Source organism: Lipophrys pholis, assembly GCF_963383615.2.
Source record: "Lipophrys pholis genome assembly, chromosome: 15".
In the NCBI taxonomy this organism is placed as follows: domain Eukaryota; kingdom Metazoa; phylum Chordata; class Actinopteri; order Blenniiformes; family Blenniidae; genus Lipophrys; species Lipophrys pholis.
The window spans coordinates 25,067,082-25,139,170 of record NC_137642.1 but is presented as its reverse complement, the minus strand read 5'-3'; the positions used below and the strand labels follow the sequence as shown (position 1 = coordinate 25,139,170).

At 42.0% G+C, this 72,089-nt stretch overlaps 4 protein-coding genes across 4 annotated transcripts; 3 read left to right on the top strand and 1 right to left on the bottom strand.

The window, feature by feature from the left end:
• Positions 1 to 21,447: 21,447 nt before the first annotated feature.
• Positions 21,448 to 34,285, top strand: LOC308121105 (high-affinity choline transporter 1-like). Its single transcript, XM_080482183.1, has 8 exons — positions 21,448 to 21,694; positions 22,267 to 22,380; positions 26,163 to 26,318; positions 27,772 to 27,920; positions 28,990 to 29,133; positions 30,749 to 30,902; positions 31,134 to 31,351; positions 33,234 to 34,285. Exons 1-8 carry the CDS (start codon positions 21,511 to 21,513, stop codon positions 33,783 to 33,785), a joined length of 1,671 nt encoding a protein of 556 aa, XP_080338309.1. The 5' UTR covers positions 21,448 to 21,510; the 3' UTR covers positions 33,786 to 34,285.
• A 6,795-nt stretch (positions 34,286 to 41,080) lies between these two features.
• Positions 41,081 to 44,533, bottom strand: cox20 (cytochrome c oxidase assembly factor COX20). Its single transcript, XM_080482272.1, has 4 exons — positions 44,390 to 44,533; positions 43,410 to 43,524; positions 42,111 to 42,174; positions 41,081 to 42,029 (listed from the first exon to the last, which is right to left on the bottom strand). Exons 1-4 carry the CDS (start codon positions 44,420 to 44,422, stop codon positions 41,885 to 41,887), a joined length of 357 nt encoding a protein of 118 aa, XP_080338398.1. The 5' UTR covers positions 44,423 to 44,533; the 3' UTR covers positions 41,081 to 41,884.
• A 1,843-nt stretch (positions 44,534 to 46,376) lies between these two features.
• Positions 46,377 to 58,219, top strand: LOC308120495 (gonadotropin subunit beta-2-like; the record flags this gene model as incomplete). Its single annotated transcript, XM_080481127.1, has 3 exons — positions 46,377 to 46,455; positions 46,715 to 46,833; positions 57,986 to 58,219. 3 exons carry the CDS (start codon positions 46,377 to 46,379, stop codon positions 58,217 to 58,219), a joined length of 432 nt encoding a protein of 143 aa, XP_080337253.1.
• Positions 58,220 to 60,970: 2,751 nt separating this feature from the next.
• LOC308120490 (gonadotropin subunit beta-2-like) lies at positions 60,971 to 68,891 on the top strand (the record flags this gene model as incomplete). The annotated part of the gene is made up of 3 exons (XM_080481117.1): positions 60,971 to 61,049; positions 61,309 to 61,427; positions 68,658 to 68,891. The coding sequence occupies 3 exons, from the start codon at positions 60,971 to 60,973 to the stop codon at positions 68,889 to 68,891; spliced, it is 432 nt and encodes a 143-aa protein (XP_080337243.1).
• Between the last annotated feature and the right edge of the window lie 3,198 nt (positions 68,892 to 72,089).

Here is a 72,089-nt window from a genome sequence, read left to right as displayed (position 1 = left end):
TAGTCAGTATTCCGAGTTAAAGGGAAGGACTGGACAAGTTTAATCTTCCTCTTACTGATTTTTGAGGATGTAGAAAAACACCTATTATCAATATTATTGTATTTTCTATTCATTTCTAATAATAGGTAAGGTCACAGGGTTAACCATGGAGCGATCGTATATTTCGCCCAGGGATTTTCTTGACGTTTGGGACGAATACAGCGGAACTACTGGCTCCTCATCAATGTTTTCTCCTCGGCGTTGAACTGTTTGCAGGTCATTTCTTGCACGTGGATGGAAATTGATCGGACTTCTGCATTTTCCAGTTTGATCCTCGAGGAATTCAGCAGTGGCGGACTGCAGAGTGGGTGGTGTCCCTCAGGTGCCTCCTCCCCCCCGGACCCCTACATGTCTCGCCTGTCGGCGTGTGACAGGTGGGAGTGTTTGAAGCAGAAGAGCGTGCACGAGCCAGCGAGCGTGCACGGCTGTGTTTGCGTTGGTCCGCCGCCAGTACGGGGCTCCGGTTCAGGCCCATTTAGATGTTTCAAACAGTTTAATTAACAGAACACGGTGTGACTGTTTGTCCTGCGCTGCCGGTTCCTCCCTCTTCCTCACGGCTGTGGAGATTTGAAAAAGGGCGTTGTGGGTCTGCTGTGTTCTGTCCTCCTGCAGCCTGAGATTTGCAGTGAAGATTAGCGCGGCAGGTTAGGTAGGAGCTGAAAACAAGCCCGGCCTTGTGGAAGTTCATGTTGAGGAAACTGCTTTTTACTCCATATTCTCATTGAAGAGACCAAACCGCTGACATATGAACCCTGAGAGGGTTTTGTCTTTTGCACTCGGGGTGTAAAAACAGCGAGAATGCAGATGCAGATTGATTATTCATTTCCATCTCTGTTAAACAGTTGTTGATGAGTCTGGGCTGCTTCGGAGCTTTTGTCGTCGCGCTCGATGTTTTCGCGTGTTGTCGCATTGTGACGCACGTCCTGGATTCGAGTCTTTCGACGCAAATACGTCCAGAACAACAACAACAACCCGAGTCCTGTAAGATTCTGCAGGGTTGCAGGATGCAACGTGATCCGAGGAAAGCAAACACCACAGAGCTTCACGATCGCTTGGTTTGGTCAGGATCTCGTGTGATTACTGTAAAAAAAAGCATCTTTTATTTGTTGTGATTTTTATGTGATCTCAATGTTTTTAAAGTGCATCTTCCAAAGATTAGCTGAGAAGAAGTTTAATTAATACAGAATGAGATGAACAGGATGAATCAACTCTTTCGGGATATTTTTGATGGTTTACATAATTTCACTTAGTTCTTCATAATCAATCAATCCTTGATTGATTGATTGATTGATTGTGCTGCCGGTTGATATACCATCAGCATTGGGTTAACGCTGACGGGGGTTTTGACGGTTTGCTGACAGAGGATGCTGCGAGACGATGTGCCAACACATCCTGACGAGTCCCCAAGTCAACAAACGGCTCCCCTTTTGTACTTCTTCCTTCCTCCGCACAAAGGCAGGAATCCAGACCTCACGGGCACAGAATAACATGTGAGCCGGTGAACAACACACACACACACACACACACACACACACACACACACACACACACACACACACACACACACACACACACACACACACCCTGAGTCAGAGCCTTTTGTCTCCTTCAGGTAGGGAGTCAGGAAAACTCTGTGGAGGTAAAAAAAAGGGAGGAACCGGCGACTCAGCTCAGCTGACTTCCTTTTGTTTTAGCTTTCCGAGGAGAGTCTTTTATTTAATGTCTGTTGGAAAAAATAAATAAAAAAACTTTCCAAAAAACTCCCAGTCTTAACCTTGGACTTGCATGACATGGGTTTATTACCGAGCTGTCACACACGATGAACAAAGAGTTTAGAGTTTCCGATGTGTGCGTGAGCTAAAAGGCTCAACAGCTAAAACAAACGTTATCAGTCGGCACCAGAAATATGAGCTGATTTGTGTTTCACCAATGTACGAGGTGTTTTAACACGTTGGAGCTCCACGTTTTGAGCTTTTAAAGAGTCTGGGTGTCATCTGAATAATCCAGATGGAGGTCGAAGAGTCCGACTGGACCGTTGTCATGGAAACGGACCCCGAAAACACAAGGAAATCTCTCTGTGTTTCACTTGAGAACGTTGTCGTGTGAACGGAGCCTCAGTGTGACTTAAAGAGCTCAATGACAAGGAATCTGTTGATGTTTTAACCCAAAATTCTGAGTCTAAAGTTTGGTTTTGAGAGTGTGGGTCTAAGATCCTGGTGTAGTTTAAAGTCAATTAAAAAGAGTCTGGTTCTGATTGAAAGAAGGGAGGTCTGGTTTAGCTTAAAGAGCAAAAATTCACCTTCGACCAGCGAAGAGATCTTTATAAAAAATACAAAAGTGTCAGACACACTTTCTGAATTAATGAAAAGCCTGGAGGCTCTTTGGTTCTCCAGTGGAGATCTGTCCTCTCTCTGCTGAGTCATGCTGATTCTGTGGCCGACTCGGTTCTCAAAACTGCTCCCCGGTGTCTTTCTGCCCTCGGGGGACATCAGCACATCCAATAAGACGGTCCAAGGACAATTTGTTTTTGTTGTGGTCCCAAAGTCAAGAAATTAAAAAGCTCCGGCCCCCCGGGTGCAGCGCCGACCTCCCTGTAAACACAAAGATTCCCACGTCTCAATCAGAGCGCTCATGTCGGTGTTCTGACATGAGAAGCGCGTTGGAGATGTTTTCTGCGGCGTTGGCACACGGCATCGAGTTTGATCGAGGGTCATTAGATCGCCAGGGTAATCAGGATGGTTTTCCCTTGAGTCCCCGGAAGATGTTCGTAAGTGAAGCCATTCCTACTCCCAAGAGTGGAAACATCCAAGCCTCTAACGCTCCTGCCTGGCAGACATGTTCCCCCCTCGTCTCTTAAATTGTTTTGTTGTTTCATCGACTGGTCATCGGTCGACTGTATGAAGCAGCACTTAGCAGGAGGGTCAACGATGAGTTGAAGCATCATGAGAAACGTTGTGTTTCACCCCGTTTCCACGGAGACGGAGTCAATACATAACACCCTGCTGTTAGGTAGACGTTGTGGACCGGTTACGGTGTTGCGCCACTGGTGGGCGCTGTTGGCTAATGAGTGTAGTGAAGGGAGAAGAAGAGGAAGAGCGAATTAAAGATGGAAGCCATGGGTATCAAGCCATCTGCTTCCTATTTATTTCAGTTAGAAACTGAAACTGAAAATTTTCAGTTCCCCTGTTTGATCTGGACCAGAGGTTTTTTTAGGGAGAAACCGTTTCATTTGGGAAATCTCCCACGATCTCTGGTCTCGCTCGGGGGGGGGGACGTGACGTAGTGCGAAATGCATTCTGGGTAGGAAGCAAACAAAGCAAACCGTGCGAATCAGAAGAAGCAGACGCAGAAAGAAAAAGCTGGAAAATACTTTGCAGGCAGACGTGGAGTAGTGAGGAAGAGGTAGTGATGAAGACTCTCATTGATATCTGGTCTGAAGACTATATATCACGGTTGTTTGTGGCTACCCGTTAGCCACAAGCTAACTGGCCTCGCCACCACGGGCTAAAGCGGCGGGACTTCGTGTTTCGGTAATGTTTCTTCTTCACTTCCTCTCTGATCCCCAAATGACCAGCTGCTGTAACTGTGTGACGTTTTTCAGGCGGTTTGGTCCGGTCGCCAAAGTGAATGTGAACGCCACCGAACCAAATGACGGTGTGGAACCCCCCCCCCCCCCCCCCCCTCCCCCACCCCAAAGTGAACCGAGTCCCTGAATATCCGAATGTGAAAGGCCCCTTTAGAGTCTTAAGAACCGATTCACCCTGAAGAAACGTGTTTCTCATCACCATCACAGAACAAACACTCAAAACTCCAGTTTGTCGTCAATAACTGAGCTCAAACGCTGGTTTTGTTGGAGGACAACACCTCATCTTCACACAGAAAATAAAATCCCAAACCGTGACTGAAATCCGAGGTGAGAGAGCGAACCACTGCTCCACCATAAGGCCCTCCATCCCTACCGTCCATCCTGTCAGTCTATTCATTTCTCGCTGTGAGGAAATCACCACTGAGGAAATCAATAACACACATTGAACACAATGAGCATCTGACATCACGTTAGGGTTGACTGCTGAGTGTCCCGCATCTTTTCTTCACTGTGGGAATATATTCATGGATACAACACTCCAGGCTCGAACAGAGTTTTTCAGCGATTGTTCTGATCGGGGAAGCATGAAGACAAAGAGATTACGCAACGATTACTTCAGAGTTTTCCGAGCCAGAAACAATCCCCGCGATGGGACGGGGCGCCGGAACGGTCAGCGATTCTTCACTGCCGATAAACAATCACATGTCTATCGGTTTGTCCGTCGCTCACAAAATCGCAAATATACAAGTTCCTCTGTAATAATAAAATTACCAGCCAGCATATACAGAGACAAAAAGTTTATTTTCTCTAGTTCCTGCTCTCCCGTTATGTAAATGCTGCAAAATCGAGCAGCAGTAATGGGCTCAGTTGGGATTTGCGGAGGCATGGCCGCCTCTAATTCCAATGATTTCTTACAAGCCATACTGTAAAGTTGTGCTAAGATCAGTTAAATAGATCGGTACACTTTTAAATTGCTGGCAAAACTTAGTAACGCACACATCTCTGGGCAAAGAATAACACGCCAGATTGAGCCTTTAAGTTCCTCCTGAGAAGGATTTGAGTGGAAACTTGGCTCCGGTCTTCACGTTGTGTGTTTACATGTGTGAGGTTTAATTTCCGCACGCTTTGATTTTCTGGAGGAAAAAATAAAAGCTCACACGAGGCTGCGGTTTCTGATCTGTGAGTGACCTTTTGACCTCGTGTCGGTCTGAGTCCTTTAACCTCTCAACAACCTCGAGGGCACTTCCTGAGTGGAAGGAAAGCACACGTGCATATAGAAGAGACGGTGTGTGTGTGTGTGTGTGTGTGTGTGTGTGTGTGTGTGTGTGAGACTTGTATTTGTCTATTTGTGGGGCCTGAAAACTGCGCAAGTGAACCGATTTTGGTACCTAAAATTTAAAATTACGCACCAGTTGGTACGTTTTTAACGGTGAAAATGTGGTTTTTACAGTGCGTGTGTGAGTGTGTGCGTGTGTGCGTGTGTGCGTGTGTGCGTGTGTGCGTGTGTGCGGGCAAAAGCCACAGACAGTTCAGGCTGTAAAGCTTCCGGAAGGTAAACAGCAGTTTTCTCACGTTGGTGTCTTGACTCTTCTGATCCTCTGTGTGTGTGTGTGTGTGTGTGTGTGTGTGTGTGTGTGTGTGTGTGTGTGTGTGTGTGTGTGTGTGTGTGTGTGTGTGTGTGTGTGTGCGCACGTCCATACAATCCAAAAGAAAACCCTGCCTAAATCAGCTTTGCATTGATGAGACCGTAAGAAACTCTACTATATAACGGTTACCATGACAACCAGCCTCATTTTAACACGGCGTGCACACAGGTGTGTGCTTTATTGTCTGATGTTGTTTTTGTTTTGCGCTTCATTTAAATCTGCGCCAAACAAAATAATACAAAAGGAAAATACATGAATTCAAAGCCTTGAATGTGAAATGCTTCAAAAAATAAAACACAAACTAAATAAATTGCCATAAATTTGAAGGATTGTTGTTTTAAAATTTAATGTCTTGATCAAAAAGTCCAAATATTAACGTGAAAATTTATAGTTCAAATGTAATTGCACTTCTCACACACTGCATATATTAACATTTTAAAAAGTTGTGATCAGTTTGTGGACGCAGTCGTTTCAAAGAGCTTTCTAATATGAAGCTACAGCGCCATCTGCAGGGGAATACGTTGGAGTGCAGCAGCCGAAGAACACGCTTCACTTTATGCTCTTCACTTTCACATCAAATAAGGTGGGAAAAAAAAAAGAAATAGGAATTTAAGTTAAAATTCGTTTACATTAATTGGCCTGAACTTTATAATAATAATAATAATAATAATAATAATAATAATAATAATCCATCAAACCTGTACAGTGATTCTTTTGTGAATTGAAAGCCGCTTCAAATAGGATAAACACAAATACAGAAAAATAAAGAAATCCATTGCGATTCACTCTGGGTTGATATGTGTCAGGATTGACTCTGAAACATGGAGGAAAACCAGCGTAAAGCATGTGAATATTTAATAACCAACTGGGCGACCACAGCAAAAATCCAATGTTTTTAACCCTTTAGCAGGAACATGACTGCATTTGATGACTTATTATAACTTACATAGAACTATATAATTAACTACAGTATATAGTTATAATTATATAAGTTATGATAGATCTCTTAATGCAAAGGATCTGCTGCACATTTATCTTGACATTATGAGTCAAAAAAGATAAACAGATAACTACTACAAGAGGGCGTATCTACTTTGAAACATGTGAAGTCATATTTAAACATTTTTGGGGGATAGTAGGGGTCATATATGTGTATATTTTATACACTTTATCCAGTTCAGGGACAGGAGTTTATCCAAACACAGAAACAGACGTCAACACACACATGTTCAGACCAATCAGCAGTTTGACATCAGGAATTAAAGTCGAACACATCGTTTTAGACCTTCTTCATTTTCCAATTTACATGATTTGTTCTGAATTCTAATTTAGATTTGACACTTTTTTAGCTGTGGCACTTTTTATGTCATAATTATATAATCAAACATGAAACGAGTGGAGTTCAGTCAGCAGTAAAGTATGATGTCAGCAGAGGGAAACATTTAATGCATAATGAGTACACTCTCGGTTTTATTGTATTTTAATTACATATTAATGGAAAAGTTGTGCTCCTGACGTTCACTGTGCTTTTCTCACAAAGATATTGGAATACTCACTTTGTAATTCAAAGTCTGTTAATGACCGTAAAGAGGAGAGACTTTGACCTTTGACCCAATCGCTCTGACAATTTTATGGAATAAAGACAAATCATCACTGAAACTTTAATACAATTTGGGTCAATAGTTTTTGCAAAACGTTGGTAACATACATACACACTTACTCACCAGAGTTTAAAAAGGAAGTAAGTTAGATTACAAGTAACTTTTTAAGCTACTTTCAACAGCTGCCCCCCCGCCCCACCCCCACCATCTCAACATAAGAATGACAACCGGTTGTTGCCAGAACTCCTGAACCCTTCCTGCTTCCTGCCAATAATATCTGTTTAGTAAAGAAAATTACAACAATAGTGTAACGTCTCTGCAGTCGTGTTTCTGTTTGAATGATTCAATGATGATGTTGGTTATTTCCTATTATTTTATGGTCCTTGAACGCACCATTAGCACCATTAGCACCATTAGCACGAGGTCGCCTGTGATTGACCGAGAGTGGAGAGGGGGGTCGGGGGGGGGGGGGGGTCAGGTGCACAAGCGTGAGGACGGGGACTCTGTGTGTGTGTGTGTGTGTGTGTGTGTGTGTGTGTGTGTGTGTGTGTGTGTGTGTGTGTGTGTGTGTGTGTGTGTGCAGCAGGAGGTTAATCTCTTTCCGTTCTGTTCAGCAATAAAGCGGCTTTACAGACAAGACGCTACAATGGTAACGCAAAGTGGTGTGAATAAGTAACTTTAATCTGATTACTGGTTTGTAAATGGTAACGCGTTAGATTACACGTTACAGGAAAAATATAGAGGAGAGTCATATTAGAGTAAAGCGTTACTGGCATCGCTGATACATACAAACCAAAAGATGAATAAATTTATAGATAGTATTTATTTATTTAGATTTATAAATAAATACATAAATTAACAAATAACCTTCACCCAAACTTTTGTTGGCCAAAGTAATAATGTATAAATAATGAAAATTCAGTTATGTTTGTCTTTATCTTATTGCAAAGAAAGACTATATAAAAGCGTTAACACAGAAACAGCACAGTTACTTAAACATCTAGGTTGAACATTAATGTGGCCTAATGGACAAGGTATCAACCTCTGGCGTTGGGGGTTGTGGGTTCAAGTCCCACCTGGGTTGTTTGTAGAACTGTGAATTCGATAAGGATCTCTTTCACTGATGGTTATTATGAACTATGGAGAAAAGTAAACGTTTGAATGAACATATAACAACAAATAGTCTCTATAGTGTATGTTCGGTACATTACAAAAATATTCTACACGTAAATTTCTATCATGGTTCGTCATGAATTTATTTAAGCAACACAAAGTACGAGCCAATTGGGAGCCAACAAAAGTGAATTTTCTTTTTTTTAATGAATCGACCCAAAAGAACCAACTTGGTAAAGAGTCGATTTAAACTCCAGGCGATCCAACTCTTTTTCATGCGTTGAGCCAAATGAAGCGAGTCTTTTTAGTGGATCTCAGTGACCCGCAGAGACAAACTGGGAACAACAATTAGTGAATATTTTAGTGAGCAACCTTTTTATTTATTTATTTATTTATTTATTTTCATCATGTGTGCCAGTTTGACCTCCTCTCTTGTCCAGTTCTGGCCCACAGGCCACATGTTTAACAGCCCAGCTCTGAAGCACGAATATGAAATGTAGACAGATTAGTTTTAATCCTCTTATTTAAGATTAGTCAGAGAGTAAAGTCTCTGCCACAGCGCCTCTTTTTATCCAGGAGCCTTCATGCCTTCCTGCAGGTGACCTCAGATATTTCCCTTTTTACCAGGACTTACATTCCTGTGACGGCGCCGTTCAACAGACTCATGACAATGAACGATTTCTCCCATTAGGAATCAAATGAGGGAAACCAAACTGTGTTTTCATGATGTTGTAATCTTCAGGTAACTGCCTCAGTAGCTTTGTTTCGCCTTTCAAACTGCTCGTTCGTACAGTTTTGAGAATTATACAACAAGCTGGGTGAACTATTTAATCCTCATAAAGAACAGATAAGTTGCACTTGTGGAAATAAAAAGCTTCAGAAATGATTAAAAGTCAAATAATCCTACGTTATTGCAAATAATAGATTAAATCCACAAAGAAATCTGTCTAATTCTGGACAGTTGATTTCGCTTGAAATCAATTGACGAGAATAGAAAATAATATACGAGCCATCAAAAGATTTAAGGTCATTCTCCTGTTATCCATAGGGGGGCAGAGTTGAGTCACTTTCGCATCAGCTAATTACTAATTCGTATTTCTATAGAAATCTTTTCAAGTGTTTTTATCCAAACTGATAACGCTGATTAAGGCATTTTGATTAAAAACATGAATAAACATATAGATGGTGTACATAGAATTAGAGCAAGTGACAGTCTGTATATTTTCAAGAATCCAACAAGTCATATTTAGGGTACTTTGTCTTGTAAATGATAAATTACTATCTAGGATTCATTATTTTTATAGCTGTAAGTGGTGGATTATGTGTCAGTTTATTGCTTTTCAACAGATTATAAGGAATGCCATTGCTACATGAAGGAATTTATTCATACTATATTCTGAAGTTGTCAGATTATTTAACACATCTTTCACATTCTTGCCATACAGAACAGATTACTAATATGTGCTTGTGATCTCTCAAAAAAAATAATAAAAAAATAACCCACTTCCTTGAATATATAAAACAAATAAAAAATATTATAAAATAATCAGGTATAAGAAAAGTGCAGAATATTTTTGGATGTGTGTGTTATTCTACTTTAGGGAGAATGATTGGCAGCAAAATGAGTCCAGTGAGGAAGTAAACAGGGATTTTATGTTACGTTATAGAAACTGGATGTTCTGTTTCTGAGGCTCTGGATCGTTTTAGTCCAGCAGTAACAGTCCAGAGTGACAGTGGGAGGTGTCACTGGTGTTATTAACCCCTGCAGGCAGGGTTTCTCCGCAGTTTCATAGATGTAGTGAAGATCTTTGGATTCTGCTGACCTCCAGTCCGCGATACAAACACGCTGGATTTATACTGTTTAATTCTTTATCTGCGATCAGTTATTGCTTCAGTTCTAAAATTGTTCATCTATCATTGAACATGTTTGGTAACTTGTGCGTTCGTCCAACTTAAGCAGCAGAATACATGATTGAAAAGTTGAGTTTGAGATGCTGCTGCTCTGTGGGATTGCTAGTTGTGAGATTATTATTTGAGAAAATCTCTGACATATTGATACGATATCACATCATATCAATATCAATGTTATCTCTACGTGATGCCGATATGATATTGATGGAATATTGAAATTCTTTCAATGCAAAATTGATACGAGACCTATCCGATGTCAATATGATATTGATCCAATATTGAGAAAATATTGATGTGATATTGATATATCAATGCGATATCTATATGATATTGATTCAATATCAATATGATAACAACACAATATTTATGTAATATCGAAATGATATCAATGCGAGATCTATACTATATCGATACGATAGTGATACTTTGAACAGAAGCCTGAAGGGTCGCTCTCAATATATGTGGTTACAGTATCGTTCTTCAAATTACAGCACAAGAAAGAGTATTTCTTCTTATTTTATTTTTTTTCATCTCAGCGACTCTCAACGCACCCGTTTTAACATTTAGCCATCATGTCAACAAATTTCAGCCTGGGACAGTTTTGAGGTCTAACATCTATATACACATATGACCATCTAGTAGTTATGCCAATGTAACAGGAAGTAACTCAAAACAAACACAATTAACTAGAACTACATTCGGTAGAGCGCAGACCTTCACCGACACATTTGTTTGGGGAACCAGGTTAGTATGGCTAGCATGATAGCGGGTAGCTCACATCGATGCTAACTAGGTAGCGTCATCACTGTGTGAAATGTCACTTGTTCCTATGGAAACGGTTCAGCTGCCAGGTGAGGCTGCAAGGCTTTCTGGGAGATTTATTAGTGCTATCTATTATTACTAGAACATTTCAAAGCAAATTTAGCGTGAAGAGATGAAAGAAGATGAACGGGACATTTTTTGCAGTTTTTAAGGGATTTATTCGGAAGCAGTGAGCCGTTAACGTCCCTAAATCTAATCCATTGATTCTTGGGTGATGACAAATCACCCCTGAAACTGTCATGCAATTTGGGTGTGAGTTGTTTTTGCAAAAAGTTGGAAAAATTCATACATACATACATAAAACATACAACCTTGGCCAAAGGTGAGAATCTATCACCAACCAGCGGAAATGTGATGTTTGCTGGGCGGACGGACGGACGGACGGACGGACGGATGGATGGATGGACGGATGGATGGATGGATGGATGGATGAATGGACGGACGGACGGACGGACGGACGGACGGACGGATGGATGGACGGACGGATGGATGGATGGATGGATGGACGGACGGACGGACGGACGGACGGACGGACGGACGGATGGACGGATGGATGGACGGATGGACGGATGGATGGATGGATGGATGGATGGATGGATGGATGCAGTCTAAGCTGCTACATTAAAGTCCTAAACCTTTTTCTAATAGCTCAGGATCAGTGAACCTGTCGCCTCTGATTCGAGTGCTGTGTGTCTTTGTTTTTCATCCCTCTAAAGAACAAAGTGCCCCCCCCCCCCCCCCCCCCCCCCCCCCCATCACAGTCTGGTCTCAACAGTCTCCGCCACCGTCTGTACTCTGGACCGCGTGTCCGCCTTTGTTCTGAGGTGTGGACAGCAGGGCAGAGCCTGCAGCACCTCCGTCAGCCCCCTGGTCATGAACGTGTAGAGGAAGGGGTCCACCAGGGGGCCGAGGTACAGCAGCAGGTGGGACACCAGTCCCAGGTGGGACACGCTCTGAACGGCCAGCGCCTCCAGGAGGACGGCGAGGATGAAGGGCGTGTAGAGGAAGGTGTAGTTGGCCCAGATCGCACTGATCCCCCACACAGTCCTCCTCCTCTCTGGACTCGGCGGGCCGGACGCAGAGCAGGCCAGGGCCCTCCAGGAGTCCACGGCGAAGAAGAGCAGGAAGGGGGAAGGGGCCAGCAGGGAGGCGGCGAACCAGAGGCGGTACTGGAGCACGGCCAGGGCGAGGACGGCGAAGGGGGCGGCCCAGACCAGCAGGACCACCACAGGGGACCTCCTGAAGCCGCTGCAGCCGGGCACACACCGAGGGCAGGCCACCAGTAGGTGGCGCTCCTGAGCTATGAACACCATAAGGCTGATGTTGGAGATCAGCCCAAAGTAGAAGATGAACTCTGTGGAGCTGGAGGAGAAGGAGATGGAGCCGCTCTGCAGGTCCTCACTCACACCTGGACGACCGAAGAATCCCAAGATGTCCGAGACCAGCAGGAGGACCACGTGCACGGGAACCTTACTGTCTCCTGCGCGGGGCAAAACGCAGGGACACCAGTCAGATACATCCTGTAGATTATCATCTTCACATGCAGATTCTATATCTATACGTGTTAATGTCGCCGCTGCAGCTGCCGAGTCTTTCTCCATCTCAGATGACTCATCATCTCCACGCTGATTTGAGGGATTTGAGCGGCTGAAACTGTTACTACAGTACAGAACTCACACAAGAACAGCGTGCAGAGATGATTCACACATCAGAGGGACAAAATAAATAAAAAAAATATCAAATGTAACCATCACCAGTAATGAACTAACACCACACCATTGGACGCTCACATCAAATAAAACTATTTACTTTAAATTTATACCATTTAAATTTTTTTACTTGAAAACCCCCAAATAATTCTGTTTGTCAGGAAAATATAATTTTTTAATTAGTTACAGTGACACATAATAAAATTTAATTGTTTATGATCTATTACTATCCAAAAATTCAAAAACATGAATTACAAATTTTAAATATAAATCTTCCCCTCCCAGTGACACATAATAAAGTAATTTTTCCTTTTTCTTTCAAGAAATTCTTTTTCAGTGACACATGATCAAATGTTTTAAAATAGAAATTTTTAGTGATTTTCAAAATGTAAATTTTTTTTCAATCTTTGTGAATTTTATTATTTTTATTAAATTTTTAAATCAAACCCCAAAAGAAATTTTTTTTTTTACAATTTAAAATAGTTTTTCTCATTAAATTCTTAGAATTTTAGTTGAATTTTTATATATATATATTTTTTAAATATTTTTAAGAATTTATTATTGTAATTTTTTTTTTTTTCATGAATTCTAAAGCATTATATGTTGATAGCGGGAAAATGTGTTTCCATTCCATTGACAGCGGTCGATGTGGAGGCCACTCACCTCTGGCCACGTTCCTGAGGATGTAAATAGCCAGAGCGATGGCGGGCAGGCCGAGGCTGAAGGACAGCCAGCTGATCACCTTGGCTACCTGCACCGCGGCAGGTGAGCTGCTGTTTCCACTGACCGGCTGGGGAACAGTTGTTATTCCCGGGTCATTGTCAGCCATAAGAGGCCGGAGCGGAGGCTATTTCTGGAATCAGCTGTTTAGGCCCCAGAGGACTTCTCCTCAGAGGAGGCTGGACCGGCCAGCGGAGGCTTCTGAAAACATTAAGGTTCACAACAAACAGCCGAATTTTCAGTTTGACTCTCGAAAAACTAAATTCAAGTTAAGTTCAATGTTATTCAAATAAACTCTACATTAACCTTAGCTCGTGGAATATTTGAATCACCTCTCAGCTGTTATATTTGTTAAAATTTTTTAAAGAAATATGCATTTTCCAGCTAGTTTATTCTGTATCTGCACCACTCAACGTGAACATCTTGTCAGAAATTCAAATTCATGTTAACTGTTTTTTTTCCTATAAATAAAGCATAATACTGCAGCGCTGCAGTACTTATAAGACAATCTTTGAAGGAGAGCTACACCCTGTTTCATGTATTTTTTCAACCAGAAATGATGAAATCAGTATGATGTTTTATAAAAAAGTACAATTGTGACATTAATAATTGGCACATATTTAAACTAACTTTAATTTATTCGCTTATAGATGATTTTAGGGTTAAAAATCAAAATTTGACCATTGTTAAAGAAACAGATCAAATGTTCCCTGACACCAATTTTCGAAGTTTGAGCCCAGTGATTTCACACACCTTGGACACAGGGCAATTAAAATGAGTGAATAAATTAACTTTATTCATTTAAAATATAAAATCCAACATCATGAAACATAAAACATGCTGGGAAAGTACCAACTTATTAAATCCCACACCTTCTCCATCACTTAATGAAAAATAATTTGCGTTACTCCAAGGTTATTCACGAGAAAAATCAAATATAATTTATTTCAATACATCCTGCAGCGAAATGTGCTCTCGACATGAGACATTTTCACATATTTAACACCACAAACTGAAACACAAGGGCATTTCATTGTTTAAATTTAGTTCCGTTTGATAGTTAAATTAAGTTAATTTGCTTCCCTTTGTTAATTAAATTGAAATGAATCAGTTATCTCACCTGTGTGAGGCTCCATCCATGTAAAACCACCTGAGTGCGATGAAAAGTTGTTTTGAAGCCACTTGAATGGTTCAAAGTGTTGAATCTTTGTGAGATCAGGCGTCTGTCAGGGTAATTAATGTCTAATAACATCATCCAGAGCTCTTTTTTTTTATGACTTCCTGGGAAGCATCCATGCCCCGTTATCTCTGCAGAGTTCAGCTGGCTGCTTTGAATGAGGCCCGGCTGAGCTGATATATGTATTAATACACATTATTCTGTGTCACCGCTCAGGCACAAAGTCACCATTTGCATGAAACACTGATACCAATACACTGCGGCAAGCCTTAATCCCAAACTTAGTCGGCCGCTGAAAAGGTGCCTAACGAACATCAGGGCAAAGAAAAGTCCTGAAAAACACAAAGAAACGACGGAACAGAGCCTCAAACTGAATCATCGACGGTGCGTAGATAGACGTTAACACGCTGCGCTATGCGCTAACTACGCTGTGAGGCTGTTGGAGGTGTACGTAGGGTGAAGGTGGTTCGCAGCAACGCAGTATCGGTACGCGGTATCGGTACGCGGTATCGCCAAGTAGCTAAAGGTTAGTGCTCGTACTTTAACAAAAGTAGTATCGGTGCATCCCGAGAAATATTGGTGATAACCGCCACGGTTGTGCTTAGTATCGCGGAGATTCTTGTTATCACTGACGTATAAAATCTTAAACTCTCTGGCGCCCCCCCACCCCCCACCCCCCACCCCCCCGGTGGACATGGACCATACTTCAGAAATGACTACTGTAGATCCAGTGTGAGTGGGGCCTCTCAGTGTGGAGTGTACATACTCTCTCTGTGCGGTTCCCTCCCATGATCCAAACAAATGCATCCTACATACATACTAAATGAACATAATCCTTACGGTGCAGAAAGTAAGAAAAGCAGGAAAGTTCCCAGTTGGACATCTGAGCAATGTCCAACTGGGGTGTGTGTGTGTGTGTGTGTGTGTGTGTGTGTGTGTGTGTGTGTGTGTGTGTATATACGGTTTCAGGGCGGGCTGGGATTGGAGGGCAGCTGTCACTGAAGGCGACTCGAGGGGCCCGGGCCAGCGCGGGCTGATAGCGACCAAAACTTCACATGAATGAGTTCTGATTAGACGACAATGCATTCTACCCGCCATTGTCCGTGTCAGTCATAACTTGAATCACCGACGTGGTTAAAAATATCAAATAGAAGTAGCACGTTGTTTAGTGTGAGGAGCTTGATTATCCCAAGATGTTTGACTTGGATGAGTTTTCAGGATCATATCAGTAGTTTCTAGGAGAAGCAGGTCCAATTTTGTCCTAATCTGCTTGTTAAGGTTCACTACTAGTACCAAACTAATCCAGTGACCATGTTGGGAAAACCCTGAAAATTCCTCACCGTTTCATGGTCTCACCCTTCGACAACCCCGGACCGATCCCACTGTGCTCCATGACACTGGCTGAAACAAAACAAACACGCCACCGCAGGTTAAAATAAACACGCCACGGTTACAAACACAACATCTCCGACCCTCCCGCTGGGCCCCTGCGATGGTTTTGTTGTGCAATCTCAAGCACTTTGTAATCTGGAGAATGTGATAACAGGCTGAGTGTGGCATCCTGCCGGCGGAGAGCTGAAGGTGTTTGACACTGAACACTGTCTCCCTGCAGCGGGGCGGATACTCAACCCACAGGCCGACTCGCCCAGGAGGTGTCCTTGAGCGAGACCCTGAACCGCCCCTGACCCACGCATAGCTGCCCCGGCGGGGTGGCAGCTGTGGCCGAGCCGCGAAGTGGAAAACCGGCGGAACGGAGCTCACGAACGAGCGGCGCGAGCCGGAGACCGTAAATTGCCGGTCGTCCGCGTCTCGTTGACGGAGTCACTTCAAGAACATGAAGGTTTCACGACTGATAACATGCACTGGAACATAGAGTACATAGCGGAGTAAATATACTCGCCGCAGTGAATCAATACGCGTGTGTTCTAACATCAAACCAACGGGATAACGTAGCGTGACAGTCTTGGGATTCATGCAAAAGATCCCGAGTAGCGGAGAATATCCCTGCAGTCACGGCCGATTGAACGAACTCCGCCGGCTCACCGTTCGAAATCTAACCGTAGGTGACGATCAGTGTTGATGCGATTACACTTACTGCAAATAAAAAGTTACTTGTTGCTTAGGCCCCGGTTACACGACAACATTTAACACCTAATCCGTTAAAAAAAAAAAGAAGAAAAAAAAAGCGTTTCCACTGCAGCAGCGGACACACTGACAACGATGTAGTTCGTCTGCCGGGCCACAGGAGGGCGCTGTCGCTTGTTTTTGTAATGAAACCACACAGACCTGTACGCAGAGAACAATACGCTGTAAACGTGAACAAATTGTTCCCATGTAAACACAGAAATCCTCTGAAAATGAAACACCAAAGCAAGGTGTTTTCACCTGAAACGTTGTCGTGTGAATATGTGTATATATATGATACTTAAACCATAATCTTGCACATCATTGTGCGTATCAGGAGCCATGTCAAGCCTCCAGTGCTGAAATCCTGACCCGATGAGCCTCCGGTGGAGTGACTGTAAGTCAATTTTTATTTTCTGTATTGAACCACAGATAAACTGTGCTGGTTGAGCGAGAGGAAATCTCTTCATTTCCCATCGGCACTGGTTTAAAATCAATTTTACCCATTAGCCGACTGATCCTGACTTAAAACCAATGAAATCCCTTATAGTGGGCTAAAAGGATCAATAGACGTGACCCGGACGTAAACAACATCATGAGGATTCTGCTTTATACCAAACACACTGGGGATAAATAAATAAATAAATGCTGATATAATGAGATGGGACTTTTTATTTGGAGTCGTTTTGATGTAACATGTTTAATTGAAGCTTTTCAGCTTTAAAACCTGAGATTAAATGATAATAACAGTTACATAACACCTCACTTTTCTTCTCAAAGACATATTTTGTAGGACATTAGGACCACGTGGTGATTAGGATGTGACAACATGACTGATCAAGCATTTTGAAGACAATTTTTACCAATTTAGACATTTTTTGAAACTTTAGATTGTGAAATAAGACATCATGTTGGTCAGTTTTACACAGTGCAACATATTTGTATTGCATATAAATAATAGTTGGGTACATTTCTTTCAAAAATTAGACTCAAGTGTTGAAATTCGTCAATTTAAATATATACCTAAATGAGTTCCCTATAAAGGGTTGAAGCGCAATATCACCAAAGCTGTAAATTGTCTTTGACAGACCTCCCACTGAGCCAAACAATAACCAGAACTCCAGCCGTTGGTTTTCTTGGAAAACATGAAAAGAAGTTTCGTCCCGCGCCTTCGGAGAAGGTTTTGAGGTCCCCTGAGTTAGGGTCTCATCTCAGCCGACCTGTGAACTCGGCTTTTGTTCCTGTCAAACAAAGAAAAGAGAGACTCTTGTAGGAAAACTGCTAAAACAATGGCTCAGCTTGCATCCTTCTTCATCCAGCTCAGGTTTGCAGGCTGCTGGAGCTGATCCCAGCTCTCTATGTGCAGGGTCAGGATAAACCTTCAACAGGTCTCCTGTACGAACCATTTATGGTCACAAATTAGCCTTAATCTGGTGAAATATTACTGCCGGTCCACAAAGCTCCCAGTGCTTCAGGCCCAAAATACATCAGAGATCTTCTGTTATGTTACGAGCCGTCCAGATCCCTCAGATCATCTGGATTAAACCTGCGCTCTGTTCACAGAGTCAAACATGCACAAGCTGCTTGGAGCTTTTATGAAACAAATATTTGGATCAAACTGCAGGACGGCTCCAACTCTGAGTTGTTTCAGTGAAGACTGACTGTCTTTTGCTTCCTGTATTTTCTGTTTTACATTACATTTTGTGTCTTTATTACTGAGAAGGTTATGTTTTGGTTATCTATTTATGTATTTATGTATGTATATTAAACAACGTTTCGCAAAGAATTAATAACCCGAATTGCATGACATTTTCAGCAAAGATTTGTCATCATCCAAGGACCAACCGATTAGATTTTGGGACGTTAACGGTTAACCGTTCCCGAATAAATCTCAAAAAACTGCAAAAAAATGTCCCATACAAAGCGGATGAGAGGCACCTCATGGAGGCAAACAAAGGAGATCAGTGTCTGTTGCCATGGCGACGCTCCCTGCTCAGTGTTTCACACAGTGATGTAACTACCTGACACGCCAGTTCGCATCGATATGAGCTAGTGGCTAACATGCTAGCGAGGCTAACTCGGTTCCGCAAACAAATGTGGCGTTGGCGAAGGTCTGCGCTCTACCGAGTGTAGCTCTAGTTTATCTATTTATTGGTTAATAATGTATCTTAACAACTTTTCGCAAAAACTATTAACCCGAATTGCATGAAACCTTTAGGGATGATTTGTCATCGTCCATTAGAATTTGGGATCGAACCGCTCCTGGGGAGGTAAGATATTTACCCTGTGTACCGTCTCCCAGGATATTCTGCTTTCTGCCTTCATGCAAAAACATGGATTATAGAGGATTCACGAATTAGTGACCGGGAGGTGACTGTGATTGTCCGCCTTCACTCATAGCTGGGATTCAGCCTCTTTCCAGAAAACTCACCGCCTCCGTGTCAGCAGGGACGTTACCTGGCCCGGCTGCCGGCCGCCCTGCCGCCGCTCGTATCAACACAGAGAGCAGAGCTGACGAAGTGCAAGTTGAACTCGCTTCGTCGCCCCTTCCGTCGTTCCCACCAGACCTGATCCGGCTCCAGTCGCCGCTCCAGAGGTCGCAGCTTTCATCTCGGGACATTGGAGCTTCGGCCACCTGCCAGGCCTCCCATCCTCAGACAGCACCTCCTCCCCGACACACAACGCTACAGCAAAGTCCAATTCATTTAATTTATAAAAAATATAAGGTTCCAGGGAATTAAACCTGTATTTATGTATTTACTGCCCTCCTGTACTTCACCCCCCGTCACCACCACCCATCGATTCATCCATCCAGCTTCTATTCTACTTTATTGGCTGCTGGAGCCAATCCCAGTTTACTCTGGACGATGGCGGGATACAGCCTGGACAGGTCGCCAGTCCATCACAGGGCCCCTGCCTACCAGCAACAATAATAAACAACAATAATAAATGAACATAAAAAAAACCATGAATTTATAATATCACAATCATTAGGGGCTTGTATTTGAGTTTTTCTGCATCTCATCCGTACATCCATCCATTTTCCGTACTGTTTCAATCAGTTAATTATATTTAACTGGGCAGGAGGTTTCAGCATGGAGACTAGGTACACAGTCACATTTGCATTTGAGAGTCAACAATTAAGAGAAAAGCACATGGATGGGGACAAGATGAATAAAAAGGTGCTTTAGGTTCTAATTAAATGTATATTTCTGTATTTATTGCCCTCCTGTACTACAAATCCTTCTGTTTTGATCCGAAAACTGTATCCTGGATACCACTTATCATTAAAAAATATCAGGTAGTAACAGAAATAAAAACTGAATCTGTAGCTGATTTGGGACGCCAAATAGTAAAGTCGACCCAATGGAAAGGATGAGGGTATGCGAGGGGTATTTCATACTCCTAAACACTTGAGATTAAGATTCTTAGTTGCATGCATTCATGTTTTTCTTTTATTTCTTTGCAAAGCTTTAAGCAAGGCAAGGCAGATGTATGTCTAGAGCATCATTCAAACACAGTGCTTTACAAAGAATTTAATAAAAAATAAATAAATAAATACACAAAAGTGTCATGTCCCGCTCCTCTGCAGCCTCAGAGGAGGTTCATGGTGCTGCAGGTGTGTTTCCCTCTCTTCGGCAGGTTTCAGGTGTGCCTGCCAGGCGGTTGAGTTCAGCGAGGGAAGAGCCGGCTGGGTAATTATCTGGTTTGGGCGCAGCTGCGGTTGCCAGGTGGAGGTGGTTCCAGGATGAGCAGCTCCACTATTTAACTGGGCTCCTCATTCCGCTCGACGAGGGACTGTGCTTGTGACCTTGACCCATGCTGGGACTCCAGGCAAAGTCTCTGCTCCCCTTCCTTCGTAGGGGTACAAAGAAAATAAAACCCTGTAAATAATACTTGGAATTTAGTTTCTTTCGTCAAGTACAAAGAGCAGAACCCACGTAATAGTCCACCTTCCCTGGGATGCTTACGATTAAATCATAATTGTTACAAAAGTGACTCTCCAGATCCTTGTGTTTCCCACAACCACTGACCACACGGCCCACTGTGGGACCACGAAGAACAAAACTCAGAGGGTTGCCCTTGGCAACGGCTCACCATTTAGGTCTTTACCATCAGCATAAATCTAGCCGGAGGACTATCAGGAGGTGAAACCTCCTGTGCTATGACCTTTACCCGTTCTGAGACTCCAGTCAAAGTGGAAGACGGACGTCTCTGCTCCCATTCCTTCGTAAGGGTGCCAGGAAAATAAGACCCCGTGAATAATACTTGGAATTTTGTTACTTTCGTTGGGTACAAAGAGCAAAGCCCGTGCAAGAGAGTCAGTGGTTATGTGGTAAATGTCATGTTTAATGTAATTATTTTATTTCTTTGTGAAGCACTGTGAATTGCACAATAGAGCTCAATGAATAAATGTACCTGCCCTCAAATTTAAGTAAATTTGACGTGTAATCATGACTTTGCATAGAGAGCAAATTCAAGGGATACAGACGGTCACATTTGCATTGGAGAGTCAAGAAATAAGAGAAAAACACATGCACTGGGACAACATGCAAACTCCAGAGGGAAATAACATCAAACCACGTCATCCAATTTGTTCATTTGTTCTCTAAATAGACGTTTCTAAGTAGATTTGTGTTTCGATTAAATGTATATACAGTATACAGTATATGTGTTTACAGCCGCCCAGTACTGCGTCCCCTTCTGTTTTGTTCAGAAACTGCACCCTGCCTACCAGAGAGGAAGGAACAAAAAAAAAAAACCCGAACACTTGAATTTGAGTGAATTTGATATGAAATTATCAGTTTGCATGCGGGGAAATGTATGAAATCTCGTGTGTGAGAGTGTGTTTGAGGCGCCGCAGTGTTTGGATCGTGTGTTTCACCTTGACGGCAGCCTCCCTATCCCCCCCCCCCCCCCCCCCCCCGCAGTACCGCGCGTCTCCGCTCGCGCCTCAGGGCGCGTCGTTCTTCCATTACGCGTCCGCGGCGCAGCAGCAGCATCCAGGCAGGCAGGCAGGCAGGCAGGCAGCAGGCCGACACACGCTCCCGTCGGCTCCACCATGGCTCTCAACATCCCCGGAGTGTCCGTGATGATGCTCTTCTACCTGCTGGTGCTCGGGATCGGCATCTGGGCCTCCGTCAAGTCCAAGAAGGAGGCGAAGAAGGGCCAGGGGGACAAGACGGAGATGGCTTTGCTGGGAAACCGGGGCATCAACCTGGTGGTCGGCATCTTCACCATGACAGGCGAGTAACTGCTTCAAATCCTCACAATGCAACGCTGTCCGTCTCGCTTCTCCTCGAAATGATCATATACCAGCGCGATTTCGAATAGATATCAGGATAAAATAATTAATTCTAAGGAGGATTAAAATGTGTCCAATGCAGATTTCTAACTATATAACTCTGCAACGTGCCGGATTATAATATGATTTAATCCCAGACGTTTGCTGCATTTTGATCGGCTCATATTAACTGTAATACCAACAACTTTTCTTTATTTTTTTCTGCTGCATCATCATCATCATCCTCCGTGTGCACGTTTTATTATAGGAGCTCATTATACATGACCGCCCTCACCTCCTATTGTGTGTATTTTATTTGTATTTGTATTTTTTGTAAATCGTCAGACAATCCCTATTTAAGTTTAATTTGCTATTAAAGTTACAGTAGAGCGGGCGGTTGGTGTGATCAGGTTGCAGCAGGTGCACGATGTCCTCAGCCTGTGTGTGAATCATATGTCTCTCTATGTGTGTGTGCGCGTGTGTATGCGTGTGCGCGTGTGTGTGTGTGTGTGCGCGTGTGTGTGTCTCATGCAGCTACGTGGGTCGGAGGCGGATTCATCGTGGGCACTGCTGAGGCGGTGTACAACCCGTCCATGGGGCTGATCTGGGCTGTGATGCCAATAGCTGCAACCATGTGCTTCATCATCGGTGAGCATGGCGGCAACACAGCGACACTGCAGCCTCCTGCGGGGATTTATTTCCACTCACATGTGCCGCTTACATACAGTGAATAGAGAGAAAGAAAAAAAGGACAAAAAAAAAGGACAAGAAAAAAGAAAACCCCCAGCACTTTTGTTATTCTTAGATCTCCTGCAGCAGTGATAAGCAGGGTTGAAAGGAAAGTCGTCATCGGGGAAACATCTGCTGTTGGAATGATTAGAGCAGCATCCAGACTGTGACCTTTAGTAACCTCTGCTGTGAATAATGATCACACGTTCAGACTGTAGTAGTGGGGACGGCCGGAGCCAAAATCTGACCGGTCGGATCAGGACACCTTCCCAGCGGGGGTCTGGTGTAGATCCAGTCAGTGGTGCATTCACGCTTCCACCTCGCTGCCGGATGGGAGAGTGATGCAACACGCAGTTGGCACGGCGCGATGACAAAAGAGGAAATCTTATATCACTGGTGTGGGAGAACAACAAAAAAAGATGTATTTCTCAGAGGAAAATATGAGGGTCAAGCTGGATTTTTTATTTATTTTTTGGTTGGTTTTTCCTTCCACGCTGGAAAAAATGGGTCATGTTTTCCAAATGTTTGCTTTGGCACATGTTTTTTTTTTTTGTACAATAGATGCCCAGTAAACATCCAGTTATACACTCGCCTCTGATGAATGTACATCTCTAAGCACATGGAGTGAAACCATATGTGCAACGTCAGGGGGGGATTTCCGCAGGAAAATCTGAGGCCAACGTGAAACTATCACGAGATGACTGTCTTATGACACCAAAGCAAAAAACCTGAGCAGCCTCTTAACGTAAATAAAAAAAAAAAAAGTACAATGAATGCGTTATTCTGCTTCTTTGTCGGTTGATGATTCTCAGAAGCTGGTTATTAATATCTGCGATTGCTCTATTCTACAGGGGGCGTATTCAGGGCGTAAAGCTTAATTCATCCACTTTATGATACGTTTCAAACCCCCTGAACACCATAAACAGTGTTTATGCCAAGTATGCGTACCACATCTTGTCTGTAGTATTAAAAAAAAAAAAAAAAGGAAGCAACAGATTGTGCAATTTTATCAGCCCAGTAAGATTGGCAGTGCACCGCGCTGCTTTGTGCCGAATCAGAGAACCGTAACTAGTTATGTCAATGTGCAAGAATAATAATGTCTGCCTGCGCAGGCAGGAGCAGAATGGAGACGGCGAACACAGCGGGGGTAAACATTACGCCTCCGTGCGTGGCTGGAGTTGGTGGCAGCGGCCAGAAAACAGCAGCTATCTGTATGTAACAGCAGTCTGTTAACCCCTCCCACTGGAAGACGGAAGACCTGTAACAGCGACGTGATGTTAAGGCTTCAAGACGTGTGCGCTCCGTGCCTTGAGGGGAGAATTAGGGAAGAAAATGATGTCAAATTTGTTTTAGAGTCTTTATTATAAGTCACTTCAGCATGTCTCTAATGAACATGTTATTAGTAAATATAAAAATAACCTCCTTGGACCCGGTGTCCACATATGTGGACTTTATGTTGGGTTGTGAAGCAGTCGGCCGGATTATTGTTTTCACAACTTTAAAGAGAACTCGTCACAGAAGACCGTTGTTTTTAAGCAATTTCTGTTCGTTTTAACCTTCCAGGACCTGGCGTCCACATATGTGTGGATGTTATTTTGGGTTGTCTAGACCACAATGCTAATCTAGTTTGGGTCGTAGGAGGTTAAATTAGAAAAATATTACTGTTACAGCTCACAGGAAGAAGATCCTGGTTTGAGTCAAGGTTTTAGACGGGTTTTATTTTGGAAACTTTAAAAGAAGTGTACAACAGAAAGAGGAAAAAAAGAACTATATATAAATTTACATCAGAAAACCTTATTGTCATTGCTATTAAAACAATGAAACTGTCAGTTACAATCGGTCTTGTAAGCAGCAGATGAATAGTAAAAAAGATATATATCGAATATAAAAACATGAATCTAAAATACATATAAAAGGTATACTATAATCTGAGCGCACCGAGCCGCTGCATCTACATGCGCTACAATGGATGTTATCAATAAAGTAGACAGGAAGACAATAGAATAGAATCCTATACCGTTTTAACCGACCTCCTTTTAAACCTTAACCATTCCATTCTATTACTATTAATATGTAGAAATGCTAAGATTAGTATAATGGTTAAAACTAGTCGTTATAGTCGACTACCACTAGCTCGTACCCGACGAGTCGACTAATTTTCAACTGGCCGACTGGTCGGGTAATTTAATTAGCATGATTTTTCTACCATTCAAGGTGAAGTAATTAACAAAAATACCCGTTATGTATGTTTATGGTTCCCACGTTTGTTTTACAGAGAGAGTTTAATGTCCCTTAAGTTTAGATTTAGTCGCCTTAAAGCTGTTTCTAAGGCTGAAACTCCTGTATGAGCGAAAAGAGTGAAAGTAGATCATCTAAAATATCTATAATGGCTAGAAAAGCTAAAAAAAAAACACTGAAAACAGCGAGACAATAGCTAAAATGCTCTAATGGTTTAAAGTCAAGCATAAGGCGAGAGGCTCTAATCAGTATCAGTAATCTGTATTCTACATCTTTAAAACTGACTTTATGTTGAGGTTAAAGTTGTTTTCGGTAGTAATTGTTTGGATTTGCAAAAATATAGACATTTTCACCACATATACTCTGCACCACAACAGATATAAAAAAACATTCAAAATCTAAATTTAAAGGTTATTATGGCTCTATTTTGCCAATTCAACCCACTCAAGATAAAATTGGGATGAATGTGACTCCTGAACTAAAATGGGTTTGACGTTCTTGGTTTCTAAAGCTGAAACTGTTTGTATTGTTTAATACAGCTGAAATAGCCAAGAGCTAAAACCACTGAAATGGCTAAAATAACTTAAACAGCTATTATAAACATCAAGTAAAATGACTAAAACTGTTAATATAATAATGAAATGTCAACATTCATTAATAAAGCTTTTAACATACATGCATCACGAACCAGTTTTGATTTAAAAGGTGTTTTATTTTCATGCTTTTTGGCTCCAGAAATGTACTTTTTTTGAATGGATAATTAGAGTAAATGTCCCCCCGGCACTCCAAACTGTAAATACGGATTAAGGATGACCCCCCGGGTCAGTTTGTGGTGATGAAAGACATACGTGTATTTTTAGCGGCATTTTGTAGCGTAAACGAAGTGTAGCTGGTATCAAATCTCTCGCGCAGCTTTTTCTACCTCGGCCCCACTTGGCCGCGCGCCGCTTGGACTCAAAGTGCAGCCGAGGCCGGCGGGACGGGACTTCGGCCATCGCAACGAGAAAACCTGCAGAACTGTGAGCTGGTGACGCCTCTCGGAGTCGAGGGGAAGATCGCACAAAAGCACGGGTAACCGCGTTAAAATCACAAAACGAGGGATTTCAAGAGCTTCCGTGTACTTTTGGGCTTTTCTTTTTCTTTTTTTTTGTTTGTTTGTGTGATGTCTTTGAACGAAACAGGAACTCGACAGGTTATGGAACTTTCCGTATTTGTAGAGATTAGCAGGCGGTGAAAAACAACATTCTTGCCCACATGAAAATCACATGGGAAACAAAATATTTATCCTCTTAATCCCGGCTGAATTCAGATGGACGGAAAGAAAAGAGTGGCCTGTGAGGGAGACAAAACATTTTACTGTTTCTGTAGATTGGAAAATATCCAGTGAGCTGAGAGTCTAAACGACGCCGTGAATCATGTCAGACTGTGAGGTAATAAACGGTGTCCTTCTCCCCTCGCTAAAGGTGGGCTCTTCTTCGCCGAGCCCATGAGGGACAATAAGTACGTGACCATGATGGACCCCTTCCAGATCAAATACGGAAAAGTACCGACAGCCGCGCTCTCGCTGGCTTCGCTCGCCTCGGAGATTATGTGGGTGACAGGAACACTCATAGGATTAGGTAAGAATGTTTCTATATGCAACCCGCTCCTGTGTGTGTGTGTGTGTGTGTGTGTGTGTGTGTGTGTGTGTGTGCGTGTGTGCGTGCGTGCGTGCGTGCGTGCGTGCGTGCGTGCGTGCGTGCGTGCGTGCGTGCGTGCGTGCGTGCGTGCGTGCGTGCGTGCGTGAGTCTCAGCCTGGCAGCTGTTGATTGCAGCTCTTTGCTGAGGTGCCGAGTGAAATACAAGCCTTTGTCTGAAATAACTCCCCATCAGGGGGAGCGGGAGCTTCAATCACGGCAGTAATCAGGGCCGTCGGTGACCATCCGGAGACTTCCGCACGTCACATCCTCACGCAGGAACTCACACACACAGACACACACACACACACAAAACTATTTCCACTCATGAGCTCCATTGATATCTCATAGCGCACAGACTCGGTTTGACTAATTTCATTCATAAAACTGCCTCTCTAGTTTCAGGCGTGGAGTAAAACTGTTAATAATTCCCACTAAATATATATAATGACATGAATATTGATTCTAAAATAAAGCTTGTCACACAAAGAACTTCATTAAGTGTTTCTTCCATTACAAAATTACTACTAAGACATGTAAGTGACTTAATCAAACTCACTAAAAGGATTTGATTGATTGTAATAAATTACCATTAAACTTAAGTACGACATGACTACCTAGAGCTACACTCGGTAGAGCGCAGAAATTCGCCGACGCCAACCCTAACCCATGATAGCCGTTAGCTCATATCGATGCTAACCAGGTAGGTCAGGTAGCAACATCACCGCGTGGAACACTGAGCAGGGAGCGTCTCCATGGCAACAGGCGCTGATCTCCTTTGATCTCCTCCATGAGGCGCCGCTCTCATCTGCTTTGTATGGGAAATTCTTTCGCAGTTTTCGGGGATTTATTCCAAAACAGTTAGTCGTTAACGTCCCAAAATATAAGTGCTTGGTCCTTCGGTGAGGATAAATCATCCCTGAAAGTTACATGCAATTCGGGCGAGTAGTTTTTGCGAAAGAAAATTGTAAAATACGTACATACAAACCAATAAATAAAAACACGCCGACAAAAACAATCATCTCGGGCAACTTCGTTGATCACCCAACTTTCGTTGGCGAAGGAAATGATATTTGGAAATTGTGAAACATTCAAAAATATCCTTGTCACTCCCGAATGATGACCTTCAGAAGGATTTAGGACAAAACATGGCGGCTGAGTTCATGAAATTCTGTATTTACATTTCTCTAATTTCAATGAATCGTACATTAGATTGTTTCTATCTTGAAAAAAACTCAATATTAAAAGAGTGGAGGAGCTGAATAAAGGAACAAACTGATGTATGAATCCACATTTAATCGTACTTGGTGTTTGGAAGCAAAGTGATAACTGGATGACGTGTGAAGGCAGCAGGGGTGTGATCCGATGTTTACGCTGAGGTTGGTGTGTTTTCCAGGCGTCACCATGAGTGTGATCCTGGACTTGTCCTACACCGTGAGCATCTGGATCTCCGCCGCCGTGGCCATCACCTACACCCTGCTGGGGGGGCTCTACTCTGTGGCCTACACCGACATCATACAGCTCATCCTCATCTTCATCAGCCTGGTGGGTCCCCCGCCAGCATTAAATCCTTTATATGTGTTTCTGTGTCGCCTGCCAGCATTTAAATCTGTTCCCTCTGAGGTCTTATAGCAGTAAAGGACAATAAAATGTCACAATATAAACATCACAAGCTCACAGTTGCAATATTCTTGGTTTGAATGCTTGTGGCAACCAGTAATGGGATGAATTTCACTGTGATAAAACAGTGCAATGTTAGACCTCATGATTTGTATGTGACTGCTTATGTAATAAACTACCAATGATTGATTGGAAAAATGCCTCAAAAGCTGAAGAAATGCCTCAATAATGCAATCACTTAATAATCAATTGGCATTATATCGTTGTTTTTACATTTGAGATGGTGAAAATAATTACATGATGGGTTACTATGGCGAATTCCTGGTGGGGAAAAAATGTTTCAAAATAAAAGCTATGCATACGGAAAAATTTGGTTCCATTCATGAAGTGCCATAGGTACAATTTAGGTATATGTTATTCCATTTTTAGCTTTCCCACTTTTTTTGTTGGATTTTCCTGTTTTAGCCATTTAGCTGTTTACAGCCGACGTGCTTCCAAATGTTTCAGTTAAAATTTTTCGACTTTCTTTTCCTTCTTCTTTCTTTTTTAATCATTTTTTTTCTGTTTTCCTTTTCCCCATTTTTCACTTTTCTTTTCTTTATTTAAATTTTTCCCCTCTTTTCCTGTTTCTTTCTTATATTATATTGTAATTTTTTCCTCCCGGCAGTTTTATTCATTTTAGCTTGACGTTCATCCTGTATAATTGTTTTTGCGAGAAGGTTTACATACTCTTTTTCCCCATTTTTAGTAAATCCATCGATTCTGGCTGTTTTAGCTGTTTTTTCTGATTTAGCTGTTTTTATCCAGGAGCTGGGACCAGCAGTCTGGAAAATGTTTATTGACGTATAATATTGCGAAAGCTTCATGGAGCTGCAACGTTGCAGGATGGCAGAGGAAGCAGGAAACATGATTTAAGTCACAGTTTCTATATGTGCTGCTGCTGCTGTTTTTAAAAGTCTCCCCCCCGTTTGTGCTTCCTGCGTCCCTCCCACAGTGGCTGTGCGTCCCCTTCGCCCTGACGAGCCCGGCCGTCTCGGACATCACGGAAACGGCCTACAACAACACCTTCCAGTCCCCGTGGGTGGGCACCCTGGAGGCGGACCGAGTCTGGAGGTGGATCGATAACTTTCTACTTCTGGTGAGGCTGACGTGTTCTCTGTGAACCAGACACCCTGTTCCCGTTCAGACCCACAGAAGCCTTGTGTCAGACTCGTCTATGTTGCGGATGGCTTTTTAAAAAAAAATATTTTTTTTTTAAGTGGTTTCTCAGTCAGAAACAGACGTCAAATGTTGGATTAGAACCGAGGCGTTCACATCCCTGCATATTTTCTTTTAAGAGATGTGCCGATATCGCTCACCGTTCCCTTTATAGAACAGCGTGTAGGATGTTCACTGTGTCTGACTGTGAGGTGAGCATCACTAGTCCCATTGTAAGACACTCAAAGAGTCCAGAACACACTCACTGTTTATCCATTTGTCACTTAATCTAATCCATTGTATCCCATCATGCATTGCAACTGATTCTTGCGCAAGTGTACATTTTAATGAAAGTTTTTGTAATATATTGAAGTTTATAACAATTTACAATTCTATTTATTCATCAACTGGGAACACTTACAACAGCAGTTGCTATTTTAAGATGATCTATAACCTAGATGTTAGTGGGAGGAAGATGCTCTGTAACCGAGATGTTAGTGGGAGGAAGATGCTCTATAACCGAGATGTTAGTGGGAGGAAGATGCTCTATAACTGAGATGTTAGTGGGAGGAAGATGCTTTACAAGCCGGATGTTAGTGGAGGAAGATGCTCTATAATCTGAATGTTTGAGGGGGGAAGATGCTCTATAAATCTGGATGTTAGTGGGAGGAAGATGCACTATAATCTGGAAGTTAGTGGAGGACGATGCTCTATAATCTGGACGTTAGTGGAGGAAGATGCTCTATATAATCTGGATGTTAGTGGCGGAAGATGCTCGATAATCTGGATGTTAGTGGGAGGAAGATGCTCTATAACCTGGATGTTAGTGGAGGAAGATGCTCTATAAAACCTGGATGTTAGTGGCGGAAGATGCTCGATAATCTGGATGTTAGTGGGAGGAAGATGCTCTATAACCTGGATGTTAGTGGGAGGAAGATGCTCTATAACCTGGATGTTAGTGGGGGGAAGCTGCTCTATAATCTGGACGTTAGTGGAAGAAGATGCTCTATAATCTGGATTTTAGTCTCTTTAATGAACTACCAAACAGCAGCTCACATTTTATTTAAGGTCACTGATGCCTCACAGCGATGGTGAACGCGGGCTAATGCTAATGCTAGTGCTAATGCTGGTGTTGCTTATACGTGGATTTGTTCCGTGTGGCTGTCAGGAGGACGAGTTCATTCATGAGGTGAAAGTTTATTGTGTTTGGAAGCGTTAAGCCAACAAAGAGCAGAACAATCGGACACTTGAGGCTTCAGGTCAGAACTAAATTTAAATTCCACGACTTGACGTGGCCGCCAACACGCCGCGGGACTTGAAAGTACAACTCAGCGGGGTGTGATTCTGCTCGCTAGGGGAACTCTAAGGAGTGTGTTTCCCACCAGGGCTCGTGAGAACTCCTCGGGAGGTAAAACATTTCAGGATATTCGAGCCGCTTCAGTCCCAGCTGGCGTCAAACGTCTCATCTCGCCAAAAAGCTGCGTCCCGCTGCGGCGCCGAGCGTCCTCATCTCCCGTCTTATTTTCCTTACCTCTCCCTCTCCCGGGTCCTCGCAGGGTTTGGGGAACTTGGGTCTCCAGAACTTCCACCAGCGGACTCTGTCGGCCGCCTCCTCGTCCACGGCGAAGATCACCTGCTTCGCCGCGGCGTTCATCGTCCCCACGCTGGGAATCCCGCCGATCCTCCTCGGAGCGGCGGCCGCATCCACAAGTACGGCTCAGGAAATTAAACAAGACGTACGCGTCGAGATTTAGCAGATATGTCACATTGTGGAGGGAAATTAAACCTTGAAGAGTGAGAATTAAACAGTAACGGTTCCTGTTGGACTTTTATAGCGTCACTACATCGTAAGATCTTCGATTAATGAGGTCATAAACCGTCGATAACAATTAGAATTCAGGAGTAAAAGTGTCTTTTTGTTTGTTTTTTTTTACCCGTCAGACTGGAACTTGACCACGTACGGTTCTCCGTCGCCTTTCGAACGTCGGGAGACGGGACTCGTCCTGCCGCTCGTCCTGCAGCACCTCACGCCGACCTACATCTCCATCATCGGCATCGGCGCCGTGGCGGCCGCCGTGATGTCGTCGACCGACTCGGCGCTGCTGTCCGCCGCCTCCATCTTCACCTCCAACATCTACAGGAACATCCTGCGCACGCAGGTGAGGAAGGAGCAGGAGGGGGAGGGGGGGGGGGGGGGTGGGGGGGGGTTCTTCTATTTCTATTTAATTCTATTTTTAATTCTATTTAACTCTGTGGTGTGAAATGCATTTTCATTTTAATCTCCAGATTAATTCACAACAGCCTTTAAATAGTGTTATTTAGTTCAATTCTTAATGTTTCAGTGCAAAGAAACTTAAGTACAATTTAAATGAATTCATGTTTAATTGAATATCGTAGATAAAGCCAAGATAAATCATCTTTATTGTCATTGTGCAGTTAGACAGAACAATGAAAGTTGTTTCTCATCCACGATGGTGCTACAAATAAATAAAAAAAAAGGATATTATATCAGAAAAGGAATCCGAATGATATAAATATAATGATATCAAAATAAATAAAGTGGCTCCTTATATAACATTTTTAACTTACAAAGTAAAATACGGGCCGTTACTTTAATTAAAACGTATTTTTACAAGCCACTTTATCTAAGTCACGGTCTGAAATGGAGAACAGTCGGAGATCGGATCCTCGGCGAAGGCAACACAAGCTCAGAGGAGTAATCTAATCTGTGTTGCCACATCAGTTCAGAGGCAGCTCGTTGTGTGTTTGCCCGGCGAGAGAGATTGACCTTGACGTCAACGTGAAGTAGTTGTGGCTACCTCTTTTGTACACGTTGGCAGATTATCGACAGTTGTTGGGTCTCTGCCCCTGGTGAATTCTCGACGCAGAGGCATATGTCGTTCTGTTCTCGGTCGAAGGGGAACGAGCTTTTTAATGGAGGCCAGAAATCACGCACGTTGCTTAGGGACGTAAATATGGAAGCCACGCCTATCAGCACCAGGGTTGCCAGATGAGACTCACTAAATGTAAAAACCCACACACCTCAATAAAAAAAACTTCAAATCTCAACTTGTGTAGGAATCAAGTTAAAACCATTAAACTATCATATATGTGATAAAGCCATAAAAACACAAAAGCATAAAATAAAGTTAAAAGGTGAGAGAATTTGCCTCCGCAATTGGGGGGGGGGGGGGGATACCCGCAATATCTGGCAACACATGTCAGCGTGTGTAGATCCATTTTCAAGTGGTTGTTAATTACGAGACGACAGAATCTCGCATGAGAACATGAGAAATATGAAGAATGAGGAAAAAAAGTGTGTGCAGTGTGAACGAGGCCTTGTTTTTACTACGTCTCAACTGAAAAGGCTTCATTTTTGCGTTTCGCATTTACGCGGCAACATTTTTAAAACGATGTCCGCTTTACGCGGAAACGGCAGAAACGCTAAAAACGATGTAGTCAGCGTGCCGGGTCGCCAGTTGTTGGTTGTTTTCGCAATGAAACCACACGTACGGACAGATTATTGTCATTGTTCATCCACGGCCGCGGTGCACACGCGCAGTTGCAGCGTTTTCAAAAAGTTGCGTCTTCAGTGGCTCCGAGCACCGTTGCCGTGGAAACGGACCCAAACAAAACGCAAAGAGAGTCTTTTCACTTGAAAACGTTGGAATGTTAACGGGGCCTTAAACTCTTTGGGCGCACGGCGCTCAATCAGTCCAGCGGGTCCAATTTGGAGTTCAGCGTCTTGCTCAAGGGCACTTTGACAGGGAGTAGTGGGGATTTGAACCTGCCACCTTTCATTTGAAAGATGTCTGGCGACCGATTAACAGCCGGCAAGTTATTGCACCGTCCGCCATATTGCGACGTTCGGTCCTCGTGGAGAACCACTTCCTGTCTGCGTGAAGCTTCCTGTTTGTTTGCTCGCGTGAGGAATTGAGAACTTCCCCCGCACTGCCAGTTACGATGAGTTTATTTATTCTTGAACCCGCGGCGATGATCCCGAGCCGAGCCGGCGCTGACGGGTCTGCTCTCTCCCCGCAGGCGTCGGAGCAGGAGATCCAGTGGGTGATCCGCTTCTCGGTGGTGGCGGTGGGCCTGGCCGGCACGTCGCTCACCTTCATGGACAACAGCGTGCTGATGATCTGGCTGCTGCGCTCCGACCTCACCTACACGCTCATGCTACCTCAGCTGGTCTGCGTGCTCTTCTTCAACGTCTCCAACGGCTACGGCGCCGTCCTGGGCTGCCTGGTCGGCGTCGTGCTGCGGGTGCTGTGCGGCGAGCGCCTGCTCGGCTTACCTGTCATCATCAAGTTCCCCGGGTGCACCCTGGTGGACGGCGTCTACGTGCAGCGCTCGCCCATCAGGACCATCTGCATGCTGTCCGCCGTGGCGGCCATCTTGCTCTTCTCCTACTTGGCGTCTCAGCTCTTCAACAGGGGACTGATTCCAGAGAAGTGGGACGTTTTCAACGTGAAAGCTCAGTACTTGGCTCCGCCACCGGGGGGAGACAAATCCGACTCTAAGAGCCCGAGCATAAAGGAGCCGACCGAGGAGAACGACGTGTGCGAGCCGATGCTGGAGTCAACGTGTTAAGTTATTTTTATACATTCTGCATTATCCGGGACTGATTTATTAGGGAACGATGGGACACTTTTAATTATAGCACCGTATATTTTGAATTTTTGTACACTTTTATATGCAGCACGAATGGGAAAACATCGCACAGACTGTATGCTCTTCGTTGTAAGAGCTCATTTTCTTCTGCAATTTTATGCAGCGGTGATACTTTTGAGGCGTCGACGGAAACGGGGACTTAAAAAAAAAACAAGAAGAAGAAAAAGAAAAAGAAAAATCCTCCACCTCCTCCTCCGTCCCGATGCTAATACTCACGCTAACGCTGTGTCCCGCTTCAGGGCGAATCCTTTGGAAACGCTAAAAAAAACCACCAAAACGTGTCCTCGACGGTCTCCAAGGCAACGGAGAAAGTAAACGAAACAATCCCTCAAACTGTGAAGTTTCTCAATTTACAAAGGAGTAGCTATAACTGTAATCAAGTACTCTTTTAAGTTACTAATAAAGTGACCTCATCTGCTACTTACTGCAGTTCCTACATGGTGTAATGATAATTGTAAATAATGTACTTTAAGTTACCGGTAAAGTAACTCCACTAATGCAGAATCAAATGTGTTAATTAGCAACTAAAGCAGTAACTAGTTACTGTGATTGTAATCAAGGACAAGTAATCAGTGACAAGTATACTAACTCCACTGCAACATTTGAAACAGTAACTAGTAACTGTGACGATAATCAAGAACTCATTTTCAGTTACCAGTAACTTCACCGCTTCAGTATGTGAAGCTGTAACGTGTTCTTGTAACGGTACTGGAGTACTAATGTTCAGTAACTAGTAAAGTTGACACTATTACTACAGTATTTATAGCAGAAGCTGGTAAATACAAGTCAAATAATTAAGTACTTTTTCATTAAAAGCAAAGATCCTCTCTTACTGCAATATTTAAACCATCAATCAGTATCTATGATTGTAATCAAGTAAAAATAGTTCCGTTTCTGGTGAGGTTAACCTACTTCCGTATTTAAAAAGTAACTATAACTAGAATCAAGTACTAATATTCAGTGAGCAGTAAAGTTACTCCACTGTTGCAGTATTTAAAGCTGTAACTAGTTACTGTGGTTATAACTGAGTACTAATTTGCAGTTATTAATAAAGTAACGATGACATGCAAAGCAGCAACTAGTAACTATAAACACAATCAAGTACAAATTTGCAGTTACTGGTGAAGTAACTTCACTACTATAGTATATAAAGCAGTAATCAAGTACTAATTTTACGTTACTAATTTTAAAAAATTACAACTACTACAGTATTTAAAAGAAAAACGAGTAACTACAACTGTGATCAGATACTACTTTCAGATAATACTATAGTAACTGCACTACTTCAGTATTTAAAACAGCAACTATACAATAAAGTGCCCATTTTCAATATGTATTACCTTCACAACTATGACCATAATTAAGTACTAACATGAAGTTACAAGAAAAAAAACTACTGCAACATTATTTAAAAACAAACACTATTAACTATAACTATAATCTAGTACAAATTATCAGTTACTAGTAAAGTAACGTCACCACTACAGAATATAAAGTAACTGACAGTAATTAAGTACTAACATTGAGTTACTAGAAAAAAACAACTACTTCAACAGTATTTAAAGCAAAAACTAGTAACTAAAACTGTAATGAAGGACTGCTTCTAATTACCACTAATGTCACTCCAATACTACAGGTATTTAAAGTAATAAAGTATCTATGAATGTAATCAAGTCCAAAATTTTTGTTACTGGTGAAGTTAACTCCACTACTGCAGATGTTAAGATGTAACTATGAATGTAATCAAGTACTTTCAGGTACTAGTAATGTATCCTGACTATGAAAGCAGAAACTAATTACAGTAACTGTGATGAAGAAAAAAATCTTTTGTTACCCTTCAGTGTGTCAACAGGAGAAAAAAAAACACTTTAATGCATCAGTTTCTATTAAGCAGTAACTATAACAGTAATCGAGTGGTAATTTTAAGTTACTTGTTAAACTACAACTATTAAAGTATTTTAAGCAAAAACTAGTAAATCCAACTGTAATCAAGTACCAATTTCAATTACAACTAACTAAAGTGTCTATGAATGTAATCATGTCGAACAATTTTAGTTACTGGTGAAGTTATCTTCACTACTGCAGATGTAAAGATGCAACTATGAATGTACTTTCAGGTACTGGTAATCGTACTTGTAAAGTATCCCGACTACTTCTGTATTTAAGGCAGTATCAAATTACGATAACTGTAACCGGGTACAAGTTTTTGAAGTTACTCGCAGTTGTGTGCGTGTGTGTGTGTGTGTGTGTGTGTGTGTGTGTGTGTGTGTGTGTGTGTGTGTGTGTGTGTGTGTGTGTGTGTGTGTGTGTGTGTGTGTGTGTGTCATGCAGCTCTTTCAACAGGAGTTTGTATGAATGAATGAAAAAAGTGTGTATCTCCAGTTAAATAGTCACCAAAACAAAACCAATCCCTCCCGTCTCCAACCCAACCCCCCCCCCTTCCTCGCTATTACAGAACCGAGGTCACGGTTGCTAGGCGACCGCTGGAACCCCGCCCTTTCCCCGCCCCTTGAAACGGGACACAGCCGACGCCCTCCGCATCTCGCAAGTGCTGTTCCGACAGTTTTAGCCGTCTGCCTGCGTCGTTTTCTCGGCGGGGATGACGAAGTGGATCGTTGAAAAGCTTCTGATCCGCGCGCCACGAGCACGTTAGCCGCATTTATCCTTCACGATGACACAGGTTATTAATCTCACTCGCCGTTTTCTTGCCGTCTGGTAAACCACTTCACTAACCTCATTAGACCCACTGAGGATACTAAACCGATGTATCAGATTTTTTTTTTTTTTTCTTCCCGCTTATTATGGCCGTGAAGCGGCTCCTTCCTCCACGAGCCTTTCCAAAGATAGATGTAATTACTGACCTTTGACCCCCCCCCCCGACGTCTCTGGCGCCCTCCCGCAGCTCCTCCGAGCCGGCGTCCTGATTTCATTCCGGGCGAGACCACTACCGCCACTGCCACCCCATCCACCACCAGCAGTTTGGTTTCCGCCGCCGTCGCGCTGCGTAGCTGCCAAATCGTGCAGTTTTGAGCACTTTACCGCCGGTGGGCCGGCGTCGATCCAGACAGCTCAGACTGAAGCAGTTTTCAGCTGCTCCACTCACAACGGTTGTACATACAAACCCGACGCTGCAGGATTTACTCGATGTTACTTGATGTTTTGGCGCGAAAATTCGAGAGGATTCCCTCCGCCGGCGTCCCGCTTCATGAATTTACCACGAAGAAGCCTCATTGATGGTGGGGTTGTTTTTTTTGTTTTTTTTTTAAAGGGAAGTTCCGGTGTGGTCAAGCATCGTTTGTGGTGTTTACGGACGAGAAACGAGAGGAGACCCTCCCCACATATAAATACACAAAAAAAATATAAATAAATACGACTTCTGTTGTCCCCGACTCTGACGAATGAGATTCCCATTGAATGTGCCTTTTCAAACTTAGAGTGGACAGAATGAGTAAGTGTGCTGACCATAGTTCCACTGTCATGCAAGTTACTTAAAGTTAGTTGATGATTAGTTGCTTCGTTGAAAAGTATTCAGGTTTTTTGTTTTTTTTTTCTTTTTAAGTAGTTACTGAAAAGAAAAAAACGTGATGCACTTACTTGGAAAAAGATACTTTGGTGTCCCTTCTATAATAATAATGTGTACATAGCCTGTATTATTGTAGTGTTGCTGTGACACATTGGCTGAGCTGTCGGCACGAGGTGGAGGAAGATGCTCTGTAATCTGGATGATAGTAGAGGAAGGTGCTCTGTAATCTGGATGTTCGTGGAGGAAGATGCTCTCTAATCTGGATGTTGGCTGAAATTACATCAGTTTCAGGATTAAGATGCTCTATTATCTAGATATTAGTGGGAGGAAGATGCTGTATAATCTGGATGTTACTTGAAGTTACATCAATTAGTGGGATTAAGATGCGCTATCATCTGAATGTAAAATGAATTTACATCAGTTCCTGAGAGGAAGATGCTCTATAATCTGGATATCTGCTTAAATTACATCAGTTCGTGGGATTAAGATGCTCCATAATCTGGATGTTACCTCAGATTACATAAATTTTGGGATTATGATGCTCTATAATCTGGATAATAGTGGGAGAAAGATGCTCGATAATCTGGATATCTGCTGAAGTTACATCAATTAGTGGAATCAATATGCTCTATAATCTGGATAAAAGTGGGATTAAGGTGCTCTATAACTGAATGTTATCTGAAGTTACATCAATTAGAGGGCTTAAGATGCTCTATAATCTGGATTTTAGCTGAAGTTACTTCAGTTTTAGAGTTAAGATGCTCTATAATCTGCACGATAATGGGAGGGTGCTCTATAATCTGGATTTTAGTCCTTCACAGATTTTCTAACTAGCGCGTGCTGGTTGCAGAGGTGAGGAGGACTGAGCAGGAGAGACAGCAGCTCTGCAACTGTTTTCACTCGTGAAGAACAAAAAAAGAAAAAAAAAAGCTGTGTAACAGTTACTAGCATGTTACTGCCGGAAGTCATGGCATTACTGTTATGCAATACTCAACTCAGCTCATTTCCAGTAAACAATGAATTCCACAAAAAAAAAAAGAAGAACCAGCTCTTCTTTACTCACTGCCTGTTTTAATCATGACTTGAAGCGTTCCTGTTGAATTATCTTACTAACTCAGATCAAACGAGACGGTTTTCGTGGAGACGGAGGCTCTTATTGTTTTAAAAACCCATTTCTGACATGTAACAAGTAATAAATACAATGTGTGGGAATTAAATCATTTGTTGAAGCCAAACATCGCTCTGTCTGTCTTCATGTGTCCCGCCGGCTCGCTGCAGCATGAGCCACAAAAATAACCGGCCTGATAATTCCACACGGGACCGCGTGGCAGCCGAGACGATGACAGATGTCCGGACCGTCCTCCTCCACCTCCCCTCCCTCATGTCAGTGTCAATCCCAGTCAAGAGACAATATATTGGCGCGGTGTGACGGAGGGAGGTGACATCTCTCTCCTGACTTGTCCGTGTGCCAGCCGCTCTGCTGGAACAATCGTCCCGCAGGACGCGGCGCCCAGATAAAGGTCTTCTATAATAAGACTGCACAGGCCCGTCTGAAGGACGGCGCTCGGCCCGCTTCCTGTGTCCTCTGACGTTCACGACACGAGGCATGCAGGCGGGGGTTAAAGCATCGCGGCGTCACGTGGGTTCGCCTTGTCCACCTGTGGCGGCAGCGGGGGCCAAACGGGCAGTGGAATCATCGGCGTGACCTTGTAAAGTGTAACGACAAACAATTTAATGGTTTGAAAGCATGAAGGTATCTGATGTTGTGGCGTCACTTCACATTGTCGTCTATGTGATACGTAACAATGACCCAAAATGTAACAACAATCCAAAATGTAACAACACAAAATGTAACAACAAACCAAAATGAAACAACACAAAATGTAACAACAATCCAAAATGTAACAACAACACAAAATGTAACAACAAACCAAAATGTAACAACAAACCAAAATGTAACAACAAACCAAAATGTAACAACACAAAATGTAACAACAACACAAAATGTAACAACAATCCAAAATGTAACAACACAAAATGTAACAACAAACCAAAATGTAACAACAACACAAAATGTAACAACAAACCAAAATATTAAGGTACCTGTACTCTATGTTCCCATCCAAACATAACAGATGCCAGATTTTTAAACTGTCAAAAAATTTGCCATAACAAAAAACTTAGTAGCCCGGAGCAAAACGGGATGAACGTCACAAAACGTCACAAAACTGGCCGTCGGTCCGTAGTGGGACGGGAGGCTTACAGGAAGTGACGTTTCGTGCGCGTTCCATCGCGGTTGTTTCACGGTTGCTTCGCGTTTTATCACGTGGCGTCGCGCTTCGCCACGGTTCTCACGGCGTGGTTAAGGTGTATGGCAGCCGTTTCATCACGTTCAGTCGCGACTTATCCCGGGGTGTGACCCGACGCGTTGCGTTCTGCTCCGGTCTGCCACGGCGCGCACGGTCTGGGAGGAAGCCGGGCCCGGGGGGGAGTTTCATTCCAGTCTGAGCGATCAACGACAGAACATCTTCTACAAGCAACACCACCGAAAAAGAAAACAAGAGGTTTGTATGCACCCAGAAAAAGTCGCAGGACACATGTTAGATGCAAAATCCATCAGCTTGACAAAGAACTGGAAACACTCTAGAAATGTCTTTCGGAGGACAAACTCGGCACTTTTAAAAGCCTGTGTTTTATTATAACACATTTAACCCACAATTTAAACCTTACTCGAGGGTCTGTTGTTTTATGTGGAGACTTTCACCACCTTGGAGGTCTGAGGCCTTTTTTTTTTTTAACAAACTGCCAGGAAGCATCAAGATTTCAGTACAAACTAATGAATCTTGGGAGTTTAAATGTATTAAAACTACAAAAAAAAGACATAATATTCCATTAGTTGCATTGTGTGAGTTGAGTGTTTTTTTCATACTTCAGCTTCATTTATGTAGATTTTACGACTGAAGAAGATTAAAAATAAAAGGTTTAATGTTTAAGTGCTTCTTCTGCTTATTTCAAGATGCTTTCATTTTAAATCGAAGATTCATGTTGCACATCTGGTCTCTGATTGGACGATTTTACTGATGAAGCCGTGTAATGACTGATGCAGAGCTGGATTTCTTTCTGTGATGGTAATATCTTTTCTGAATGACGTAGATATAATCAGAGTTATGGTTATGATAAGTATGCGTGCTACATCATGTCGATGGTAAATTGATCAGATTAAAAAGGTGAGATTAAATAATGCATGTTTGGTTTTAGAAACCAAATAAAGTGTGGCGCATAACAGGAAAGAAGGAAAACAGGGACTTTCTAACAAGTGTAGAAATTGTAAAAATGAATTAGTGAAAGAGACGGTTGTAAAGTTGTTGTTTTTTCTATTTTAGGGGTTTGAAGTCATGTAATAAAAAAAAAAAAACCCATTTACTCGTAGTTTTTCTTAAAAAAAAAATACCTGTGGTTATTGTATGTATGTTCATTGTTATAATGAAGTTAGTCTAAACAGAATCACTTTAGTAATAAAATGGAGCTTCGCTGTCAGTATTCATAAATTATAATGCTTTCTTTTCATTATTATGACCCAGTTGAAAGATTGAAGTCTACAATGGACTGCAGTACATTTCAACAGAATGGCTCTAGCACCCCCTGCTGGACAACTGGTTGTATAACAACTCATCAAACCAATGACTCATTTGCCGTTAGACGCAGCCATTTTTATCCCATAACGAGCTCACACAGTGAAAATGAGCAGCATTAAAACAGAGGAGGTTAAAAACCGGAACATAAAATGAACAAACAACAAAAATGTGAGTATTTGTTTCCTCCTTGTTGGGAAGTGGAGATAAAAGTGTTTTTACAGGAGGAACGCGGGCGAACCACTGCAGCACTGGGCCGTGCAACTTCACAGATTCACCTCAAATACATGATTTGTTTTGGCTGCTTGAGGAAACTGGAGACATGTATGTATGCAGACGGAGAACATGCAAACTCCTGACAGAAAAAAAAAAGAAAGAAAAATCCAAACTGCAATCATCACAATGAACTTACTCGAGCTTTGATGAAGATTTTTAATCTTTTATTTCCTCATTTCAAACATTTAAATAATCAGGATTACACGCGAAATAATGACAAAAATAAACGGTAAAAACAGGCTGCTCTGCTTTTAACTGTTTTTATTTCAACTTTATATCAATGACTTGAATTACTGTTGCAACTTTTAAGAACAGCACTAGTAGAATGAAGTCAACACACTGCGGACGATGATATATTACATTATATCGAGGTCGATGTGGAAAATAACCACAGAAGAAGAAAAAGTCACAGGATTTCTTAAAAGAAACGTATTAGAGTGTGATCATCTTTAACCAGAAATGTTTGAATGTGGGATTTTAAAATGATTTGCCGTTTCTGTGACGAGGAAAACGTCATATTTTGGGATGAAACAGGGACAGAAACCTTGGTGGAGAGAAACATTCCTCCTTCAAAGTGTGAGCCGACGTCACGACGGGGCCGAAGGAGCGTCTGCCTTGTTTTTGTTCACGGGGTCCAACACCGTTCCTTCATACACGACCTTGTTCTTCAGGCCCTCGTGAATGTAGCGCTGCTGCACGCGCAGCGTGGCGTTATTCATCCTGCAGTAAAACCTGACACGCCGGGGTGTTTCTGTTAGACGCAGGACAACAAGGGGGGAATATTGCAAAACGTTGCAAACATTCAAGACTTACCAGGATCCAAGTGTGGTGATCATGAATCCAGCAAATCCCACATCGAACGACCTTTTCACTCGACCTGGGGGAGGGGGGGAGGAGCAGGACGCACTGACGTGAGTGACTTGAAAGTGAGGCAATTATCTCTCTGGGCTGCAAAAACTCACGACTAATTGGAGATACAAACGTGAAACAAATATGAAAATGAGTGACATTTTTAACTTGCAATCGGAACGAGTTGGTACTTTGCATAGTGTTGCACAAATGCTACACAAAAATTCACAAGAATAAACTGAAAATTATTGCAATTGTCTTCAAAGTATTTCTTTATGTGACAAATTGCAGGAGACATTTATGTTTATTGTTGACAGGTTGTTGTTTTTTCTTTGTTTATTTTCGATATTTTGTTGTTGTTGCATGATTTGGACACTAGGTGGCAGTAATTAGATATGTTAGAGGGCAAAGGTCACAGGAACAGGAGGGCACACTCCACAAAGACAGAATAAATAATTGTAAATAATTACAATTTGTCATATTTAAAAAAACAAAAAAAAAAACAAACAACTAAACTGACAGTAGAGATAAAATACACAACCCTGAACAAAAAAAGTGTTTTTCTGCCAAACGGGGAGGGGAAAAACAAAAAAGATTTCTGGTTCTTCAAATAAACACTAGATTATTTTAAAAGTGGTGGAATATCTTGAAATATACAACTTAGAAAAACAGTTTCAATGATGTATTTGTATCTTCACCATACAAATACAGCATCTCCCTCCAATCTGGTTCATCATTTCATCATCAGGCATCAAGTAGAATACAAGTAAAAAAAAAAAATCCATCTTCACAAGAAGTAATTCTTTAGATTTCATCTGTGATAAAACAAGAAAAGATCCGTGCGCACGACAAAACTGGTTTATTTTTTCCCCCCACATCCCTTCAGGGGCTCCGTAGGTTCAACTCTTTTACTGCAATTGGCAAAGTGAGCTTTTTTGCACGATAACTTCAAACTATAAACTCTGACTGTTCTTTAATATCACTGTGCTGTTTTAATGTCCTGAGAAGTTTGTGTTGCGGTTTGATTATATAGTCCCACCAGACATCAATCAAACTGAACTTTTCTTATAGACTCTAAATCAAGTGAAGTAAATAAATAAGTGTGTGAATTATCTGAAAGTCAAGTCGCATGTTTACAGGGTCTTGGAATCAAAAACGCTCGAGAGAATTTTGAGATATTTCCAAACCTCCTCCTTGAATCCGGATCACAATTTGCCAGCCGATTAGGATCATAAAGAGAGAGGAGAGGTTGAGGAGACTCACTTGTGGCCAGGAAGTGCAGCAGACCCAGAGCCAGAGAGCCTCCGGCGCCATACAGGATGGACTCCCGCGCACACGGCGTGTTCTGGACATCCAGGATCCCCAACAGCCTGAAACCCTGCCGGAGAGACGGGAGGAGGAGGGCGAGCGGTACAAAGACACATCCTTAATATTCAAAACGGAGAGGAGAGGATCACATGTGGACTGCAAGAAAGTGAAGTAAGCGAGAGGTCGACACAAACTGTAAATCACACATTGAAACTATTGAGCTGATTAGAATCCCAGAGGAGCATCTGAAACCACTGGCTTGGCCTCATAGACAAGACTGAGAAGTCATAGTCAGACATTTAACCATATCACATAAACTACTGGCTCACTTTTAGAAGTTTTGTATTTCTTCAGCGAGAGTTGATCATGGCTCAGTGTATATATATATATATATATATATATATATATATTTATAAAATCCTCAGATCAACCTTTAGTATGAAGAACAAACAACCTCCAAACAGTTTATTTTGCTAGAATCTGGTGCAATGTTGTTTGCAAACTGCTGCATTTTATACTGATGGACTATTTATTGTTCCTGTCGAAGATGAGAAATTAAGGAGCTTAACCTGAACAGACGATGTCCATGATTAAGATCAGGCCTGAAACGATCCCTTGTGATGAAGGTTAACTGTTAATAACGTATTACGCAAAAACAGTCATCAGTTCATGTCACCCGAATTCAGCTTAAATTTGTTTTCTTGGGACTTAAATTACCCGTTTTAAATCTTAATTGCGAAAACACAACTCGGAGGTAAACTTGTGCTAGTAGTAGGAATCATTTTCTCTATACTAACGCTAAAAAGTAAATACTAAAGATCAATATATCTGATTTCTGTAGATTTTTCCTTCTGTTGACCTTCTGAAATCTGGAAGCTTGCTGCTATTTTCATCATGTTTTCAATTTTCAACACAAAGTTCCATCCTTTGCTTACCTTGTTCGGACTCTCCTCTTCTCCTCCTGCCATGTCGACGCGGATCTTAACTCCGTTTGTGAATTTTGAGCCGAAAAGAAATTGAAAAACGCGTCCTAAATAAACATTTTCATAACCGCGTTAGTTCTGCGCGTGCGCGGTACCATCCTCGGTCCAGCTGCTTGAAAGGTCGGGTGAAACAACTCTCTGACAATTATTGGTTCCGCTTCAAGTTCGTTCTTTCTTTCTTTTAATTTTATCAGTCAACTTTAACAAGTAAAGGCCAGAATATGTCATAGAACAAGATTAAATGGTGACATGATTAACAATTTGTAATTGCTAATGCACTGTTGGGAAATGATTTCATAATATTCCTCACCTGCCAGGTACGTTCAAGTAAGTTAAATTACAAAATAAAAATAAAACAGTTTCATCATAGTTTAAATGTCATGTGCCAAATGTATCATGTAAAATATGAAATTTGAATTTTTGGGGGGAAATAAGCAAAAAAAAACAAAGGCCCGGCCAGTAGTTCAACCCATGATCTGTTTATTTCATTTTATATTTTTGTTCTCTTCTAAACACAGGCTATAATTGTTTTTACTTATTTCGTCTTTGCTTCATTGATGAAAATCTGAAAAGGAAAATGTTGACCAACAGAATGAAATCCAGAGTTTAAAGTAGCTTGTGGCACTGAGAGTCATTTTCCCCCCCTCATGACAATAATCCAAAGAGGAATGAGATACCTCCAACAAGGATCAAGGTCTAAAGTGAGCATCATCAAACAGGAAGCCAGCGTGTCACAGTGATCCTACTCCTGGTGTAAACAGGATCGTCTCATCATGATGAAGCACTGAGATCAGTCTGATGTCAAAAATCATTTCCAGAACAAACAAATCTGACAATCATGATAATGTAACATTACAAATATCTTTGAGTACGACATGGAGACACTGAACAGATATAAAGATTGAGAATAATTAACAATATGACTATAAAGAAGTGGATTTAAAGATGTGAGGTGGATTTCCTGTAGGGGAAATAAACATGGGTTCATGGGTTTTATTGTTTTACCTTTAAATTTCAGAAAGAAAATGAAGATTTAAAAAAAAAATAGTGGGAGTTGAAACTTCTTACAAAACAAGCATTTTTGGCCTTGAATCATTGTGTGTAATAAAAACTAAATAAAAATGCAGTTTCAGACTACATGAATACTTCAATGGAAAACTTTTGATGGATCCCAACAACCTTCAAGAACATATTTTAATGTTTTTCCCAGGAGAAGATTTTGCCATGAGACAAAGCATGGCGTCTATTCTCCAGCACCTTGAAAACTCCATTCGGTGCATATGTAAAACATAAAACTGCAAAAGAAAAAGAAAAAAACACACTACAGCTGGATCTGCCAATTAAAGCACTAACTTCCTCCATTGACCTCAAACCGGACACTTCCTTTTCTAACTCGGCCAAATGACCCTGACAGGATTAAAGACGGACAGATAGGATAATCCATCCGGTAAATAGAGATTTCAAGCTCCATTCTTGAAACAAAAACAGGCAGGCTTGAGTACCTATGACGTTCAATATGAGGGTGATGGTGTCTGGACACCGCAAACCTGCGTAGGGTATAAAAACTGTACAGAGGGGCCGAGCTGCACACACACACACACACCCACACACACGGACCTGCACACTCCTGAGAGGTAAGTGCATTTGAGGCTATTGTGTGAATAAGAGTGTGTGACTGTAGATCAGAGGGCAGTAAATCCTCATCAATCAATTCCAGGAAATTTCACCCTTAACATGCAGATTTAGTTTAATTAAAACTAACTAAGATGTGACAGAATACAAACTGGATCATAGGACCTGAAGGGGATGGGATTTTATACGTTTGGCAGGTTTTAATTTCTCCATCCACGCTTTGGACACGTTTTGCGCCGAAGAAGCTCACAGCCGAGCGAACACCTGTATGATTTTTGACTGGAAACAACAGACTTTGTCCTGCAGGATGGCGACGCGGGTCAGCAGAGTGACGCTGGGGTTGTTTCTGGGAGCTGCGTCCTTCGTGTGGCTGTCGGCTCCATCAGGTGCGACATACAGTTTCAACCTGTACTCATTCATTTTGTGTCCATGAACATCATCGAGACAGTTTAGCTTTATCACGAGTAATGATCAGGATTCAGATTACAGTGGATTTGAGTCAGAGAAATATAAGAAATATAGTGTTAGGAAGTTAGTAAACATAGAGAGGTGCTTGTGAATAAGAAACCAAAGAGGGATTTACATTAAAAACAGCTTCTTTTAAAACAGTATGTGGCTTATTTGAACCTCCTCCTCCTTCCCCAGGAGCCTTCCAGCTGCCTTCCTGTCAGCCCATCAAGCACATGGTGTCTCTGGAGAAGAGGGGCTGCCCCCGGTGTCACTCGGTGGAAACGACCATCTGCAGCGGGCACTGTCCCACCAAGGTACTGTGGGTGGAGGAAACAAACTCAACGAGAAGGAAATCCAGAAAAGGGATGAAAATGATGCATTAAGCCACGTGTGAGGGAAATCTGACCCGCCACGTATATATTTATGTGGCCTGTGGGAGTTCGAAATAAATATAAATAAATGTCTTAAAATGAAAGAATTTGCGGCCATAAAATTCAAATCTCACACGTAATGGGTCATTAATTTGACCTGTGACATGAAGTTGTTTTGAACTAAAATGAAAAGTAAAATGTTGTACTACGATGTGTTTCGACTGGGGAGAAAATTGTTTTGAGCAAAGAAATTCTGATTATCACCAACCTCGCCTGACACGTAAATCCTCCCAAAAAAAATAATTTTTTTTTTAATCTTAATGAACCTAAAGTGAATTTCCAACCGTTCCTTCAAGCACAGACGGGTTTCCTTTTTAACAATTTTCACTCCAATTATTGAAAGTAGAAATATTCAACTGTAGGTACTTTTTGAAGGGTATGTCAATGTTTAATATTTACTCAAGACTACATAAAGTGCCATTTATATACAGCAAAATCTGTATAATAGAAAAAAGAATGATAAAAAAATTGACCTAAATTGCACATATATCTTTATATTTGTAGTCGTGTATCATGAGTTGTGTACTCTCCACAAATACAATACCACACTCTCAAATTCGTGATTACAGGTGCACAAAATAATGTCTTAATGTTCCACATTTCTCACAACAGATTAAAGATGAATTTTTACTTAAAATATTGTCAAAAATGAAGCCTTTGCCGATACTTGAGGTGTCGGTGCAGACATGGACGTCCATGTTTATATCAAACACACGGATGAGCGAGCTGAATGGAAAATAAATTCAAAAAAAGGGAAAAGAAATATATCAGCAGTGAGATGCAGAGAAACAACAGGGTCACTGTGGAAGATTTCAGACTTCACTTCATCTCCGGTCGTATATTTTCCAGGATCCTGTGGCCAAGGTGTTGTTCCACAAGTTGTACCAGCACGTGTGCGTGTACGGAGCCATGTACTACAAGACCTTCCAGATCCCGGACTGCCCGCCCGGCATCGACCCCACCGTGGCCTACCCCGTGGCTCTGAGCTGCCACTGCGGGCGCTGCAACATGAACACGTCGGACTGCACCTCCCAGAGCCTGCGGCCCGACTTCTGCCTCAACGACATTCCACACTACTCCTAGAACCGGCTGACGACTGGCGACATGTCAGCGGCGGAGGCCGCTCGGTCACTCGGTCACTCGGCACAAAGCATCGTATTCAATAAAGATTTATATCAAAAGGGTTTCTGTTGCGTTTGGTACATTGCAGAACCCAGCGGTTCCCAACTTTGAGTCCTGGACGGCCTTGAAGGCCTCCAGAGGGTTTTCCCACATCACTGGTGTCACAATCAGGTTTGTAGTGTCAAAAAAAGAAACAGTATATATAAATATATATACAGTGAAGAAAATAAGTATTTGAACACCCTGCTATTTTGCAAGTTCTCCCACTTAGAAATCATGGAGGGGTCTGAAATTTTCATGGTAGGTGCATGTCCACTGTATGAGAGATAACCTAAAAAGAAAAATTCAGAAATCACAATCTATGATTTTTTAACAATTTATTCATGTGATACAGCTGAAAATAAGTATTTGAACACCAACGTTAATATTTGGTAGAGTAGCCTTTGTTTGGAATTACAGAGGTCAAACGTTTCCTGTAGTTCTTCACCAGGTTTGCACAGACTGCAGGAGGGATTTTGGCCCACTCCTCCACACAGATCTTCTCTAGATCAGTCAAGTTTCTGGGCTGTCGCTGAGTAACACGGACTTTCAGCTCCCTCCAAAGATTTTCAATTGGATTTCGGTCTGGAGACTGGCTAGGCCACTCCAGAACCTTGATATGCTTCTTACGAAGCCACTCCTTGGTTTTCCTGGCTGTGTGCTTTGGGTCATTGTCATGTTGGAAGATCCAGCCACGACTCATCTTCAATGATCTGACTGAGGGAAGGAGGTTTTTGGCCAAAATCTCACAATACATGGCTGCAGTCATCCTCTCCTTAATACAGAACAGTCGTCCTGTCCCATGAGCAAAAAAACACCCCCAAAGCATGATGCTACCACCCCCATGCTTCACAGTAGGGATGGTGTTCTTGGGATGGTACGCATCATTCTTCTTCCTCCAAACACGCATAGTGGAATTATGACCAAAAAGGTCAATCTTGGTCTCATCTGACCACAAAACTTTCTCCCATGACTCCTCTGGATCATCCAAATGGTCATTGGCAAACTTAAGACGGACCTTAACATGTGCTGGTTTAAGCAGGGGAACCTTCCGTGCCATGCATGATTTCAAACCATGACGTCTTAGTGTATTACCAACAGTGACCATGGAAACAGTGGTCCCAGCTCTTTTCAGGTCATTGACCAAGTCCTGCCGTGTAGTCCTGGGCTGATTCCTCACCTTTCTTAGCATCATTGAGACCCCACGAGGTGATATCTTGCATGGGGCTCCACTCCGATTGAGATTGTCCGTCATGTTTAGCTTCTTCCATTTTCTAATGATTTCTCCAACAGTGGACCTTTTTTCACCAAGCTGCTTTGCAATTTCTCCGTAGCCCTTTCCAGCCTTGTGGAGTTGTACAATTTTGTCTCTGGTGTCTTTGGACAGCTCTTTGCTCTTAGCCATGCTGAATGTTTGGGTCTTACTGATTGTATGGGGTGGACAGGTGTCTTTATGCAGCTAACGACCTCACACAGGTGCATCTGATTCAGGATAATACAGTGGAGTGGAGGAGGACTTTTAAAGGCGGACTAACAGGTCTTTGAGGGTCAGAATTCTAGCTGATAGACAGGTGTTCAAACACTTATTTTCAGCTGTATCACACAAATAAATTGTTAAAAAATCATAGATTGTGATTTCTGGATTTTTCTTTTTAGGTCATCTCTCATACAGTGGACATGCACCTACCATGAAATTTCAGACCCCTCCATGATTTCTAAGTGGGAGAACTTGCAAAATAGCAGGGTGTTCAAATACTTATTTTCTTCACTGTATACACACTGCATATGAGAGAGAGGCCGTTTTCCAATTCTTAGAGCGCCAGTGTGTACTCGCCTACATCACGAGTAACTACTTGCAAGGCGTCCTCGGAAGTGCGGAAATGCAAATTTACGAGGACGCATCGGCGTTAAAGGAGAATTGGAACACGAGTACTTGATGACGCGGTGGCTGTCATGGCTGGATGATGGACCCTGAAGCTGAGGAGGAGGAGGAGGAGGAGGAGGAGGAGGAGGAGGAACCTGTTGCCTCTCAGGTTCAGCAGGAAGGTGATTTGTACATGATATTTTATATGATGATCTACATTTTTAGAACATTATTGTAAAATAGTACCTTTTCTGTTGCATACATGCTGTGTATATTACAGTGTATTGTACCGTGTATAGTACAATGTACAGTACTGTGTTTAGTACCATGTACAGTACTGTATAAAGTACAGTACACAGACAACACTCAGACAGCAACCAGAGGACGTCTCTCCAGGCTCTCAGAAAGATGGAGCACCAGCAGGTTTGACCTGGAGTCTGTTGGGTTTCAACCTGCCTGTCAGTTAAAATTCACATGGAAACATTTGATATATTTTGATGTAATCATGTATCAGAATTTATTGTGTACCTTCATGTTCATGATTTTGATTATTGAAATAAAGCAGGTTGCCATTACAGTCATATAATAACAACTGTGCGCTGCAGGCATGGATATAGTACTTCCTCTGTCCCCCATCAGAAAGTACTTGGTGGATACAGTACTTCCTCTATCACCCAGCAGAAAGTACCCAGCTGGTACCAGTACTTGCTGGTACATGGAGGATCTGTGCAGGACAAGAGCATCCTGCACAGATCCCCAGTTGCCAATGTACACATCAATAAGCCTCATATATTATAGAGTATTTTTTAACGACAGGTAGATGCAGGAAAGATTCTACCTTGCTGACATGTTTCAGCTTCATCTGTAGTCTTCCTCAGAGCTTCATCTGGTGTGTGATGACATGTCGGTCTTTATCAGGTGACCGGCCAGATGAGGCTCTGAGGAAGACTGCAGATGAAGCTGAAACATGTCAGCAAGGTAGAATCTTTCCTGCATCTACCTCTCGTTAAAAAATACTCTATAATATATGAGGTTAGAAAGAACTTCAGAATTTTACAAAACAATGTCATTATTCTATGTACATAATGTTTCTAACTTGTGTTATTACTGTTGTAGGTTCTGCTGAAGTTTATTAAATAAAATTTCCTTTATCTTCTGCTTGATATCTTTCTTTACTTGATAGTGTAAGTGATGTGTGTATTTATGTATTTACTCTCACACAGTATAAGCCATTTATGTATTTATTCTAAAGAGAAATTACAGCTAATGATTGGAGTGCTTAACTGTAGGATGTATATTAGACAAATGTAATAGAGTACATATTAATGACATGACCAGAAGGATGACAACAAGCAGCAGGTATGTGAAAAGCTGGTTACTTCATTTAATAAACATCAGGGATCTTCAGTAAAACAGTAAACTAATTGTTTGTATTAGTAGGAAATTTCTGATCAGCTGCTTTCATTGTTCAAGGAGATGAAGAGTAAAATAATGCTGTATAGGAGGTAGAAGTAATAGTGACACTGTCCTATACACAGAACTATACACTGTACTTTATACAGTACTGTACATGGTACTAAACACAGTACTGTACATTGTACTATACACGGTACAATACACTGTAATATACACAGCATGTATGCAACAGAAAAGGTACTATTTTACAATAATGTTCTAAAAATTTAGATCATCATATAAAATATCATGTACAAATCACCTTCCTGCTGAACCTAGGAGGCAACAGGGTCCTCCACCTCCTCCTCCTCCTCCTCCTCCTCCTCCTCCTCCTCCTCCTCCTCAGCTTCAGGGTCCATCATCCAGCCATGACAGCCACCGCGTCATCAAGTACTCGTGTTCCAATTCTCCTTTAACGCCGATGCGTCCTCGTAAATTCGCATTTCCGCACTTCCGAGGACGCCTTGCAAGTAGTTACTCGTGACGTAGGTGAGTACACACTGGCGCTCTAAGAATTGGAAAACGATCCCTGGATAGCTACAGACTTCGCCGGAGGGTGGGGCGTCGCTGGTGCTCCACTGGGTCCTGGAGGGTGGAGCGACGCTCGCTCGCGCTCCACTGAGTGATGGAGCCAGCACCTAGCGCTCCACCTTCGGGAAAGTATAAAAAGCAAGCCAGGGTGACAGCTCACACTTGTCTTGAAGAACAGCAGATTTATTTCGGGACTCTTCTATTTGTTAACGTGTGTTGGAGCGATGGAAGCCCAGAAGATTCTCCAAGTGTTTGGTAAATCCTTCAACTTATAGATTAATAAGCTTTATCACTTTATGACCCATCAAACTCCTGCGAGGGTCCAGCTGAACAAACCTGGATATGAATGAAGACAAAGATTGAGCTCTTGTTAAAGTTGTGTACAGTGGGCTGTGTACTTGTAATTATATTTGTAGTTGTGTACCGTGAGTTATATATTTGTAGATGTATTTTCTCTCCACAAATACCACACTCACATATTCGTAATTACAGGTGGACAAATCCTAATTTACAAGTCACTGATTTAAAAAAACAAAAAAACAACCTGACATGCTCACATTTGTTGCAGCAAATTTGGAGAAAAAACACATTTGCGCACTTTGAATGAATGTGAGGTTTATTTCCTCTCCGCCTGAGTTCCGCTGCTTCAAGTCTCTCTCTGGGCGGGGCGCTGTCAGAGCAGCACAGTTCGATACGGAAAGGTATTAGAGCCATCGTTTTTGTTTTTCGAGCAGTAAGCAACACTATGTAGTCAGAATTAAGTGATTTAATGGGATTTCAAAACCACGGGAAAATGATGAGGGACGGACAGACGTCTGTCTCTCCTTGGGGGAAAAAATAAATCAATAAAAAATCTCGACTTTGATTTTCGACTTTTTCTGAAGTGCAAGAAGTTTTTTTTTTTTTTTACCTCCGGATATTTTTTTCTTTAATCGCCCTAATACTCTTCTGTAGCACCAGTTAATCTGGTATCAAACTGTGTGTGTTTTGACAAAGTTGGTGTTTCTAATGATGAATTTTGTCCTTCTTGTTTTATAGCCACAGTGTGGATTCTTCAGTTGTCCTCCACACTGGCTGATGAGCTTTACTGCAGCGTCACTGGGACACCTGAAGGGACCTTATACCAGGTCAACCACACTGATGGACACTGGGATATATTTTGGGACAATGCTACTGTAAGCTATCTATCCATAGAAATACCAGCTAAGTGTGATTATTGACATTTGTACTTGTATAAACTGCCAGTCTCGTTATTTCCTCTTGGACTCCAGCATCACACGCTGGCCCATCAGTTTGAATCCCAGTTTAACAAGACGGATCAGGTGCTGTGTTACAACGAAACACATCTTCTTCTACCGGGGTGTCAGGAGGTCATCTTCTACACGAGAAGCGATGATAAGGTATCACACAACGAACGTTAAAAAGCTGCACTCTGACCCACATTTCATCGACTCCATCCACAATTCTGCCGTGTGTATTAAACTGATCATCTTTCTGCTGAGCTTTGGACAATAATCTGAATATATTGTCTGTTTTCTGTCTGTTTAGGGAGCGACACACACAGCAACTTGTACCAGTGAGTATCTGTTTGCTTGTTATAGGAGAGTGACGGTGTGTTACTGAGTTCTGTCAGGCCAGGCCAGTAAAGCAGAAGGTAGTTTTTAAAAGAGGACAGACAGAAGACGTTCATCTTTCCCTCCATCCTGACTCGGCTCCTCACGACATGATGCTGCCACCGCCGTGCTTGACTGTAGGGACGGTGTTGGCCTGGTGATGAGCGGCGCCTGGTTTCCTTCGAACATGACGGCTGCCATTCACACCAAAGAGTTCAGCTTTTGTCTCATCAGACCGGAGAGTTTAGTTTCTCCTGGTCTGAGAGTCCTTCAGGTGCATTTGATGAAACTCCAGACGGGCTGCCGTTTGTCTTTTACTGAGGAGTGGCTTCCGTCTGTCCACACAGGCCTGATTGGTGGATTGCTGCAGAGGTGTTTGTCCAGTCATAGAAAGTTTCCAGTCTGATGTGATCTTCTCTCTTCTTTTTCAGCCACTTGCAGCCAGAAGCAGCCAGAACCAGCAGGACGAAGTAATAAACTGTCGCTGATTTGTAAAGATTCATTGAAACTGATGATAAAGTTTGACCTGAAGCTGGACTCAGTCACTGTTTCCTGATGTCCTCGTCCTCACTTTCCTGTTGGAGACACTTTATGCACCTTTTTGGAATTGTTCAAAATAAATTTGGACAGAATGTAAACTCGGTCTGATTCATGAATATGTAACTTTTTCTTCTATGATCAGAGCTTATTGGGATCTACTGCAGCCTTGGATTGTTGGTGGTTCTGGGTCTGGTTCTGGTTCTGGTTGGACTCCAAGATTGACTGAGCAAGTACGAATAATCCCATCAGTAGATCTAACACTCTCTTTCTGCCTTGATCTGCCTTCTTCTGAATAATTCCATTTCTTATTTCAGCATCTGCAGCAAACTCCGTTTCAATAAAGTGCCGAAGGAGGATGAACACAATGATGCTGAAGCTGCAAGTGGCTGAAAACTGTTTTCTCCTTTCACTGTGAGGATTCGTCTAATTTCTACCTGCTACAAGAGAACTGCACATTGATTTATCCTCATATTCCAGATTAGATTCAGATTATTTGGGCTGATTCCAGTGTATATATTCTTTCCTAAAACTTGTTTATTCAACGTTTTTGTAGCAGTCCTCCAAATTCATGTCAACGTTCACTTTTACACTTTATCAGAGAAGTGAACACATTTGAGAACTTCCTGTTTCTTTCACAATAACCATGAGGAGTGAACCCCCCCCCCCCCCCCGCCGCCCCCCGAAAAATAGCAGTAAGACCTAAGAAAACAGGTGCTGCTTATGAAGGATTAAAAAGAAGAAAAAGTCAAAATGATGATACGTCATGTGAATTCTGCTTTAAAACTCCAACATAATGACCGAAACACCGAAGTATTGTTTCCCTTCGTCTTGAAAAAGCCCTTCTGCTGCCTGATTGGGGCCTTGAAAACCTATGATGTCAATAACACGTCGACAGTCGTGCTGACTAAGATGTGTAAATAAGATTTTTATACTTTTACACCAATAATGAGGGGAAATCATCAAATTCACACTAAATTTTAAGCTGGAAATCAATGAGATTTGTGCAGTTTTACACTTTTCCCACGGAGGTCGCAGGTTCAATTTCCATGTCCACATGTCAAAGAGTCCTTGAGCAAGATACTGAACCCCAAAATGTTCCCAGTAGATGGACGAGGTTCCTTGCATGGCGGCCGCATCCACTGGTGTGTGAATACTACTGACAATGTAAATATCTGAGTGAAATCCTGATACAATCACATATTTAATAGATATATTTATTTACAGTATCTATGATCCTCCACTGCTGTAAGGGACATTTCTGTCTATAGTATCGTCCTCAGGGATTCTTTCTGCAAACATTTACAAAACGTTGTAAAAACATTTTGTCCTTTTGTATTTATTTTATTATCAATAAAGTCTTGAAAATAACTTTTTCGTGTCAAATCGTTTTTGATAAGACAGTTTAATATATCCAATATTTCTTTCATATTTTTTATTATTGTTTTCTATTTTACAATTTGATGAATTCTCCGTAGAGGGTATTCTTCTCATTACAAGCATTCTGTAACCCCGTAGTCATCATCCTGTACGTATTTCACTTTTTTACTTCAGCTGGATGGATGGATGGATGTCGAAGCTGAACCACGGAGGTAAACCTGTAAAGACGGATTGTTCTGCATGGACCGGTCATATATGATGGCCTATCAAAAGAGAATGTAAAAAAAAAAAAAAAAGTATATATACCATTTTACAACAGAGCAATCCATGTCAGAGACTCACATTGTGTTCAAAGTGTTACACATCTTGACCACAAGGTGGCAGCAGCTTGTAACTTGTCGGCTACTGAACGCCTCCATTCGTCAGATAATTAAGGAGACATATCATGCTTTTAAATCCTTCCTTTTTACATATAACTCATACAGTTGTGGTCTACATAAAGCGGAACTGCAATGCTTGGGTCTGAATTCCTCATTATTAGAGCTCCACAGGCCCCTTTCCAACCCCTTTTCTGATGTGCTTCTGAGAGCAACTCGTTTTGGGGCGGTCTCATCAAATGCAAATGAGACACTTCATACCCCTCCTCCTCTCCAGGTTGCAGAGGTGACACTCGGTTCAACGTCACCCTGTTCGGCCATCTTTGTAGTTTGATAGAACAGATACAATTATCTAGCGGCGCAGAAACTTTATATTCACACATTATTTACAAAATGTCAACAACGGAAGATTTGTCCATCCAGCCATACATGTTGGAGCCAGAGTCGGACCCGGCGGAGCGAGATGAAAATGACGATGATGCACCTACAGAACAACGTCTTCATATGGATGTAACGCAATGGTGTGTTACTATATTTACAATAACTTCTCAATCCATGCCCACTACTACAATACTGCCTGTATTACAACGACTATTTAACACAGAAGTTACATTATAATCTAAAACGAGCACACAGCGCTAACATATGAAGACGGTGCAACTGCTAATGCTAACAAAACAATGACAGGGACGTCTTATCATCACACTTTTTAGCGTTATATACAGCTTACCGAAGTGCTCTGTTCGTCGTCTCCATAGATAGAAGGAACTGACCGCTCAATCAGACCAAGTCTTTCGGCAAATCCTTCTTTATACTGGCGGAGGTTGCTGAAAGTCATTCTTAAAGTGATTCGCGCACACAAAAATGACCTTACCCACAGATGTGGGTACGTTTCTGTGAAAAATAAAACTCAACCAGGCACTTCGAAAAGGTTCTGATGCTGGGAGACGGTGTAACGAAGCTTGTGGGTTACTACATCCAACAACCGAACATTTCGACTTAGCCTCTCGTAACTTCGGCATCCTTGTGTTTGGACTACAAAATCGCAGCGAGAAACAAAAATGGCGGATTGGTCGAAATGTCGATGTCCTAATTTGGCAGTTCAGCTGCGAATACTGTGACGTCATTGTTCAAAAAACGTAATAGAGAATAGAAAAATCGAAACCGATCGCAAAATATGACCAAAACAGAATATAAAGATATCAACGGAGCACCTGAAGAGACTACTTTGAACTTTTCTGTACTTCTAAACACTCTAAATATACAACAAAATGCATTTAAGGGCTAAAAAAGTGGATTTAGCATGATATGTCCCCTTTAAAATGAAAGAATTTGCGGCCATAAAATTCAAACCTCACACGTAATGGGTCATTAATTTGACCTGTGACAGGAAGTTGTTTTTAACTAAAATGAAAAGGAAAATGTTGTGCTACGATGTGTTTAGACTGGCAAAGAAATTCTGATTATCACAACCTCGCCTGACACGTAAATCCTCCAAAAAAGACTTTTTTTTTTTTTTTTTATCTTAATGAACCTAAAGTGAATTTCCAACCGTTCCTTCAAGCACAGACTTTTTCCTTTTTAACAATTTTCACTCTAATTATTGAAAGTAGAAATATTCAACTGTAGGTACTTTTTGAAGGGTATGTCAATGTTTAATATTTACTCAAGACTACATAACTTCCCATTTATATACAGCAAAATCTGTATAATAGAAAAAAGAATGATAAAAAAATTGACCTAAATTGCACATATATCTTTTTAATTGTAGTCGTGTATCATGAGTTGTGTACTCTCCACAAATACAATACCACACTCTCAAATTCGTGATTACAGGTGCACAAAATGTCTTAATGTTCCACATTTCTCACAAGTAACAGATTAAAGATGAATTTTTACTTAAAATATTGTCAAAAATGAAGCCTTTGCCGATACTTGAGGTGTCGGTGCAGACATGGACGTCCATGTTTATATCAAACACACGGATGAGCGAGCTGAATGGAAAATAAATTCAAAAAAAGGGAAAAGAAATATATCAGCAGTGAGATGCAGAGAAACAACAGGGTCACTGTGGAAGATTTCAGACTTCACTTCATCTCCGGTCGTATATTTTCCAGGATCCTGTGGCCAAGGTGTTGTTCCACAAGTTGTACCAGCACGTGTGCGTGTACGGAGCCATGTACTACAAGACCTTCCAGATCCCGGACTGCCCGCCCGGCATCGACCCCACCGTGGCCTACCCCGTGGCTCTGAGCTGCCACTGCGGGCGCTGCAACATGAACACGTCGGACTGCACCTCCCAGAGCCTGCAGCCCGACTTTTGCCTCAACGACATTCCACACTACTCCTAGAACCGGCTGACGACAGGCGACATGTCAGCGGCGGAGGCCGCTCGGTCACTCGGTCACTCGGCACAAAGCATCGTATTCAATAAAGATTTATATCAAAGGGTTTCTGGTGCGTTTGGTACATTGCAGAACCCAGCGGTTCCTAACTTTGAGTCCTGGACGGCCTTGAAGGCCTCCAGAGGGTTTTCCCACATCACTGGTGTCACAATCAGGTTTGTAGAGTCAAAAAAAGAAACAGTATATATATTAAAAAAAAAAAAATAATAAAAAAAAAAAAAAAAAAAAAATATATATATATATATATATATATATATATATATATATATATATATATATATATATATATATACACACTGCATATGAGAGAGAGACTCTTCACAACTTCACACTGTATGTAAGACTTTATCTTCATTGTGTGTGATAGGAGAATTTTAAAGTTAAATCCTCAATGAAACAGAATTCACAGAAAATAAGGCAAAGAAACGGAATTATACTTTAAACTTTAATGGAAATGCGGTTAAACCTTCTCCAGGATAGCTACGGACTTCGCCGGTCACCAATTAACAGGGGAGCCAGTTACCCCGTAACACCAGTGGTATCAGCGGCTCGGACTCTTCCTGATACCCGGAGCGGGTTCGCTCCTTCGACCGCCTGAATCCTCTAGTCGGCCACCAGACAAGGAAACGCCTGAACCACGTCGCTGCTCCACGGAGTTGTTTTCTGTGCGTCTCGTTGTGTTCGTGAGCGTTGTTGTTGTGATCGGGCTTTAAAAATGACGGGTATTTAGAACTACAAATATAATTACAAGTACACAGCCCACTGTACACAACTTTAACAAGAGCTCAATCGTTGTCTTCATTCATATTCAGGTTTGTTCAGCTGGACCCTCGCAGGAGTTTGATGGGTCATAAAGTGATAAAGCTTATTAATCTATAAGTTGAAGGATTTACCAAACACTTGGAGAATCTTCGGGGCTTCCATCGCTCCAACACACGTTAACAAATAGAAGAGTCCCGAAGTAAATCTACTGTTCTTCTAGACAAGTGTGAGCTGTTACCCTGGTAGACGCACCGCCACCACACCACGCTGCATTGGAACGCCCATTTGGTGTGGAACAGGGTGTTTACCCGGTGTAAAACGCAGGGAAGCCATAAATATCGATAAGTCCCTCAATCTATAGCTCTATCTCAGTTAATAGACTCCACGAGCCAACAGGTGTATTGCTATAAACGGTAACTTGTAATTCAGAACACAGTTGCAACAACCTCCGATGGTGGACAGCAATCCTTACACAACAAGTTTAATCAGAGAATGAGGGGAAATATAGATTTAACAAAGACAAACAGGGATGTGAAAAGGACAGAAATGATTGTAAGAAAGGAAGGTAAATAAGAAGTGCTTTCCGTGTCGTTCATTTGATTAAAAACTAACAACTGTAGCATTCTCCTAGTCTCTTAAATCAACATCAGAACGGCGGCTACAGTGTCCTCCACATACTCCAGAACCGATGAGCGAGTTTGACTTAAAAAATAAATTAAAGTACTGCAACGCCGAACCATGACGTCATTAACGAAATAGTGAAATAATTGTGTTTTGTTTTTTTTACATCACATGAATTGATATTTCAATGAACTCATGACACATTAAAGTATTTATTTCCAATTTTAAAGCAATTAATGACACTTTTAAGTAATCATCCAATGGTGTATTTGCATATTTCATTTTGGTACTTTGAGTCATCCGGAGGCCACGACAACTTTCTCACCTCTGCGCAAAATTGCTGCGATCAAACAATCAAAGGTTGTAACGCGCAGCAGATGATAGACTGATGAATAAACACGCGTGACGAAGCGCGCTCGTGGTTTTGGCACGTTTGGCAAGCGCAGAGAGGAAAGGGCGGGAAGTCATTGCTTCGCAGCGCAGAGGAGCCCGGAGCCTCTGCTGAGTCACTGCACTTCATTCTCCTTTCCGCAAAAAACAGCAGCAAACTGTAACGTCCCGCTGATGACAGGTTCCATGGAATGTTTTGACAAACTTTGTCAAAACATTCCATGGAATGTTTTGACAAAGTTTGTGTTTCTAATGATGGATTTTGTCCTTCTTGTCTCATGTCCACAGTCTTGCGTCTTCAGTTGTCCTCCACACTGGCTCGTGAGCTTTACTGTAAAGTCACTTGGACGCCTGAAGGGACGTTATACCAGGTCAACCACACTGATAGATACCAGGATGTTCTTTGGATGAACGGAACTGTAACAAACCAGATGTATTTATTGTTTTATTGTCATTTCTTGATTTCATACATGAGAAGCAAAATATTTTTTGATACTTTTCTTTGTACAATGTGTTGTAACATGAAAGTAAAGCATGTAAATAAATAAAATAAAAGCGAAAAAGGATAACACACACACTAAGTTTAGAAATACTGGTTTAGGTGTGATTATCAACAGTTATATAAGTAGAAATATAAGTAAACCAGAAGGGAGTTCATGATGAAGTGGAAGTTCAGAAATAAAAAGGTTCAATCTAGAAAATTATGTAACATGAGACACTAAGACGAGCTCAAAGATCAGGGAACATGTGGAAGAACAGAAAGTCTCAATGAAAACATTTCAACAAGAGCATCATGGAAAGTTTTCAGTCTGATGGGATCTTCTCTCTTCTTTTTCAGCCACTTGCAGTCAGAACCAGCAGGTAATAAACCATGTCGCTGATTTATTTATTTTTGACTGGAAACAACAGACTTTGTCCTGCAGGATGGCGACGCGGGTCAGCAGAGTGACGCTGGGGTTGTTTCTGGGAGCAGCGTCCTTCGTGTGGCTGTCGGCTCCATCAGGTGCGACATACAGTTTCAACCTGTACTCATTCATTTTGTGTCCATGAACATCATCGAGACAGTTTAGCTTTATCACGAGTAATGATCAGGATTCAGATTACAGTGGATTTGAGTCAGAGAAATATAAGAAATATAGTGTTAGGAAGTTAGTAAACATAGAGAGGTGCTTGTGAATAAGAAACCAAAGAGGGATTTACATTAAAAACAGCTTCTTTTAAAACAGTATGTGGCTTATTTGAACCTCCTCCTCCTTCCCCAGGAGCCTTCCAGCTGCCTTCCTGTCAGCCCATCAAGCACATGGTGTCTCTGGAGAAGAGGGGCTGCCCCCGGTGTCACTCGGTGGAAACGACCATCTGCAGCGGGCACTGTCCCACCAAGGTACTGTGGGTGGGGGAAACAAACTCAAGGTGAGGCAGGGCGTCAAATTACTGCAGCCCCGTCCTCCGGTGTAGGTTCCTGATCTTTCCCGGTAACGGCTCGACAGATATAGATAGATCAACTTTTTCATAAGAATTCTACCTTTGTCGCTATGTCCAATATTATAATATTGTGTACGTATTTGGAAATATAACGAAAACAGTCTCACATCTCTACATTATATCTGAACATTCCTTCTCATTCATGTCGCCACAATATTTATCTTCAGTCTTGGAAAACACTCAGTTTAATGTTTCACCTGCTTGAGATATGAGAAACAGACTAAATGTCACCGTCACCCATCACAGGTCTTTACAGCATGAGGTGGGTAAAAAAATAGGACATTTCATAAAATCAGACGAAGCCTCTAAACTCTCCTGATCACTGCTGCTTCGGGACATTCAGAGGCATAAACCCACTCGTAGCGTAATGTTCACCTCAGCCTTGTTAGCGTTTCACGGAGCTACGAATCTAACTGGGACTGTTAATGTAGGCGTCATACTGTGACGGGAAAAACTTGCAGCCAATTAGAATGCGAAACGCTTCGTCTCATGTTCGAATCATCTTGCGCGGATTTTCGAGTCCCGCCCAAGCGAAGCGCGCCGGTGACTCCGTATAAAAACACGGGGGCGGCTCACACTTGTCTCAGAGCAGTGGATTCACCATTTACCTGGGGACTCTTTAACGTGTGTTGGAGCGATGGAAGCCCAGAAGATTCTCCAAGTGTTTGGTAAGTCCTTCAACTTATAGATTAATAAGCTTTATCACTTTATGACCCATCAAACTCCTGCAAGGGTCCAGCTGAACAAACCTGGATATGAATGAAGACAAAGATTGAGCTCTTGTTAAAGTTGTGTACAGTGGGCTGTGTACTTGTAATTATATTTGTAGTTGTGTACCATGAGTTATATATTTGTAGATGTATTTTCTCTCCACAAATACCACACTCACATATTCGTAATTACAGGTGGACAAATCCTAATTTACAAGTCACTGATTTAAGAAAACAAAAAAACAACCTGACATGCTCACATTTGTTGCAGCAAATTTGGAGAAAAAACACATTTGCGCACTTTGAATGAATGTGAGTTTTATTTCCGGGTATTTGCGTTAAAGCAAAAAACCTAATGAGGTCACGACACTGACTGCTGCTTCCACTGCTCTCACAACCCGTCTCTTTTCAGACAGGTTGTGAGAGCAGTGACAATCCACAGCACAGTTTAGTTTCTTTTACCTCAGCAGAGGTTGATCTGTTGGATACGGAAAAGTACTAGAGCCACTGAAGTAAAAAAAACCAAAAAAAAAAACCTCATGCAATTCAGAAAAAAAGTCGAAAATCAAAGTCGATTATTTATAAAAAAAATTTGAGGAGAAAAAAAGTTTTTACAAAGTCCGTCCATCCACATGCCAGCGCGTGTGACTGCTCCAAAATGTATCACAGGCGGTTTAAAGAAGTGGTGAAAAGATGCTTCAGAACAGGTTTTAGCTCATGAACACGATGCAGTTATAATCAGTCTCAGGACATTGCAGAGACAGTGCAGACCGCAGCTCTCTGTCGTCGAGTAGGAAGGACAACGGCAGGGATCCCGGGGTGCTTATAAAATGTCTTATTATTAATCAAGGAAATTCTGTGTAAAATCACATGTCCACGTGCAGTAAGCATCACTATTTAGTCAGAATTAAGTGATTTAATGTGATTTCAAAACCACGGGCAAATGATGAGGGACGGACAGACGTCTGTCTCTCCTTGGGGGAAAAAATAAATAAAAAATCTCGACTTTGATTTTCGACTTTTTCTGAAGTGCAAAAAGTTTGTTGTTTTTTTTACCTCCGGATATTTTTTTCTTTAATCGCCCTAATACTCTTCTGTAGCACCAGTTAATCTGGGATCAAACTGTGTGTGTTTTGACAAAGTTGGTGTTTCTAATGATGAATTTTGTCCTTCTTGTTTTATAGCCACAGTGTGGATTCTTCAGTTGTCCTCCACACTGGCTGATGAGCTTTACTGCAGCGTCACTGGGACACCTGGAGGGACCTTATACCAGGTCAACCACACTGATGGACACTGGGATATATTTTGGGACAATGCTACTGTAAGCTATCTATCTATAGAAATACCAGCTAAGTGTGATTATTGACATTTGTACTCGTATAAACTGCCAGTCTCATTATTTCCTCTTGGACTCCAGCATCACACGCTGGCCCACCAGTTTGAATCCCAGTTTAACAAGACGGATCAGGTGCTGTGTTACAACGAAACACATCTTCTTCTACCGGGGTGTCAGGAGGTCATCTTCTACACGAGAAGCGATGATAAGGTATCACACAACGAACGTTAAAAAGCTGCACTCTGACCCACATTTCATCGACTCCATCCACAATTCTGCCGTGTGTATTAAACTGATCATCTTTCTGCTGAGCTTTGGACAATAATCTGAATATATTGTCTGTTTTCTGTCTGTTTAGGGAGCGACACACACAGCAACTTGTACCAGTGAGTATCTGTTTGCTTGTTATAGGAGAGTGACGGTGTGTTACTGAGTTCTGTCAGGCCAAGGCAAGTAAAGCAGAAGGTAGTTTTTAAAAGAGGACAGACAGAAGACGTTCATCTTTCCCTCCATCCTGACTCGGCTCCTCACGACATGATGCTGCCACCGCCGTGCTTGACTGTAGGGACGGTGTTGGCCTGGTGATGAGCGGCGCCTGGTTTCCTTCGAACATGACGGCTGCCATTCACACCAAAGAGTTCAGCTTTTGTCTCATCAGACCGGAGAGTTTAGTTTCTCCTGGTCTGAGAGTCCTTCAGGTGCATTTGATGAAACTCCAGACGGGCTGCCGTTTGTCTTTTACTGAGGAGTGGCTTCCGTCTGTCCACACAGGCCTGATTGGTGGATTGCTGCAGAGGTGGTTTGTCCAGCCTGATGTGATCTTCTCTCTTCTTTTTCAGCCACTTGCAGTCAGAAGCAGCCAGAACCAGCAGGACCAGGTAATAAACTGTCGCTGATTTTTAAAGATTCATTGAAACTGATGATAAAGTTTGACCTGAAGCTGGACTCAGTCACTGTTTCGTGATGTCCTCGTCCTCACTTTCCGTGGCTTCCGTCTGTCCACACAGGCCTGATTGGTGGATTGCTGCAGAGGTGTTTGTCCAGTCATAGAAAGTTTCCAGTCTGATGTGATCTTCTCTCTTCTTTTTCAGCCACTTGCAGCCAGAAGCAGCCAGAACCAGCAGGACGAAGTAATAAACTGTCGCTGATTTGTAAAGATTCATTGAAACTGATGATAAAGTTTGACCTGAAGCTGGACTCAGTCACTGTTTCCTGATGTCCTCGTCCTCACTTTCCTGTTGGAGACACTTTATGCACCTTTTTGGAATTGTTCAAAATAAATTTGGACAGAATGTAAACTCGGTCTGATTCATGAATATGTAACTTTTTCTTCTATGATCAGAGCTTATTGGGATCTACTGCAGCCTTGGATTGTTGGTGGTTCTGGGTCTGGTTCTGGTTCTGGTTGGACTCCAAGATTGACTGAGCAAGTACGAATAATCCCATCAGTAGATCTAACACTCTCTTTCTGCCTTGATCTGCCTTCTTCTGAATAATTCCATTTCTTATTTCAGCATCTGCAGCAAACTCCGTTTCAATAAAGTGCCGAAGGAGGATGAACACAATGATGCTGAAGCTGCAAGTGGCTGAAAACTGGTTTCTCCTTTCACTGTGAGGATTCGTCTAATTTCTACCTGCTACAAGAGAACTGCACATTGATTTATCCTCATATTCCAGATTAGATTCAGATTATTTGGGCTGATTCCAGTGTATATATTCTTTCCTAAAACTTGTTTATTCAACGTTTTTGTAGCAGTCCTCCAAATTCATGTCAACGTTCACTTTTACACTTTATCAGAGAAGTGAACACATTTGAGAACTTCCTGTTTCTTTCACAATAACCATGAGGAGTGAACCCCCCCCCCCCCCCCCTCCCCCCCCCGCCGCCCCCCGAAAAATAGCAGTAAGACCTAAGAAAACAGGTGCTGCTTATGAAGGATTAAAAAGAAGAAAAAGTCAAAATGATGATACGTCATGTGAATTCTGCTTTAAAACTCCAACATAATGACCGAAACACCGAAGTATTGTTTCCCTTCGCCTTGAAAAAGCCCTTCTGCTGCCTGATTGGGGCCTTGAAAACCTATGATGTCAATAACACGTCGACAGTCGTGCTGACTAAGATGTGTAAATAAGATTTTTATACTTTTACACCAATAATGAGGGGAAATCATCAAATTCACACTAAATTTTAAGCTGGAAATCAATGAGATTTGTGCAGTTTTACACTTTTCCCACGGAGGTCGCAGGTTCAATTTCCATGTCCACATGTCAAAGAGTCCTTGAGCAAGATACTGAACCCCAAAATGTTCCCAGTAGATGGACTAGGTTCCTTGCATGGCGGCCGCATCCACTGGTGTGTGAATACTACTGACAATGTAAATATCTGAGTGAAATCCTGATACAATCACATATTTAATAGATATATTTATTTACAGTATCTATGATCCTCCACTGCTGTAAGGGACATTTCTGTCTATAGTATCGTCCTCAGGGATTCTTTCTGCAAACATTTACAAAACGTTGTAAAAACATTTTGTCCTTTTGTATTTATTTTATTATCAATAAAGTCTTGAAAATAACTTTTTCGTGTCAAATCGTTTTTGATAAGACAGTTTAATATATCCAATATTTCTTTCATATTTTTTATTATTGTTTTCTATTTTACAATTTGATGAATTCTCCGTAGAGGGTATTCTTCTCATTACAAGCATTCTGTAACCCCGTAGTCATCATCCTGTACGTATTTCACTTTTTTACTTCAGCTGGATGGATGGATGGATGTCGAAGCTGAACCACGGAGGTAAACCTGTAAAGACGGATTGTTCTGCATGGACCGGTCATATATGATGGCCTATCAAAAGAGAATGTAAAAAAAAAAAAAAAAGTATATATACCATTTTACAACAGAGCAATCCATGTCAGAGACTCACATTGTGTTCAAAGTATTACACGTCTTGACCACAAGGTGGCAGCAGCTTGTAACTTGTCGGCTACTGAACGCCTCCATTCGTCAGATAATTAAGGAGACATATCATGCTTTTAAATCCTTCCTTTTTACATATAACTCATACAGTTGTGGTCTACATAAAGCGGAACTGCAATGCTTGGGTCTGAATTCCTCATTATTATAGCTCCACAGGCCCCTTTCCAACCCCTTTTCTGATGTGCTTCTGAGAGCAACTTGTTTTGGGGCGGTCTCATCAAATGCAAATGAGACACTTCATACCCCGCCTCCTCTCCAGGTTGCAGAGGTGACACTCGGTTCAACGTCACCCTGTTCGGCCATCTTTGTAGTTTGATAGAACAGATACAATTATCTAGCGGCGCAGAAACTTTATATTCACACATTATTTACAAAATGTCAACAACGGAAGATTTGTCCATCCAGCCATACATGTTGGAGCCAGAGTCGGACCCGGCGGAGCGAGATGAAAATGACGATGATGCACCTACAGAACAACGTCTTCATATGGATGTAACGCAATGGTGTGTTACTATATTTACAATAACTTCTCAATCCATGCCCACTACTACAATACTGCCTGTATTACAATGACTATTTAACACAGAAGTTACATTATAATCTAAAACGAGCACACAGCGCTAACATATGAAGACGGTGCAACTGCTAATGCTAACAAAACAATGACAGGGACGTCTTATCATCACACTTTTTAGCGTTATATACAGCTTACCGAAGTGCTCTGTTCGTCGTCTCCATAGATAGAAGGAACTGACCGCTCAATCAGACCAAGTCCTTCGGCAAATCCTTCTTTATACTGGCGGAGGTTGCTGAAAGTCATTCTTAAAGTGATTCGCGCACACAAAAATGACCTTACCCACAGATGTGGGTACGTTTCTGTGAAAAATAAAACTCAACCAGGCACTTCGAAAAGGTTCTGATGCTGGGAGACGGTGTAACGAAGCTTGTGGGTTACTACATCCAACAACCGAACATTTCGACTTATCCTCTCGTAACTTCGGCATCCTTGTGTTTGGACTACAAAATCGCAGCGAGAAACAAAAATGGCGGATTGGTCGAAATGTCGATGTCCTAATTTGGCAGTTCAGCTGCGAATACTGTGACGTCATTGTTCAAAAAACGTAATAGAGAATAGAAAAATCGAAACCGATCGCAAAATATGACCAAAACAGAATATAAAGATATCAACGGAGCACCTGAAGAGACTACTTTGAACTTTTCTGTACTTCTAAACACTCTAAATATACAACAACATGCATTTAAGGGCTAAAAAAGTGGATTTAGCATGATATGTCCCCTTTAAAATGAAAGAATTTGCGGCCATAAAATTCAAACCTCACACGTAATGGGTCATTAATTTGACCTGTGACAGGAAGTTGTTTTTAACTAAAATGAAAAGGAAAATGTTGTGCTACGATGTGTTTAGACTGGCAAAGAAATTCTGATTATCACAACCTCGCCTGACACGTAAATCCTCCAAAAAAGACTTTTTTTTTTTTTTTTTTATCTTAATGAACCTAAAGTGAATTTCCAACCGTTCCTTCAAGCACAGACTTTTTCCTTTTTAACAATTTTCACTCTAATTATTGAAAGTAGAAATATTCAACTGTAGGTACTTTTTGAAGGGTATGTCAATGTTTAATATTTACTCAAGACTACATAACTTCCCATTTATATACAGCAAAATCTGTATAATAGAAAAAAGAATGATAAAAAAATTGACCTAAATTGCACATATATCTTTTTAATTGTAGTCGTGTATCATGAGTTGTGTACTCTCCACAAATACAATACCACACTCTCAAATTCGTGATTACAGGTGCACAAAATGTCTTAATGTTCCACATTTCTCACAAGTAACAGATTAAAGATGAATTTTTACTTAAAATATTGTCAAAAATGAAGCCTTTGCCGATACTTGAGGTGTCGGTGCAGACATGGACGTCCATGTTTATATCAAACACACGGATGAGCGAGCTGAATGGAAAATAAATTCAAAAAAAGGGAAAAGAAATATATCAGCAGTGAGATGCAGCGAAACAACAGGGTCACTGTGGAAGATTTCAGACTTCACTTCATCTCCGGTCGTATATTTTCCAGGATCCTGTGGCCAAGGTGTTGTTCCACAAGTTGTACCAGCACGTGTGCGTGTACGGAGCCATGTACTACAAGACCTTCCAGATCCCGGACTGCCCGCCCGGCATCGACCCCACCGTGGCCTACCCCGTGGCTCTGAGCTGCCACTGCGGGCGCTGCAACATGAACACGTCGGACTGCACCTCCCAGAGCCTGCGGCCCGACTTCTGCCTCAACGACATTCCACACTACTCCTAGAACCGGCTGACGACTGGCGACATGTCAGCGGCGGAGGCCGCTCGGTCACTCGGTCACTCGGCACAAAGCATCGTATTCAATAAAGATTTATATCAAAAGGGTTTCTGGTGCGTTTGGTACATTGCAGAACCCAGCGGTTCCTAACTTTGAGTCCTGGACGGCCTTGAAGGCCTCCAGAGGGTTTTCCCACATCACTGGTGTCACAATCAGGTTTGTAGTGTCAAAAAAAGAAACAGTATATATATTAAAAAATAAATAAATAAATAAATATATATATATATATATATATATATATATATATATATATACACACTGCATATGAGAGAGAGACTCTTCACAACTTCACACTGTATGTAAGACTTTATCTTCATTGTGTGTGATAGGAGAATTTTAAAGTTAAATCCTCAATGAAACAGAATTCACAGAAAATAAGGCAAAGAAACGGAATTATACTTTAAACTTTAATGGAAATGCGGTTAAACCTTCTCCAGGATAGCTACGGACTTCGCCGGTCACCAATTAACAGGGGAGCCAGTTACCCCGTAACACCAGTGGTATCAGCGGCTCGGACTCTTCCTGATACCCGGAGCGGGTTCGCTCCTTCGACCGCCTGAATCCTCTAGTCGGCCACCAGACAAGGAAACGCCTGAACCACGTCGCTGCTCCACGGAGTTGTTTTCTGTGCGTCTCGTTGTGTTCGTGAGCGTTGTTGTTGTGATCGGGCTTTAAAAATGACGGGTATTTAGAACTACAAATATAATTACAAGTACACAGCCCACTGTACACAACTTTAACAAGAGCTCAATCGTTGTCTTCATTCATATTCAGGTTTGTTCAGCTGGACCCTCGCAGGAGTTTGATGGGTCATAAAGTGATAAAGCTTATTAATCTATAAGTTGAAGGATTTACCAAACACTTGGAGAATCTTCGGGGCTTCCATCGCTCCAACACACGTTAACAAATAGAAGAGTCCCGAAGTAAATCTACTGTTCTTCTAGACAAGTGTGAGCTGTTACCCTGGTAGACGCACCGCCACACGGGAGACACTTGTATTGGGGCGGTGCTCCACACCACGCTGCATTGGAACGCCCATTTGGTGTGGAACAGGGTGTTTACTTTGACACTGCCGGCCACGCCTCCACCGCCACGGCACCCGGTGTAAAACGCAGGGAAGCCATAAATATCGGTAAGTCCCTCAATCTATAGCTCTATCTCAGTTTATAGACTCCACGAGCCAACAGGTGTATTGCTATAAACGGTAACTTGTAATTCAGAACACAGTTGCAACAACCTCCGATGGTGGACAGCAATCCTTACACAACAAGTTTAATCAGAGAATGAGGGGAAATATAGATTTAACAAAGACAAACAGGGATGTGAAAAGGACAGAAATGATTGTAAGAAAGGGAGGTAAATAAGAAGTGCTTTCCGTGTCGTTCATTTGATTAAAAACTAACAACTGTAGCATTCTCCTAGTCTCTTAAATCAACATCAGAACGGCGGCTATAGTGTCCTCCACATACTCCAGAACCGATGAGCAAGTACTGCAACGCCGAACCATGACGTCATTAACGAAATAGTGAAATAATTTTTTTTTTTTTTTTTTTTACATCACATGAATTGGTATTTCAATGAACTCATGACACATTAAAGTATTTAATTCCAATTTTAAAGCAATTAATGACACTTTTAAGTAATCATCCAATGGTGTATTTGCATATTTCATTTTGGTACTTTGAGTCATCCGGAGGCCACGACAACTTTCTCACCTCTGCTCAAAATTGCTGCGATCAAACAATCAAAGGTTGTAACACGCAGCAGATGATAGACTGATGAATAAACACGCGTGACGAAGCGCGCTCGTGGTTTTGGCACGTTTGGCAAGCGCAGAGAGGAAAGGGCGGGAAGTCATTGCTTCGCAGCGCAGAGGAGCCCGGAGCCTCAGCTGAGTCACTGCACTTCATTCTCCTTTCCGCAAAAAACAGCAGCAAACTGTAACGTCCCGCTGATGACAGGTTCCATGGAAGCCACTTGCAGTCAGAACCAGCAGGTAATAAACCATGTCGCTGATTTATTTATTTTTGACTGGAAACAACAGACTTTGTCCTGCAGGATGGCGACGCGGGTCAGCAGAGTGACGCTGGGGTTGTTTCTGGGAGCAGCGTCCTTCGTGTGGCTGTCGGCTCCATCAGGTGCGACATACAGTTTCAACCTGTACTCATTCATTTTGTGTCCATGAACATCATCGAGACAGTTTAGCTTTATCACGAGTAATGATCAGGATTCAGATTACAGTGGATTTGAGTCAGAGAAATATAAGAAATATAGTGTTAGGAAGTTAGTAAACATAGAGAGGTGCTTGTGAATAAGAAACCAAAGAGGGATTTACATTAAAAACAGCTTCTTTTAAAACAGTATGTGGCTTATTTGAACCTCCTCCTCCTTCCCCAGGAGCCTTCCAGCTGCCTTCCTGTCAGCCCATCAAGCACATGGTGTCTCTGGAGAAGAGGGGCTGCCCCCGGTGTCACTCGGTGGAAACGACCATCTGCAGCGGGCACTGTCCCACCAAGGTACTGTGGGTGGAGGAAACAAACTCAAGGTGAGGCAGGGCGTCAAATTACTGCAGCCCCGTCCTCCGGTGTAGGTTCCTGATCTTTCCCGGTAACGGCTCGACAGATATAGATAGATCAACTTTTTCATAAGAATTCTACCTTTGTCGCTATGTCCAATATTATAATATTGTGTACGTATTTGGAAATATAACGAAAACAGTCTCACATCTCTACATTATATCTGAACATTCCTTCTCATTCATGTCGCCACAATATTTATCTTCAGTCTTGGAAAACACTCAGTTTAATGTTTCACCTGCTTGAGATATGAGAAACAGACTAAATGTCACCGTCACCCATCACAGGTCTTTACAGCATGAGGTGGGTAAAAAAATAGGACATTTCATAAAATCAGACGAAGCCTCTAAACTCTCCTGATCACTGCTGCTTCGGGACATTCAGAGGCATAAACCCACTCGTAGCGTAATGTTCACCTCAGCCTTGTTAGCGTTTCACGGAGCTACGAATCTAACTGGGACTGTTAATGTAGGCGTCATACTGTGACGGGAAAAACTTGCAGCCAATTAGAATGCGAAACGCTTCGTCTCATGTTCGAATCATCTTGCGCGGATTTTCGAGTCCCGCC

What these genes read in the sequence shown, in the direction of transcription:
- LOC308121105 (XM_080482183.1), top strand. Translation starts at nt 21,511, where the DNA reads ATGGCTCTCAACATCCCCGGAGTGTCCGTGATGATGCTCTTCTACCTG. An exon ending in TCGATAACTTTCTACTTCTG is followed by an intron (nt 29,134 to 30,748) that starts GTGAGGCTGACG and finishes GGGTCCTCGCAG; the next exon opens with GGTTTGGGGAACTTGGGTCT. An exon ending in GGAACATCCTGCGCACGCAG is followed by an intron (nt 31,352 to 33,233) that starts GTGAGGAAGGAG and finishes CTCTCCCCGCAG; the next exon opens with GCGTCGGAGCAGGAGATCCA.
- cox20 (XM_080482272.1), bottom strand. Translation starts at nt 44,422, where the DNA reads ATGGCAGGAGGAGAAGAGGAGAGTCCGAACAAG. An exon ending in AAGAGGAGAGTCCGAACAAG is followed by an intron (nt 43,525 to 44,389) that starts GTAAGCAAAGGA and finishes TCTCTCCGGCAG; the next exon opens with GGTTTCAGGCTGTTGGGGAT. An exon ending in GCTGCACTTCCTGGCCACAA is followed by an intron (nt 42,175 to 43,409) that starts GTGAGTCTCCTC and finishes CCCCTCCCCCAG; the next exon opens with GTCGAGTGAAAAGGTCGTTC.